The following is a 62,986-nucleotide window of genomic DNA, read 5'->3' on the forward strand; positions in this document are numbered from 1 at the left end:
AAACAAGTAAAATTCATCCCCTTGGGTAGTATATAAGATAGATGAAAATTAGTTTCTTATCGAGTTTATTTCATAGTGTGTATAATTTCTTTGAAACAAAACTTAATTACAACAGTTGGAATCCTTCATCTGCCATCAGGATTTCTTCAAAGGGATATTGATCTTAATATTTGTACACTGTGAGCATATACCAATTCCATAGCGATGTGATGTTCTTACTAGAAAACATATGTTGAAATTAAAACAATCGAATGTATTATATAACAGTCTTAATTTCAATACGAGCATTGCCAAGGTTGATATTTAGCTCATTGTAATATAGCCTATTGCTGTAATATACAGTAACTTAACCTAAAGATATAGGTGGAAGTTATTCATGAATATTTTATGTATCGAGTTTTCCAGGACTAACAAGGTGTAAAACGAAGCCCTATAAACGTAACTGTGTATGTAAATATATAAAGTATATATAGTATATACCAGAATATGCCAGGCCAATGAAATTCAAGCCTAACCTCATCTGTGGGTTAGGTTAGGTTACATATGCTTGGACTTAAGATTTATTTCCTTTTTTTTATGGTTACAATTCTTCTCAGGCCAGAGGTAGATTTGGTAGTAAAAGTGGCTGGCATGTTAGAAGCTTCAACCCATGTAATTCTGTTGGTGTTGTTTTTGTTGTTGTTGTTATTATTGTTATCATTATTATTATTGTTATTATTATTATTATTATTGTTATTATTTTCATTTTTATTATTAAAAAATAAAAACTATGAGTTGATGCCACAAGCCACGCTTACAAGATCCAAAATTTGATCTCATAAGGAGCAGTAGCATTGTTGAAGTCCTTTGAAACTTTTGTATGTAAAAGAAAATATTGCCTCCTTTTTTATGAAAATAAGCGAGAGGAAGTGTCTAGAACTGATGATTATTAAAAGACAGGCAATCATCAAGTTAATTTGATAATGTATTAATTGAATATCAAAAGAAATAAGCCTCTTCGATTATGAAAAATTCCTGGATTTTTTTCCAGCAATCTATAAGTTTCTGAGAAGGTTGGCAGGTAAGTGAGGGAACGAACATTTCCTTTACAAACTACTGTTGTACACGATGTCTGTATAATGCTACAGATGTACTTGTGGTCATGGTCACAAAGTGTTCTGAAGGTTTTCCTTTCTGTAAAATTCATGATGTGCTAAGTGAACTGGCATTGATTCGTATTGAGTATGACATTCTTAAAGAGGTTAATGTCGATAGATTGATCACAGATTTTTCAAGGGTACACCCTCGTAAAGGGCCTGGTATATAGATAGCTTACAAGTAGGTTAATATTCCTTCTTTTATAGTTTTCTTTCAGTATTTGGTATATGTTTTCCTGAGTTAATTCGATCAGTTATCGAAGGGAATTTTTAATATACTTTAGCAATAAGTGTGTGTGTTTGTCAATGTAATTTTCTATGCAATACAGGAAGACAGACAAGAACAAAATACAAAGGTCCATTGAAAGAGCACGTAATCGTATTACGGGCTGCCAACGCAAGAGCCCGTGTCTTACGTGAGGTAGAACAATCTAAAAGAAATGGGGAATAATAGTAATAAAACCATAAACAAAACTAATACATTATTTTACTTTTTGGGGAATGAAATTATATAGGCTAACTGAATCACCAATTTTAAATGACTCCTCTATTACAAAATCTGAAATAGCTTGATGCATTTAAAAGTAGATAGATAATGTGTAGTTCAAGAGTAAGTTGGTCAAAACAATAATATACCTCTCTTGAAATAAATGGCCCCATAAGTTGTCTGTAGGATTCACAAAATTTAAAAATTGCAAAATGTAACCTACAAAATAAGTAGATCTATTGTGTTGCTTCGCTGCTTATTCAAATTTCTATTGGATATTTTGTTATACATTCTAATAAACAAAAGTAATGAATCATATTGACGAAGTATTGCTGTAGACTGTTCAGACTGTTTCATATAGATATCAAATATTAGTATCAAGCAATCAACACAAATGCGAGGGTAATCTTTAGATTATAATGATCGTCTTACTCCATATGTGATCACATGGTTCGTATCATAGGTGGTTCCAGTATTAAAGAATATAACATGTAGGTGAATCTCAGAATTAGTATCTTTCAAGAGCATAAGCTTGATTTTAACCCCCTGGGAAAAAAATGAGTCTTTGGAGAGCAGCTCAAGAACTGCATGTCGGGGAATTCGTACCCTTTGATTGGTTACAACAAATGGCATAAGCCCCTGATCTAGGATTACATTAAATTCACCTTTTCAGTTACAAATAAAATAAAAAGTGAAAATTATTAGAAGTTTATCACAGAATATATATGTCTAGGAAGGATAAATAACCCGACTATATTGTGCAAAGTTCCAAGGATTATTGAGATTTTTTTGGCTGTAAGGAAGTCTCTCCTGAACCAAGCTAAATGGGTAGCTGGAAGCTTTAAATGAGGATAGGCTTATGCACTTTTTAGTTTGCGACGTCATTTTTTCTTCGAATTACTACGAATATTTAACAATGTTTTGATTTGGAATATGGGTAAGTCAAAGGATCATATACAGTAAGTGGAAAACGAGAGTAAAGTTTTGTAGGTAGTGCTCTGTGTCAAATTTTCGTCAAGTAATCGAGACATCGTTGGTACACCATCAGTGCTTGTAACAAATTATGAAATAAAATCACAATAGACCTCCCTTTTTTAGTCCAACATAATAACAACATCTATTTACATGTACAGTATATTGTTTGTTATTACTATTAATCTAAATAACACGCTTCTTGTCGATTATAAAATTCATCCTACTCATTGTGACGTCACAAAAATATTTTCCTATTTAAACAATTATGTGACTAGGACATATAATAAAAATTCATAAGTGAATCTCTATAATTACTTTTCTTATTATGTTTATATATTTTCCATAAATAGATGCAATAATGAACTTAACATAAATCCAAAAGCACTTTCTCGTGACAGGAAAATCCTGTCCTTTGATTGGGTGGAACATACTCGGCCTTGTGATTGGTAGTTGCTTTTAACTTTACATACATCTCACGTCGTAGTAAAAACCGTCGATTATCCCTCTGGAAAGTTTATATTTACCTAACGTCCTTTAAAAAAAAGACTCATTATTTCCTTCAAAACTAAATTAATTGTAGATCTAAGTATATTTACTGTCAAATTTAAATTAGACGTAATTGTTGTCGTCAAATATCACCACCATTGCCAGCTGAGGATTACAGGCTAATAAGGCAAGAGCCCGTGTCTTGTATACGGCAAGGCATCCTAAAAGGAACGAACGAACCAGCTGAGGATAAATTACGTAATAAAAAGCATAAGGTAAGAGGGTTAGACAGTGCTGTCTGTTCACAGTAACAATTCAAATCCCATTTTTTTTCCTATCGGAACGCTCTAATAGAAGATTTTGTTCCATATCTTCGATTTTTTTAAATAATTTTGTTTCAAAAGTGTATAGGCCTAATTTAACTAATTTGTTATCATCATTCACGAGGTTTAGGCACTTAAAACTCCAAGCTTGCATGAGGTCTATCGAAGCATTAAAGAATTCAAATGCAAAATTCTCGTGATGACCTAAAGCTCTATACATTTCCTAGCTAATTAATTACGCATTTTCCTATCAAAATATAGAAATTCATAGTCAGCATCCTGATTTTTTAACAAAGCAAGTCTTGCTAATTCATTCCCATCCATTTTATTCAGTCTTCTTTTTTCTGACAGAATAAAAAAAACATTATACCGTGTTTATTGTTAATAGTGGAGTAAACCCGTATAAGAAAAACTTATTAGCTAGAGCATTTAAACGCAATTTTAGACAGTTTACTTGAACAGCAGCTCATAACTCATAGGAACCCTCTTTCGTTGCCTGATATTCCTGCCCTCCTATTGGCTACACCATCCTAAGCTCTGATTGGTCGTTGGCTTTGTCTACTAAACTTTAGGCATCTCGCATCGTAGCTAAAACTCAGTCACTTATTTCGCTAAAAATATATTTATTCAGCATATGCCTTTTAATATAACGCATTGTCTATTTATTTATTAAAACAAAATAGTTTGTTGTTCAATTAATTCAAAAATTTAATCTAGAACTTATAATTCAACTCTGTTTTATAATGGTGTAATGTTCATATTCTATTGTACTCATTCATAAAAAGCTTTCTGACGTCACATACAACAACCAATCATAGCAGAGGACAAATTAACCAATCAGCGGAGAGATGGTTCGCGCCAAGGAAAAGCATAAGGCGAGAAGGTTCCTCTAGTTTATGCGCTGCTGTTCAGAAAAAAAATCCAAATTCCGGATTTTTTCATCAAACTCTCTCCTCTCTACTGGGAATTTTCTTTTACATCCAACCACCTTATATTACATGTTGTTTTCGTTATATTCTATTATCCTTATAAATAAATGATCTTTGATAATATGTATAATTTCATTTTCATTGTCTTTATAGAATTGAAAATAAATCTTCAATAACAGACTTCGTCCCTCATTTGAAACATTACTATATCGTGTTTATTATCAAAAAATAGTTAGTGGAATAAACCCGGAATCCCCTTTCCATAAGGGTAAATGAATAAACAACCCTCATTAGCTAGAGCGTTTGGTCGCGATTTCAAGAATTTTTCGACAGGGTATTTGAACAGCAGCTCATAAATCTCGGGAAACCTCTGTCATGACGTCATATTCCTGCCCTCATATTGGCTGCATCATCCTAAGCTCTCATTGGCCATTCACTTTGTTTACTAACGCTTCGATACATATTCTGACGTCACATACAACCACCAATCATAGCAGAGGACGAATTAGCCAATCAGCGGACAGATAGTTCCCGCCAAGGAGAGGCGTAAGGCGAGAGGGTTCCTTTGATTTATGGGCTGCTGTTCAAAAGAAAAATTCAAATTCTGGATTTTTTCATCAAAAACTTTTTCATTCTTTTTATTTCCTTTATCAATCATAGCAGAGGACGAATTAAGCAATCAGTGGAGAGATAGTTCCCACCAAGGAAAAGCATAAGGCGAGAAGGTTCCTCTAGTTTATGGGCTGCTGTTCAAAAGAAAAATCCAAAATTCGGATTTTTTCAATAACAGACTTTGTCCTTCATTTAAAACATTATTACATCGTGTTTTATCAACAAATAGTTAGTGGGATAAACCCGGAATCCACTTATAGCCAGCCATAAGGGTAAATAAATAAACAACCCTCATTAGCTAGAGCGTTTGGTGCATTTCCATGACATTTTCGGAAAGGTATTTGAACAGCAGCTCATAAATCTCGGGAAACCTCTGTCATGACGTCATACTCCTGCCCTCCTATTGGCTGCATCATCCTAAGCTCTCATTGGCCATTCACTTTGTTTACTAAGCTTGAGACATATTCTGACGTCACATACAACCACCAATCATAGCAGAGAACGAATTAGCCAATCAGCGGACAGATAGTTCCCGCCAAGGAAAGGCATAAGGCAAGAGGGTTCCTCTGATTTATGTGCTGCTGTTCAAAAGAAAAATCCAAAACCTGGATTTTTTCCATGCAAAATTCTCTCTACTTGGAATTTTTCCTATTTCCTGCCATCCTTTCTCTCATAATGCTTTCGTTATATTTTATTTACCTTATAAATAAATATTTTTTATAATATGTAATTAAAATAGTTTATGAGGTTTAGGCAAACCTAACTAACTAGTTTCCCCATTAATTTCATTTGTATTTTCTTTTTGACAGAATTGTAAAGAAAATAACAGATTTTGCCCCTCCTTTAGTTAGTGGAATAAACCCGGAATAATAAACAACCCTCATTAACTACAGCGTTTGGTCGCGATTTCAAGAAATTTTCGACAGTGTATTTGAACCGCAGCCCATAACTCCCAGGGTCTCTCTTACGTGGCCTGATAATAATGCCTTCCTATTGGCTACATCATTCTAAGCTCTGATTGGTCGTTGTCTTTGTGTACTAGGCTTTCGTCATCTTGCATTGTAGCCAAAGCACAGTTAATTATTTCTCTGAAAACCTTATATTTATTCAACATGCACTCTTTAATATAACCCATCGTCTATTTATTCAGTAAAATAAAACTAATTGAAGTTCAAATTAATAAAAAAATTAATTTAAACTGTATAGTTCAAATGAAATTTATATAGATATTGTCCCCATCACCTGTTGTATTCATTCATGAATAGCCTAACTGTGACGTCACATACAACAACCAATCAGAGCAGAGGACGAATTAGCCAATCAGCGGACAGACAGTTCCCGCCAAGGCGAAGCATAAGGCGAGAGGGTTCCTCTAGTTTATGCGGTGCTGTTCAAGAAAAAATCCGAAAACGCGAGTGTATTTTGTTCCAACGCTCTAGCTATTGGAGCTCTCTCACTTTATTTTGTTTACCTCTTTCTTATAAGATGGTGAAGTTCTGTTAATTTCTTATAGGTTTTAAATATTATTCATGCTAGATGAACTTTGATTAATTTGGACGCTAATTTATTAATGGTGGAGCCCCATTTATTCTTAATGTCCAATATATATATATATATATATATATATATATATATATATATATATATATATATATATATATATATATATAGAGAGAGAGAGAGAGAGAGAGAGAGAGAGAGAGAGAGAGAGAGAGAGAGAGAGAGAGAGAGAGAGAGAGAGAGAGAGAGAGAGAGAGCTAGTTAGATTTAGCAGTGAAAAAAAAATAGCCGGCTATAGGCCTAGGCTACAACACTTACTTACACATATATTCTTTTTATATTTACCTTAATATTTTTATCATTATCCTTGTTGTTTTGATTTGATATATTTTTGGAAACTTGAATAAGAATTTTGAGTTATATTTATTAATTTCACGGCAAAAAACTACCACTAGAAAATACATAAGGAATAGTTAATGTAAATCATTGCTGTTTAATCCATTTAATTACGGGCCATCAGAAGTTGTCTCTTGTAGTTTGAAGAATTCTTCATTCATTCTGTTTCCAACTTTTTTGGATCAACGGCTGAAGGTGTCTGAAAATACCCGTTCCCTTACCGATTTCATTTCTGAAGTGTAATCACTAACTGCAATAAAATATAATCAACTACAGTGAAATGGGTTTCCCTGTACAAAACTATCTAAGTAAAAAAGGAAAAAAAAACTGTGTTAAGCTTATAGGTAGGCATACAGCTCACAAACTTCACTTAATTTCTCTACGGCAAAGTGAGGGTAAATTGAATAATTGTATAGATGTATTTGACGCTCTTTTTCGTAAACTGTTGGGGAGAATATTCACCAAGTATAATAAAATCTCTACAATATATCACGATAGGCTCATTCACCCGACTTTCTTTTTTTAACATTATGACCATTTCTGAAAAATTCATCTTCCTAGATTGATCGGATACAGTACTTCAGTTTGTAGCGGTGTATGTAGTTGATTGGGACAGGTGTAAACTTTTTCATTAAGGTACTTGTCAAATAGATTTTCTGATTTTCTTTAGAAGGAAAATGTTTTTTATTTTGCCCTGAAATATGAAGATATTTTTACAATTTACAAAATATGATTTAATGTTACCTTTCTTGGAGTGAAGTTGGTTGCGAAGGAAATACAGGGTTGAGATTTAGTCTCAAGGTAAGCTAATGATAAGGGGGTCTAAGGGGTGCAGCATAGCCTCCACCCTTGGTAGGTAATGATATGACTCCTAGGTCAGGTTAGGTGTGGAACTTTAGGTTAGGTGATGTTCTTGCTTGTTTCCCTTTTAAAATCTGTTTTTTCAGTCATAACTTTTGAAATTTTACATCCAGTGTGTCCAATAAAACTACAAAGGCTCTGATTTCTATATACATATGCTGTGTATTCATTCAGCAAATGATCAGTTTCCTCTAGTTTCAACTCAATTAGGTCACTGGGCTTGTACTGAAAAGACTATATCTCTCTCAGTCAATTACATTTTTTTTAATCTGTGTACATGTGTTTTTTGTGTGCAACATAGGAAAACTGCAACAGGCAAGGATCTTTAGCAAAAACAAGTAATTATTAGGTGCCTGAAGAGTCCCCAATTGTTTGTATTTACTAAAATGGTGTTTTTTAACTTTAAAATTAAAAAAAATACGATGTTAAATTCGACAAGTACTGCACTATATTCATCTTATAAATCTAAATATAAACTAAACTCTCTATCTTCATTAGAGTTTAATTCCAGGAATTTACCTGCCCTTACATTTATAACGATGAAATATAGATCGTCCGTGGCCAATTGTTTTGAGATGGTGTGATTTATAAAGTTGGATCACAAGAAATCAGGTTTGCGCCCTTGGAGTCATTCACCATTTGGGAGAAAACCTTGCATTTGCACCTTGAAGTAAAAGTTGAGAGGTTGGCAAGTAGGATGAATTAAAGTAAGCGAGAACAGATGATAAGGTGCTATTAGAATGAAATTGACTTGTCATTTACAACTAAATTTAGTCATCTTACAATGTTCATCTGAACCATTATCTGAGGTTTCAACTTTCAGAAATGTGAAGAATTTAAAAAAAATATATATATACATGCATAAATACTTTATCTACACTGTTATACATATTGTATATACAGTATAAATATAATTTGATGCAATAAAATTACTTAGAATTTTTCGTCTGGAACTAACTGGTAAGCTTCAAACCTTATGCATGAAAAACTACATGTTTTCAATATTATAATAATAAGTGATTGGGAGAAGGGGCTCCACAGGTAGATTTCCCTGGGGGTACCACATGTCTAAATCCATCGCTGATAGCTGATAACATTTAGATTAACCTCATGTGTTGACAATATTTTGCAATTTTGCTAAAGTATATTGTCCTGTATTAGGAACACTTGGGTATGCTGATTATAGATAGAAATCTTACCAACCTGGTGTGATAACTACTGTATGTCTAACTTTGTCTATTAAAGAAAAGGACACCATCATCTCAGAGATTATCTTACATGTTGTTTTGAAAAACTAAGCATTTGCAATTGCTTTTTGAATATCAACATATTCATTTTATCTCTAACTTAGAATGAGGCCCAACTTATTTCCATTCACAAATCTTTATTCAGACTTTAAAACTTTTATTTATCAATCATAGTTTTTTTGTGACCACCAATGATGTATGTCCATGTCTATATGATTTTTTGTTTTTATCCAGGTGACTGCTGATATTGAGCTTCTGTGCTGTTCTCGTGTGTCAGAGTTATGACTACAGAACGAAGCTTCAAAGAGTGAAGATACAAGATATTAAGAAAGTAACCATGTAAAAATGTGGTATTTCGTCTAGCTAGACAAGCAACACCACTTTTATTAAACAATGTTTCTCAAGATGAGGTTTGATGATCTGCTATAAGAAAGTGCCTCACTTCTTTAAAAAGTTACGGCTGAGTTAAGAAAGTGGCGTCACTACCTAAGAAAAGGTCATAGTGTGAAAATACAGTTTATATGACTGATGGAGCAAATGAAAAAAAAAAATAATTTAACAGGAAATAATTTTCTTTGGATTTCCTACCAAAACCTTATCCTTTTATATCATGAGTCTCACTGAGAAAAATTCTTAACATATTCTATGAAGATTTAAGTTTTCACCATTCAACTATGCATGAAGAGCATTGCTTTTCACTTTTCCATATCTGAGTAATGTTCACGTGCTATCACTAATTTTCTGTTATTCTCAATTTCAGAATAGCAATCACTGGATCAAACATTATGCCTAACTCATTTTTTCGTGATCTGGCTATTTTGTTTCTTCAATTTGCTTTCGCAAAAGGATACAAAACTCATCACTTCTTCCTAAAAAATATCTCTACAAATTTTGTTTCATATTGAGACATATCTAGACATTCAAACCTCCCAAGAAATACAATACAGTAAATAAGTTCTCAATGTTATTTGCAACACCAATGGACAGACTTCATAAATTCAAACTATCACCTTTAAAGAAACTTTCCTCAACAATAACTCTGACACCTTCCATGGATTGAATTGTTTTTATTATTCAGTTTAATAAACTATGACAGCTAAATTACTGAAAGCCTAAAATATAGAGAATGACACAATCATACTTTCCTTCAAAGATGGATTGATTTATGAAATTTGGCACTGAAGGTCCGTCACTGGGGTTGGGAAGGCCATTCAGTGTTAGGGTGCAACTGATTGAAAATACAGTTTTACTATGAATATGAAATTAAAAAAATTTGGACAGCATGATGAAATCAATAAAACAGGAAAAAAGTATTGAAGAATGCTAACAAACAGGTGCAGTTAGTGTCAAAAGAGAATTTGGTAATGCCTACAGTGCATCACATGAGGTGTACCAATGGCACTACCCTGCTACAGAATCTTTGAGTAAGGACACAGAAGAGTATAAAAACGTTTAGATACAAATTCAGAACCTGGAATAATATAAGGAACTACATGGTATCAAAATTGAGAGCAAATAGATTGTGGTTGAGCAGAATGAAGGGTACTTGTCAATAAAAATGGCGACTAAGAAAGAAAATGGAAAAGTAGTATAGCCTAAGAACAATGTGAAGGTTTAACTTTACTGAGAAGCACCTGGTAATGAGGGAAAGGACTGTGTTATGACTCTCTTATACATTATATGTGGCAGGAACTCACCATGCAGTTGAAATAATAGCATTCCTCTAAAAATAAGAAAGAAATTAAATAAAGATATAAAATTTCAAAGAATTATGTTTTTGGTTGTACAAGTAATAAAAATGTTATTTTTATTAATAAAATAAATTTTTGAATATACTTACCCGATAATCATGTAGCTGTCAACTCCGTTGCCCGACAGAATTCTATGGAGGGATACGCCAGCTATCACAATACTAGAAGGGGGTGTATTTACCAGCGCCACCTGTGGCCAGGTACTCAAGTACTTCTTGTTGACACCTCCTCAATTATTCCTCGGTCCACTGGTTCTCTATGGGGAGGAAGGGAGGGTCGATTAAATCATGATTATCGGGTAAGTATATTCAAAAATTTATTTTATTAATAAAAATAACATTTTTCAATATTAAACTTACCCGATAATCATGTAGCTGATTCACACCCAGGGGGGTGGGTGAAAAACCAGTGTACAAGACTAAAGGATAGCTAAGTATCCCGTATTTCATATAATCAGTTATCCACAATAACAATGAAATAATAAGTACCTGGTAAGGAAGTCGACTTGAACCGTTACTCTGCCTTTAATAAGATCGTCTTCCTTACTGAGCGCAGCGTTCCTCTTGGGAGGCTGAATCAACTCAAAGGTGCTAAAGTATACAGGGCTGCAACCCATACTAAAGGACCTCATCACAACCTTTAACCTTGGCGCTTCTCAAGAAAGAATTGACCACCCGCCAAATCAACAAGGATGTGGAAGGCTTCTTGGCCGACCGTACAACCCATAAAAAGTATTCAAGAGAAAGGTTAAAAAGTTATGGGATTATGGGAATGTAGTGGCTGAGCCCTCGCCTACTACTGCATTCGTTGCTACGAATGGACCCAGGGTGTAGCAGTACTCGTAAAGAGACTGGACATCTTTGAGATAGAAAGATGCGAACACTGACTTGCTTCTCCAATAGGTTGCATCCATAACACTCTGCAGAGAACGGTTCTGTTTGAAGGCCACTGAAGTAGCCACAGTTCTCACTTTATGTGTCCTTACCTTCAGCAAAGCAAGGTCTTCTTCCTTCAGATGAGAATTTGCTTCTCTAATCAGAAGCCTGATGTAGTAAGAAACTGAGTTCTTAGACATTGGTAGAGAAGGCTTCTTGATAGCACACCATAAGGCTTCTGATTGTCCTCGTAATGGTTTTGACCTTCTTAGATAGTACTTAAGAGCTCTAACTGGGCAAAGTACTCTCTCCAGTTCGTTCCCCACCATGTTGGACAGGCTTGGGATCTCGAACGACTTAGGCCAAGGACGGGAAGGAAGCTCGTTTTTAGCCAAAAAACCGAGCTGCAAGGAACATGTAGCCATTTCAGATGTGAAACCTATGTTCCTGCTGAAGGCGTGGATCTCACTTACTCTTTTACCTGTTGCTAAGCACACGAGGAAAAGAGTTTTTAATGCGAGGTCCTTAAAAGAGGCTGATTGGAGCGGTTCAAATCCTGATGACATTAGGAACCTTAGGACCACGTCTAGATTCCAGCCTGGAGTGGACAACCGACGTTCCTTTGAGGTCTCAAAAGACCTAAGGAGGTCCTGTAGATCTTTGTTGGAGGAAAGATCCAAGCCTCTGTGGCGGAAAACCGCTGCCAACATACTTCTGTAACCCTTGATCGTAGGAGCTGATAGGGATCTTACGTTCCTTAGATGTAACAGGAAGTCAGCAATCTGGGTTACAGTGGTACTGGTTGAGGAAACTGCATTGGCCTTGCACCAGCTTCGGAAGACTTCCCATTAAGACTGATAGACTCTGAGAGTGGATGTCGTCCTTGCTCTGGCAATCGCTCTGGCTGCCTCCTTCGAAAAGCCTCTAGCTCTTGAGAGTCTTTCGATAGTCTGAAGGCAGTCAGACGAAGAGCGTGGAGGTTTGGGTGTACCTTCTTTACGTGAGGTTGACGCAGAAGGTCCACTCTAGGAGGAAGAGTCCTGGGAACGTCGACCAGCCATTGCAGTACCTCGGTGAACCATTCTCTCGCGGGCCAGAGGGGAGCAACCAACGTCAGCCGTGTCCCTTTGTGAGAGGCGAACTTCTGAAGTACCCTGTTGACAATCTTGAACGGCGGGAATGCATACAGGTTGAGATGGGACCAATCCAGCAGAAAGGCATCCACGCGAACTGCTGCTGGGTCTGGAATCGGAGAACAATACAAGAGGAGCCTCTTGGTCATCGAGGTAGCGAATAGATCTATGGTAGGCTGACCCCACAGGGCCCAAAGTCTGCTGCAAACATTCTTGTGAAGGGTCCACTCTGTGGGGAAGACCTGACCCTTCCGGCTGAGGCGATCTGCCATGACATTCATATCGCCCTGAATGAGCCTCGTTACCAGCGTGAGCTTTCGATCTTTTGACCAAATGAGGAGGTCCCTTGCGATCTCGAACAACTTCCTCGAATGAGTCCCTCCCTGCTTGGAGATGTAAGCCAAGGCTGTGGTGTAGTCGGAGTTCACCTCCACCACCTTGTTAAGCTGGAGGGACTTGAAGTTTATCAAGGCCAGATGAACTGCCAACAACTCCTTGCAATAGATGTGAAGTGTCCTTTGCTCCTGATTCCATGTTCCCGAGCATTCCTGTCCGTCCAGAGTCGCACCCCAGCCCGTGTCCGATGCGTCCGAGAAGAGACGGTGGTCGGGGGTCTGAACAGCCAATGGTAGACCTTCCTTGAGAAGAATGCAGTTCTTCCACCACGTTAGAGTAGACCTCATCTCTTCGGAAACAGGAACTGAGCCCGTCTCTAGCGTCATGTCCTTTATCCAGTGAGCAGCTAGATGATACTGAAGGGGGCGGAGGAGGAGTCTCCCTAACTCGATGAACAGGGCCAGCGATGAAAGTGTCCCTGTTAGACTCATCCACTGCCTGACTAAGCATCGGTTCCTTCTCAGCATGCTCTGGATGCATTCTAGGGCTTGGAAGATCCTTGGGGCCGACGGACAAGTCCGAAAAGCTCGACTCTGAAGATCCATACCCAAGGAGACAATGGTCTGGGATGGAACGAGCTGAGACTCCTCAAAATTGACCAGGAGGCCCAGTTCCTTGGTCAGATCCATAGTCCATTTGAAAATCTCCAGACAGCGACGACTTGTGGGAGCTCTTAAAAGCCAGTCGTCTGACGGAGCCGGACACAAGATCATGATACTGCTGCACAGTCTGTAAACTGTCAATCATGGGCAAGCGAGGAAGTACAGTGACAACCCGAATCTGTCTAGACTGTCTGGGTCGTACAGACAACTCCTTAACGGGTTGCTGAGGTTGCCGCACTGCGTCACAACAAGTCCCTTCTGTTGGTTGTTGAACGTCTTCCCCGTGACACATTGACTCCGTAAACAAAAAATCCTCTAACAAGGACTAAGCTTGGACTGCATGTCATGCAACACAGCTCAAGGTCTATGGGAGCAGGTGTGGTAACAGACGGGATTAGCGGCTGAAGTGGAACCATTACCTTCCCTGTAAGCATGTAATGCTTAAATAAAAGTCCATAAGAGGTTATGCAGCTAAAGGCTCCCTCCAAATGACAGTCCTCAAGGGAATATCAGAAGGAGGGAGAAAAGAACTTTCTCATCTACAGGGACCTTATCCTAGAAAAGCTAAGTTCTCTGAGTGAGGGTTCACTGGTGCAAAAGCAGCAGACTAGAAGGCAACGTTATGAAACTGCTTGACAGTCTAGTGAGTTGGCAACAACCCAAGATGTGTTGAGAAGCATGCGGTAAGGTATGCAGAGCATGATGTATGCAGAGTATGCTGTATGCAGAGCATGCTGTATGTAGAGCATGTTGTATGCAGAGCATGCTGAATGCAGAGCATGCTGTATGCAGAGCATGTTGTATGCAGAGCATGCTGAATGCAGAGCATGCTGAATGCTGAGCATGTAGTAAGCAGAGCCTGCTGTAAGCAGAGCCTGCTGTAAGGAAAGCAGAGCGTGTGCATGGCGTTTAACATTTCTCAGAAATTCCATGACCAGTGCTAGAGTGCTTTATGCATGCTTGCATGGGGTTTAAACCATGGTATGAAAATGGAGGTAAGGTATGCTGAACAGCAGAGTCAGAACGAGCTGGAACAACAATAGTTGTGGTTTCCTCTTCAAGACTCCGATGAGGGAACACCTGAGGCTCAGTCTGCAAAGGCTGAATAAAAGACAAGCAGAAGGAAGGCGCATGGGTGGAGGAGGCTGACTCCTAGCATGAGTGGTTGAACCCAAGGGTTGCGCTTGCTGAGCGGTTGGCGGAAGCGGAGTAGCAAGTTCCAGTTCCTGTGGTGTGAGCGGAGCGCGATGAGGAAAAGGCTGCGCAGAACAAGGTAAATGTCTCGCAAGCTGAGGCTCCTGAGGCGCAAGGCTAAGGTGTTGTGGTGCTTGCCTTGTGGAGGGTTGAGCTCGCTGCAGCAAGAGCTGAGGAGACTGACTCATGGACGGGAGAGGTTGTTGTACCTCAACCGAGTGTTGCATCACTGGTGGAGCAGCAAGTGGAGGCGGAGGAAGAGAGGTATAATCCTCCTGATCCCAATGTAAAGGTTGCCTTAAGGAAGGCGGAGGCTGAACACCACAGGGAACAGCAAACTCAGCACGTGGCTCAACATCGTACGCCTGGCAGGTGGAACTGCTGGCAGGTGGTACTGCGATCAGGCGGAGGGAGTGTAGGCGGAGGTGGAGGAGCAACACTCTCAGCCCGACACTCACGCATCAAGTCCGAAAGCTGTGCTTGCATGGACTGTAGTAGAGTCCACAACATCGTACGCCTGGCAGATGGTACTGTGATCAGGCGGAGCGAGTGTAGGTGGAGGGAGTGTAGGCGGAGGCGGAGGAGCAACACTCTCAGCCCGACACTCACGCATCAAGTCCGAAAGCTGTGCTTGCATGGACTGTAGTAGAGTTCACAACATCGTACGCCTGGCAGGTGGTACTGTGATCAGGCGGAGCGATCATAGGCGGGGGGGAGTGTAGGCGGAGGCGGAGGCGCAACACTCTCAGCCCGACACTCACGCATCAAGACCGAAAGTTGTGACTGTATGGACTGCAGTAGAGTTAACTTGGGGTCGGCAGACACTAAGTTCTGCTGAGGTAAAGCCTTAACAGCAGAGATCTGTTGTGGCAGAACCTTACTCCTCTTAGGCGGAGTGTAATCAACTGATGACTGAGGAGAGTCAGAGCTAACCCAATGACTGCATTCGGGTTGTGAACTTTAACTTCGTACGTCTGGCATAGGTCTGGACTTAACGTTTAAGAGGTCTTGAGACCTGAGACCAGCGTTACTCTGCCTTTATTTTCTCCCCTAATCTCTTCTGCAGACGAGCAAAATAAGGGCTCAATCGTCTGCGGGTGGGAGTGACGGTCTCGGTAAGACACGCCCACAACCACCGAGAATACTTCTGTGCGCCGATCAAGGCCTGCTGAACCCTTATGCCCTTCGACATTGCTTCTCCCCTGGGCTTGGGAGCTTGCAAGAGGTCCCGGACTGGGAGGACGACTGGCGCGCACAAAAGTACCCTCACGCACTAATCACTTATCACTTTGATTTCTGTTTGCACTTATTTCACTGAACTCGAAACTTTAAGTGGTTTGTACCTGAAATACGCAATTCTATCCTTTCTCAAAGTTAGTAATTGCGAAAACAGAATTACAATGTAACAGAAAAATCTAATGAAAGATAATTCAGTGGTTGGAAAGAGACTAAACACTAGATCACTCTAGAAACGTTTAGTTTCTTCCCCTAAAGAGACTAGGGAGAAGAGCAAAAACGATAACGACGTTACTCGTACGCCTGGCAGGCTTGAATGAAACGTTTATCCTCTTTCTCCCTCCGTCTCTATCTCTCTCTCTCTCTCTCTCTCTTGACTTAGAACCTGAGAGAAGAGCCCAATCATATATATCGTTAAAACATATTATTGTTAAAGGAAAAAACTGAAAAGTTCCTTTATTAGGATCAAAACCATTAAGTTAAGAAAGAATGAACAAAACGCTAGACACGGTTACTCTTACTGCAACGTGAAACCGTGAACATTCTTTCTCTATCGTAACGATAGAGTGCAAGTTGAACGTTCTGAACGTCAACAACTGCAGAGACAAAACAAAACGTTAGTTCAACTTTGAAAACAGTACGAGACTGTCAAAGAAAATCTTCAAACTCTGTGGCGGAAATAGCATAATATGTTAACAGGTAAAACCGAAATGACGGGCTCAAAGTTTATTAACTTCGGTAAAAGACCGCCTACTATTAGGAAGGTCGAATATAAACAAATATAAAAATTAATTTTAATGAGTTTATAATAAAAGGAAGTTAATCGAAGAGGCCTATAAGAGGCGGAGAGATATAAAATAAATCTATAACTTTTGTTAAGCAAAATTAAGAAAGAGAGTCTATACTCTCTTAGAAACCAACACTTCCGTCTAAGGGAAGGGTCGGCCATTGAAAGGTGAACGAGAGTTCATACTCTCTCGTCACCATAATTAATCAAATTAATTCCAAAAGCTAACTAAGCTAATATAGAAGTTTCCAGTAAAGCGACAGCCGAAATCAAAGAGAAATACTTCACCAAAGTCGTGAAAATACTCCAAGAACATAAGCGTATCCCAGAACGTCTTGCCGGAAGCACGACAGAGGAATAATTGAGGAGGTGTCAACAAGAAGTACTTGAGTACCTGGCCACAGGTGGCGCTGGTAAATACACCCCCTTCTAGTATTGTGATAGCTGGCGTATCCCTCCATAGAATTCTGTCGGGCAACGGAGTTGACAGCTACATGATTATCGGGTAAGTTTAATATTGAAAATTGGACAGTACAGGTAGTAGAAAGTAAAAAAAAATCAATGGAAACAATTTTGTAGGAAGGAAAAACCCAAGGAAAAAAATCTAATAAATGATTATAGTGTAATATACAAATATGTAAAGGTGACTGAGCTCTTATGGTTTGTAATATCTTATACGAGGTTTGCTGAAATTAACAGTAAAGACAGAACAATTAAGAACAGATTTTGCAAAAGACATGAAACTTTGGCAGAAGGATAAACTTGATTTTATACTGTACTGCCAAATGTTAATATAATGACTTACAGAGACAATTTGCATTTATAGAATTTGGACTGGGAGGCCAAGTCAATGCTGAGGTGTGATTTGTGGAAAACCCAGCAGTTACAATATAAAGTAAATGTTAAAAGTGGCTGGACAACAAGATAATAAAGGATGTAGAAATGGAAGTGAAACTGGATGCAGCTAGGGTATGCTGCAATGAAACTAACGTAATGCTTAAAGGGACGGTGTGAGGGGTACTGGCCTAGGCACTACTGTACACATCTACAGAGACTTAGGTGAAGTGAATGTCAGGAGTACTGTAAAGGGAACATGAACACCTGCATGAAAATATAATAAAGTACAGTTTACATGAAATTTAGATGATATATTACAAGGTAGACCCCAGCTTGAAAAGAAAATATAAAAAAAGACAAAATTTCAAGGCAACCGCTTTGAATAAAAACCTCATGGAAAAATTTCTCTCCACAGATACAGGAAAACTAGCAAATTACAGTCTCTACTTGAAACTTCTTCATATTAATGTCAACTTCAACTGTTTTTACCCTTCCCCAAATACATTATGAGAAGGTTTTTTCCCCGTGGTTAAAAATGCTTGCATACATAAAAAGCTTAAACATTCAATAAGTATTTTCTGCGGTCATCTTCAGTTCCGGCCACAAAATGATAGAATTTGCGCATTTGTTTTCTTTTACTTAACAGGGCAAGTCTTCCTTGCTGTACTCTAATTTCCACTCTCAAGCCTAACAATCGTTTTATTTATCATAACAATTAAACAAATCAATCATCACTTCACAAAACACATCCTGTCTTATTCATTCTGTTATTTACCAATAGAAAATAAAACTGTAAGCTCAATACCAAAGGGAAATAAGAGACTTTAACATCATACATTAAGACCATAGCACCTATAAATTTCACTATTAGTCTAACCATGGCATCAAGACAGAATTCATAACTCATAAGACTGACTATAATTACAAATCAAAATCATATTTTCAACACTTGACAAATTGCCTCATAAAATGGATCGGGGCAGACATATTACTCATTACATGTCAAAAAAATGACTAGATTGCAATTCCAATTCAAAATGACTTCAGTTCCCTCTGCTTTGCAAGCATCATTATTAATAATAACTAATGTAGTTTACTTACACAACTAAGTCAAAACATTTAACTGCCATAAGACTGACCCGAAGGTAAAAATTAAGCTTGATGAATTTGGCCTTTAAGACCTGAAGGTAAAAATTAAGCTTTATGAATTTAGCTAATAAGACCTGAAGGTGAAAAATTAGGCTTTATGAATTTGGTTAATAAGGCCCATTGCTGGGGTTTGGAGACCCTTCATGGCCCGTGTGCAATGGGGAAAAACCACAAAAATCACACAATGAAGTAAGTTAAAGATGTTAAACACCTAAATACAATGAAACTGGAACATACATATAGAAATCTAAAAAGTTAGCACAGCTAGGGGCTGAGGAGATGCAACAAAGACTATTAAGTAATCCGTACTATGACAGTGACAGACTGGCCTAAAAAGTAACAGGTTCTCTATTCAATAAAATCTAACTTTCATCATAGTCAATGAATTTTCACACTGCAGCTTCTAAATTCAAAGAACAACGGATGTAAGCAATACCATCTTCTACGTTATCTAATACTTAAGTATCTGAGATTAATAACCAAAAAACTGTGCCATTAGTTGAAATTTAGCCTCGTTAACATGCCGAAATTTATTATACCTGATAGAACTATTTTAAGATTCCCCAAGATCCTTTTTTCACATGTATCTTTGACAATTTATTAATCATAACATCAACCAGTAGTCTTGCAAATAACTATGTGACTACATTAAGCATTACCATTTATGATTTAAATTAATAAAAATTTGGGTCATATGGCAAGGAACTGGGGCCCAGAGATGCCATTTAACACCAAAATGCAACCAGGGGGAAAACCTGGCCAAAAAGTGGGAGAAGCTAGGGTGAGGGCCAGCTAAAAAATCCTTTTAGTAATACCTTCAGTGTACAGTGTGAGGAGTGCTGATGACATTAACCTTTAACAGATATTATTTATAATGCTGACTTAACCTGCACTGTTCAATGTGCCTTGGCTCCTAGCACATATTCCACCTACCTTCACATCAACTTCCACCTTTTCTGAGCCCGTGCTTCCAAACAGTTCAGTCCAGGCACCTTTCTTCTCAATCATGTACAGTATCTTACACATACTATAAAGTATATACAATATATATCATACTTTACAGAACCATGGAAAAAATAGTTTACCATTATTTCTCTTCCAATTCTGCATTATAACATGCAGCAATTCACTTAGGCTTTCTCTATCTTCCATTCTCTTAAGATGGCCCTTTCTTAAAGTTTTTCTTACTGAATATAAATGGAGTCTGAATACATAAACTCTTTGCTGGACCTTTACATCTGTCACAAGCATGGGTAACATGTCACCCCTAGAGAATCTGAAAATTATTTTCAAGGTTAAAACAGACACAAACAATGTTTTATATATTATAATTTGTAAAAATACATGCTCTGTAAAAATACTCTACTCCAAGGACGGAAAATGGACGGATTAGTTACAATTAATCACAATACACAATTAAATTTCCTAGTGCCAATACTGTCTATTCAAGAAATAATACTTGATGGTATTCAAAATAATTCATCAAACCATAAAATGTTTATCAAGAGCATGAACATTATTTTCACAATACATGGAATGTATAATGTAGTTCCTAAAGAGATTCAGTGTTTTATATGGTAGTGTATTTACATTGTCAGAACAATTTTTTTTTTTGTGATAGGAAGTGTCTAATCCTTCATACTCTTCTATCTTTCCTATTACTGTGTATAATGATATCTTAACTTGTGCTTTAATGTTGCTTATTATCATCATTAAGTAATGGAAGACCAAGTAAATATTTGTTACCCGATACAGAATATTTACATGACACTTCACAAAGGAAGTAAACACAAACTAGGCAAGTCAGTATTAAAATGCATTTCTAGAGTAATGTTTAAGAATTATAGGTTAAACCTAAGTGTACAAAATTTTAGGGGCATATCAGTAAAATACTTCATACTTTATGTCGTACACAAAAGGCTCATTACAGGTAATCAAATTTCTACTGATATAAGTGAGGATGAAAATCTTTTTAATGTGGGGTGAGAACTGAAGTAATGAAGAGCTGTATTTGGGCATCAACAAAAGGTGAGAATAAAAGAAGTGAATGACAAAAGAAAGCCAGAAATACTGAGATAGATCAAAAGGATAATGAATTCAATGGATTACAGTATTTCTTAAATTAAGACAAGGTGTATTTTTGTCCTTTGCCCTTGTAAATTGCAGTAAAACATTCGTTAAAAAAAATCTGTAAAATTTCATACTAATATATAAAATACCAGCATATATGTATAATTCAGTAAAAACCAATACAGTAATTCACAAATTGATACTGAATTACCCAAACTCTCCACCATTTTGTCAAAAAGAAAATATGTATCCACATAAAAAGTTCCCATGCTCAAATATAAGATGTACTATAACTTAAGAACGAGCTACCTAAAATGTAATCTCAATCTATAAATACTGCATGTGTTCCAATATTAAAGGGCATCATACTTTAGCAGTTGTGGCACAATAATCAGAGCCCTAATTCCTAATTGACCTTAAAAATTCATACAATATGAATATTCGCAAGCAACCTCTTTGCTCTAACATTTTGCAACTGTAATTCAGTACTCAGTACACCATATCATACTCACTTATGATAGAATATTTAATACAGGACAGAAATAAAACCTTGAATCAGATGAGCTTATTAAATTATTTTTCCCCCCAAAAAAATTTTAACTTTATAATTTCTGTATTTACTGATGCAATAACTTTGGTCTCATCATTAAAGTTTGCTGTTCAAAGATCTGGTAACGACAAAGACGGGCGTATTGGAATGTTTAGCGAAGACCAGCCACTTTTGTGACATGATGAGAATTGACTGAACTAAGCTTCTACAGAGAACCATTCAAACACTTCAAAACTAGATTTACTAGAATTATACATGCACCAAGCTAAAAAAAATTATAAAACTTTTTTTTCTTTAGGATTACCTGGGCAGGAACATTTTATGTAAATTTGCAACCCATACTACTCGTCATTACCAATAATTATGGATAAGTAAAACTGGAAAGGGGGGCACTAAATTATATTGGTCAACCATAAATAAACTGGAATATTCATAGAGTACTACCATTTAAAAAGAGGGTATTGAATATTTTATCATGACAACAAAAGCAATAATTCATGATTGTGCTAAAGCTTAAATACTGTTCGCTAATATTTGTACACATGCAGTAACTAATGAGATGCTGTACTGAAGAAAATACACAACAGGTATTTACACAATCACAAAACATTTGGATTTATAAAGTATAAAATCTCTACTTTTAAATGGAATGGACAAGCTATCCCTTATCTCTAAGCAATATATTTGACCTAACCTAAACACATCAAAACCATCTACCTGATCAAAATAATGATTTACATTATACAACTGTACATTCTAACTCAACACTACAGTAAAGTAATAAAACTACCACTGTATACTGTATAAAGTACAGTACTGTATATAGATTCTTTGGATAAGGGCACTGTAATGTTCTTGAAATTTTAATTCACTATCTCAAAAAAATAAAAGGATTTTCTTTTTCAAAAAATCAAATACTGTACTCATCATTACAATAATACCTCAGACTTATGATCAAAAGCAAATATAATTTGGACGGCTTTCAGTAATTTAATCTCAATTCACATACTATATTAACCTAAAAAAAGATTTCATATGTCTAGGTGAATATGCCATAAATTGATTTTATGGCATCCATGTTTCTACTCCTAAGGATAGGCCCTACATGTTACAATCAGAATAAAAAAAATCTTTTGATGCAAAGACATTAATATAGTCTAATTGAAATTCACAAAACTTTCTTGTAAAAAAATTGGATATTACCCTCTTAGCTGAAAGTGCTGTACTTTTAATTGACTACATTACAAATTACCACTGTTAGTAAAGTAACTAAGTACTGGTGCCACAACAGATTACTTTAAATCATGTCGTACTTTACCTTCGCAAAGCATATAACATGCTAAGGCCACATAACATTGCCACATAGCTTACTACAACACCAGAAGCTCCATTGCAACCATCAGAAGTACAATAACATTCTTCCCAATATACACCATTTGGATCTACTCCCCAGTTGCACACATTTGTTACACCAGTCTCTGTGACTGAAGCACAACGACGGATAACTGTTCGCCATCTCTGGTCCCCTGTAGAGGAAATGGAAACAAGTTAATTACAAAGAACATATGGTACTGACTACACCATTTGTAATAACCAAATTATTGAAAGAGTAATGCCATACTCCAAATTATATTCAGTGGTCTCTGCTTTCTTGTATGATCGGTAACAATATATTCCTTGTGTAGGTGCCCTAGATTTATTGTACATTATTGGTTTTAAAAGATAAGATCATAAGAAAGAAAATAGTCAGACAAGAACAGGGATCTAGTCAGCAAAAGTATAATAACTCAAACTCTGCCCTGAGTGCATAGGTTATAAGACTACAGATCACAGGAAACAAAAACACAGACAGGAAGATGAAACTGGAAGATCATAGACTCTGATGGACACTACAATGCTAGAAATAAAGTGCTATGAGACATTTGTTATTAGAGATAGGACAAACCACTAAAGTACTAGCCTGAAATACCAATGTATGCCATAAAGGAAGCACTTTGGATACCAGCCTAGGCCTGAAAAAACATATCTCAGGTGTCCTCTGGAATGTGCAATGGCACAGAGAAGTGGCGTAGCCAGCCCTGAATATGTTAAAGCCTAGCAATAACATAAGTAATATGACTCCTTCCCCAGAGAAGTAGAAGAGCAAAGATGTGAACATAAAGATGTACAGGACCTAGCTACGAGATGCAAAGGTGCGAAGCTCTATAATCAAGATCTAAGTCTTTGGTATAAAGAGCTATGCACTTAAAGCAAGACAACAGGCTTTGTGCAAAGACAGACCGTCGGTGAATCATAAAAGACAAGAAACATCTGTAATATTCTACTTGAGCAAAGATAGACTGTCTGAAGATCTAAAAAGACAAGAAACATCTACAGCATAATGATTTGTTTCAGCAGATAGACCATCGGTGGATCTCAAAAGGAAAGAAACAACTATAATGTTCTGTTGTCTTATAGCACTACAAAGAAGTGCATACTAAAAAAGGTATTTTACTGACTACTGCCTCATCTTTCTATTCATGTAGAAATGGGAAAGGAGAATAGAGGGACTTAGAAACAAAGAGGTAAGAAAGTAAGGGATGCCCAGGCTTCTTCCAGGATCAACTAAAAGTAACACCTTCAAGAGGGAAAGATAAAAACTGCATTAGCAAAGTCAAGGACTTACAGTTAGAGAATATATCTAGTCAGAATAGGATCAAAGTGAATTACAGGGGAACAAGAAGAGAAATCAATGCTGACCCTGAACTAGGAGCAAGTACACTCCTAAGAGCACAGTAAATAAGTGATATTGAGACGATAGTAAAAGACCAAATCCTCTACTTTACTCATATACTGTATATATAAAAGCAATAAAAATTTCATACTTTTGAAGAACCTTTGTAAAATCTTCCTTATAAGAATAAGCTCCAAGAATAATCTTGAAATACTTTCGTAATGAACATATTTTTTGTGTAATTCAGGAAAAAACAAATCAGACATGTTTCTAAAAACTAAACTTGTTATTAAGAATCACATTTACAATTTTGGATGAACTGCATGTATTTAAAGAAGCATTGTCAATGAAAAGATCTGGCAGGGAAGAATCTCATGCCCATGACCTACATACAGTAAACTCTGTTGATATAATAATACACTTATTGCACTTCAAACAAACAAGAGGATAGGGTTGCATACAAAACCTTAATTTCCATAACAATTAATGTAACAACAAAATACATACATCTACTGTGTATGAGATTACACATATATGAAAAAGCTTCTAACATTTATATGCATATAAGCCTTGCTCTCACTTGATAATGCTCTGATTGTTTAGTGTAAAATAAAAATGGGTAATAGAAATCCCAAAGAATAAAAGTCTCATCTGACCTTTCCTTCAAAAATCTTCTTTATAATATAAATGAATAGAAAAATAATGTACTACCTTCATAAGATAGTAATTACTGTATATAAAAGGACTAAAATAAAAATAAAATTTCCTCTGTAACTTGGGGAAGTGGCAACTATACCCACTAAAATGGGCTGAGCTTACAACACAAGATTGTCACTGATATTCAGCTATGGGTCCAGACTCGGCAATAGAAGTATTCATATTCATAGCCTTTATTAGAACCGATAAACCCAATTAACTTCAAATAAGTTGTAATTAAGTAACAAATAACATATTCTAAAATCAATTTGTATTTTTCCTAGCAATGAAAACCTGAGTCCTTTAATATAAGAATATATCTTCAGTGGTACACAAACAGCCATTGAATGGTTAACTTCATTGTCAGCAGTGTCAATCTAAAAGCATCAAAAGAAATGTTTAGTAAGATACCAACCAATCCTTCCCTCTTGCCAGGAGGATGGAGGAGTAGCTTTCTAGCAGACGTAGCCTGTAGGAAAGGTGCTCCATCGTATAACTCACTAGCAGTAGACGTTCGACCACCATGGAACAGTTGCTAATGCATACCCTCGAGAGGAAAAAGATAGGAGTTGGGAGTGCCTCACAACTGCTGAGCACCCACTTCAGGACCCAAGGAAAAGGGTTCCAATTCTGTGGGTAATATCCATGAGGTACAGTGGCAAAGCTGATCCAACACCTTCAGAACCACCTTCAACTCCAAGTATGCTGACAGGTAAACTGGAATGCTACTGACAGGGATAGGCTTGTGAGTTCTTAGTTGAGATTGCAGAGGTACACACTAACCAAAGTGGCAAATGCAAGCAAACAGGCTCACTAAGTCTAAGGAACAGTGTTTGGACACTTCTTGTTCCTGCTGGGGCTAATGAGAAGGCTGCGACACTCTTAAGAGGTGTCGAGCCCTCCCTAAGTAACTTTGTAGTGCCCTAATGAGACACAAAGCAATTTCATGTCAATCTGCACAGAGAGATAGGATCAAGAAGGTCCCAAACAGGTGTTTGAGACCAACTGGTACTGGGTGTTCGTTACACAGTATATGAAACAACAAAGGCAACAGAGACCCCCTTCCCAAAAGTTTGATATCATAAAGAGCTTGAAACTCTCCTATTCTCTTGCCAAGGCAGAAAAAAAAGAGTCTTGAGGGAAAGATCCCTATGATGCCCTCACATTGTTAGCAGTAGGTGTGTGCTCCAGTGCCTGAGGACGAGGAAAATCACACCCATGGAAGTAAGTTCTAAGATAGACAAGAATACTCGAAACTCCCTTCGAACATAGACTGACTCCAAGAGGAGGAGGGATCTACACGTTATCAAGGAACCTCTTCTCCAATTCTCTAAATGAAGCAGAGAGAGACAGTCCTGAAGGAAAACCCTGTGATGCTTTCCTCAGGTTAGCAGGTGGCACGTATGGCCCTACTCTGAGGATAAGGACCATTTCACCCCCGGTAATTAAAATTGCTTGTTCCCCCTGAGGAGGAAGGATCAATACTCTAATGAAGCACTTCGTAGGCAGCAGCAGATAAGGAAGTCCATGATCTGCTGAAAAATACTCTAGCTGGAAAGACATGTTCTAAACGAGAGCTAACAGAACACGACAGCACTCGACTTGGGGCCCTCCCAAAAGAATTCCATAGAATGGACAAGGAGAGTGGATGATCAAGTTCCTCTTTACCTGGAAAGTGCAAATACTCAATCCCTGGAGAAACCATTACCTGCAAACAGTATGTCAGAAGTATCTACCACAATGGGCTCATGGTCTGGCTGACCAAAACCTGGAGAAGCAATAGCCTAGTGAGCTCTGTCACTCCCTCGCGGAGATGTAGTGTGGCTTCAATTACAGTGTACACCCTATCCTTACCTGGCCTATAGAATTAGTGTTAGGTCACAGCCAAGACTACTCACCTGAAGACCATCATATTGTGCTCACAACCATTTGACCAACCTCAACAGTACAGGTCAAAGGATGAGAGCTAATACTTCTTTAGAAGAGGGAGACCAGTTTCCTAGGGACCAAGACTTTTCTTGTATGTCACGACAGGAACAATGAAGGTAGGAGCAATGCTCACCCTCACCTAGCCTACGGATCCACCTGAAAATACGAAGCCTAAGAAATGGTCTGCATCACTCCTTTAAGAAGGACAAGAGTGTACCCTAGAATTCCAAAGGAACTTTGGGAGATGCTTCCTGTGTAACTATTACTGCTGCTTCTTCCTTCTGATGAACATCTGAAAGAGAAGATAGTAGGGGAAATGAGGTGCCAGAGGAGGAAAAGAGAGCAAACTCACTCTTCCCTTGCTAACAGTTCTTTCTGGCTATAATAAGAGGTTCAGCAGTTCCTACTGATCAGGAACAGGGGTGCTACTTCTGAGTTTGCTGACACGAGTAACAGGAAAAATTTCTAGTCGAACAGCATACCTGTGCTTGGGTATGAGATCGAACTCCCCTCAGATCATAATAGGAGTGAAGGGTAATCTCAATCTCATCCTGGAAAGACTTCTAAGAGGTCATTCTAAGAGGCACTTAGGTGGACACGTGTGAACACGTAAGGATTGAACGAGTCCCTTTCGAAATAACATAAAGTTTTCCTCTCTGGAGGCTGTGTATGGGGCAAAAGACCCAACTGAACATGGCATGACAATTACCAGTTCAGCAAAGACGAATAAGGACTTGTGTCCATGTGACATCCCATGAAGAGAGGATGGGAGAGGACTGGAGAAGGTTGTAAAAAAGTTCCAGCGCAAATATAAGATTTTTTTACCTGCATCGCATATCCAGAGATGGCACCTGGAAGGAAGGTATGACATGGATTTGGATAGAGAGGGAAGGCATGTGCTTGGCAAGGTACATATCCCCCTACTGACAGAAGAGAACATAGGTTCCCCCCATCTTCTTCCGCCTAACACCCCTCCTGGACTAAGCTAGGAAGATGGGCAAGAATAGTTGGAGCAGGGTCCAACCCCCTCAGGAGGAAAAATCTGGTAGTGGTCATTGCTGAGATTTGGAGAAGGCCACAACCTTCCTCAAATCCAAGCCAACTGGCATGACTGCAGTCTCCCTCAAAAGACCAGAACCCCTGAGGAATACAGCATGGTGGATAAAGGAGTACTAATATACAGCACCCCCTTCCACCAATACCTCAACATCACCCTCCTGAGAGGTAGAGGACGAGACCAGCACCTATTCAATCCGTAGAGCAAATACAGTATGTCTATGCCCAAAAGATGCTATCATTCCTAATCATCCATTGGTCAATGGTACCTCAAGGCTATAGAATATGTGCTCGTCAACACATTATAGGTTTGTTTCAGCTCCCTATAATACAAACTCTCATATCCAAATTGGATAAATGTATAATTGGGAGGTAGATCCTGAATCAGGAAGTGATTGAGCTTGTTCCATTTCTGGGAACCAGTCACTGGTGCCATAAAGCAAGACCGGTACAGTGTAACCTCACTCTGGTGAATGAATGTGATTAGCCTGGCTTGGGTTTTGGAAGCCCAGCACGGACAAGTTACTGGACCGAATACTTCGGTAGAGAGTAAGCTATGGTTTTGAGCTTATGAGCATTGGGCCACAGCCCCTAAGCCATTGACCCATGGCCACCAGAAAATCACAAGAGGACAACATTCTTGAGGTGTCATCTTCTCAATTCAGGATACCAAACTATCCCTAAAAGAGAAGTTAGTGGCACTCCATATCCAGGTAAAAGAAGTGAGGAAGGGTCCCCAAACTCCTCCGACACCCGGTCAACGGAAAGGGGCTTTGCATCCCCAGCCAGCCTAGCTACTGAGGCTGTCAAGCCAGCCACCAGGGCTGCAGCACAGGATTGTGGATATCCAGCCAACCTGGCTACCAGGATAGACAGGCCAGTCACCCAGGCCTCAGCACGGGGCTGACAAATATGGCCATTTATATACTGCCAACCCAGCTACTGGAATAGGCAAGATAGCCACACTGGCCGCACCACAGAGCAGTATATAAGGTCGTGCATCCCGGGGACAAGCTGGTAGCCATCCATCTCCCCGAAAGAGAGGTGGTAACAAAGTTTTATGAGACTTCTTATAATTGGCCTCCTGGACTACTTTTTTTTATAAGAATTGTCAGAATCAGAATGGGAAGAGGAGAAGGAGTATAGCATCATATGATAGCATAGACTTAACCAATTGGCTATGAGTTGGTGTTCTATCCAGAAGAACCGATCACCTCATACCAGTGCAAATAGGGGAACGTACTGCACCGATCTCATCTTGCTGACCAACCCCAACAGCACCAGCCAGTGAGAAAATTCCGTAACGACTTGAAGGTGAACAGCAATAGTAACTACCCCATGCTCATGTCCGCTAACCAACCTCACAAGTGCTGGGCGGCGTGTGAGCTCTGTAGCTTTGGATTCTTAATGGCACAAGGTGTAGCGTAAATAATAGCCATATTGTGAACAATACTCCTTTGGCTTACCATACAGTGCTGAAGATCGGTCCTAACGTTCAGCTACAAATGATGAAAAAGCGATTCACACCAGGCTCATGCTCATAGTCACCAACAGACCCCAAAGATACAGTCCTATGTGTGAGCTCCATATTGACACAAAGTAGTAAAGTGTATGATAAACCTATTGTCCTAACATACGGAGCTGGAGGTAGGTCAGGGTAGGATTATAACACAATGCTCACAATCGCTAACTGACCCTGAAGGCAGCAGCCGGCGGGCGAGTTCTGTACAACACATAAAGAGCATTAGCGTAAGGAACAATCCTTCATACTGTCAGAGGAACAAGAAAGGTGGGCGTATTATTATTATTATTATTATTATAATTACCATTATTATTATTATTATTATTATTATCATTATTAGCATGAAAAAGGAACAGACTTAATGTGTTTCCCAAAAGCAAAGTTGCAATAAAGAATCACACCATAAATTTAAAATGAGTTGGATATATTTAAAGAAACATTATCAATGTATTGATCTGGATGTTGAGGAGCTTTTCCTAAGGTAAGCCTGAGTTTTCATCCTTCTTCTTCACCCAACCGTATGGGGGGGGGAGCTGATGAAGGTTCAATAGCTTGAGTAATGAGAAGAGAGAAGTCTACCAGATTTCTTTGACAATTAAGAAGATCCCAAAGGAAAAGAATGTCACTTTGGCTTCTTCATCTTCCTCGTCACCCACCAGTAACTACAGACATCCAAACATGACTCATAATTAGTAAAATCCTATATGCTTGTACCAGCATCTGTTTATACTTACATATTTAAATATTTTACATATAAAATCTCTAAAATTGCATAAAAAACAAAGTTCATCATAAATATAAGCTTGCTCACTTCTATAAAGCACCTATTCATTCTTTTCAATAAAATGACAAATTCGGAGATAATTTGTATTTTTCCTAACTATACAAACCTTAGCTATTTAATATGGGTTATTACTTTCGCGTAGCCGAAATGACGAGCCATTAGAATTTTAACGAGGGTTTACTACCCCCATCGCTAGTTAGCGGGGGGTAGGGAGGGGTAGCTTGCTACCCTCACCCTCACACACCTGTGTGATGAGCTCACTTTGCTTAGAGGTAGGACTTCACGGGGGACAGGGCTGGCGGGCAAGTTTGATTAAATAGCTAAGGTTTGTATAGTTAGGAAAAATACAAATTATCTCCGAATTTGTCATTTGTTCCGTAACTGAAATACAAACCACGCTATTTAATATGGGTGACTCAACCCTTAAGAAGGGTGGAAAAGTCCCAGCCATACTGGCTTTTGGCTTTGCCCGGGGACTCATTATCTGAGTGTGTCAGTACTCAACAATAAAGAGTCCCTGCACCTCGCTCGCACCTTGCTACACAAGGGCTGCGGCCTACATAAGCTGTGTGTGAAGGATTTTGTGTGACTCGTCCTAGGAAGTTGACCTGAAGCTCTTTAGATGGAAAACTTTAGGCTAGGACTTACCTAATACCACCTCGTCAGGGTATGGGGACGTGACAGTATTAACTTAATACTAGGAACACAAGGAAGCATGGTTAACCTGCAGTGGTTTGAGGTCAGCTATGCAGAGAACCCAGGATGCTGCTTTCTCCAAGGAAGGAGAGGAAGAAGAAAAGAATAAGGGCCAGACAAATCTTTTCATTCATGCAGACTAAGATCGGGTAACAATGCCCTCAACCCTCTGCTACCTGTCCATTAAGGAGCCTGAGGTTAGACCAGCTGTTGTGCAGCCAACACAGGGCCGGTAGAGAACGTATCGAGCCTCCTGTGTGTCACGTCTTGCAGGTAGTGGGCTGTGAAGGTCGTCTGACGCTTCCACGCCCCTGCTTGTAGAACCTGCATCACTGAGAAGTTCTCCTTGAAGGTCAGGGACGTAGCTACAACCCTGACATCATGCGCTCTAAGGCGACATGACGGAGGGGGGTCAGGATTCAGGGACAGATGGATCACCCTGCGAATCCATGCGGAGATGGTATTCTTGGTGACCCTCCTCTTTGTTCTCCCAGTGCTCACAAACAAAGCTTGCACTTGGGGACGAATGCAGCCGTTCTTTGAGATATAACCTCAGACTCCTTACTGGACACAGTAGGAGATGGTCTGGGTCATCTGTTACAGAACGAAGACTCGAAATCCAGAAAGAGTCGAATCGGGGATCCGGCACTCCCGGATTCTGTGTCTTAGCCACAAACTCGGAGACGAATCTGAACGTTACCTCCCTTCATCCCCTTGCATGGGCGATGTTATACGAGAGACCATGAAGTTCACTGACTCGCTTGGCCGAGACCAAAGCTAGTAGGAATACCGCCTTCCAAGTTAGGTGGCGATTTGAAGCCTGGCGAAATGGATCGTAGGGAGGCCTCCTAAGAGGCCTGAGAATTCGAACCATGTTCCTGGAGGAGGTCTCACTTCCGACTGAGGGCAGGTAAGATCGTATCTTCGTATGAGTAGGGAAAGTACCAGCGAGGAAGAAAAGTACGCTCTTTTGGGCCTGAAGGCTAGACTTAAGGCTGAGAGATAGCCTTTCATTGCCGAGACTGAAAGGCGTATTCTTCCCGCAAATGAATGAAGAACTCCGCTCTTGCTGGAATAGTGGTATCGAGTGGAGAGATACCCCTTCACGATTCCAACCACAGAAAACTCGCCACTTTGCCTGGTAGGCCCCTGCGGATGACCTGCGCAGGTGTCCAGACATCCCGTTCGCAACTTATTGCGACAATCCTCTCTTAGTGAGGAGATGCTGGATAGTCTCCAGGCGTGAAGTCGAAGCGAAGCCACGGCTTTGTGAAAGATGCTGGCATGTGGTTGTTTGAGTAGCTTGTGCCGCAGAGGGAGTTCTCCCGGAAGTTGCGTTAGGAGTTGCGGAAGGTCTGGAAACCATTCCGTGTGATGCCATAGCGTAGCTATAAAGGGTCATCAAGCGATTGGCCGATATTCTGGTCTTGTTGAGCACGCTCCTCATCAGACAGAACGGGGGAAAAGCGCACACGTCAGTGCTGTCCCACCGTTGTTGGAAGGCATCTTGCCAGAGTGCTTTGGGATTTGGGGCTGGGGGCAATACAGCGGGTGCTTGAAATTCAGCGCTGTAGCGAACCGATCCACAGTCGGGTAACCCCACAAAGACAGGACTTTGTTGGCCACTGGATGATCCAAGGACCACTCGGTACTCATTATCTGAGATGCTCTGCTCCAACAGTCGAGGAGCACATTCCCTTTGTCTGGAATGAAGCCAACCGATAGAGGCATCGAGTGGACTTCGGTCTATCTCAGTATCTCTACTGAGACATGGGATAGCTGCTTTGAAAAGGCACCTCCTTGCTTGTTGATGTAAACCACTACTGTGGTGTTGTCGCTCATCACACCATAGAGTGATCCGCTAGGTCTTTGTTGGCCCTGTTGAAGGGCCATGAAGAACAGCCTTCATCTCTAGCAGATTTATATGGAGGCACTTTTCCGATTCTGACCACAGGCCAAAGGTCCTGTGGTACAAAACGTGGTCCCTCCCTCAGAGACTTCCTACGCCTCTCAGCTGCCTGCTTCATGTCCTTAGGCTCAAACAGGTTCGTTCCCATAACGAAGAATGTCTGAGCCTGAGGATTTGGTGCTAAAGGACTCCCGGTATTTCTTTGGAGTCCTTGACTCCCTCCCAGGAGGGATGCAGGACTCCAGCAACGACGGAGGCAGGCTCTTCTCTATCTTTATTCGAGAAAACATATCGCGCGAGGTGGGGTTTCCCTCAATGGTGTGATTGGGGAACGTCTCACCTCCCGTGGCTCTCCTGAGGGCAGGAAAACTTCGTCCGAAGGTGAAGGAGAAAAGTCTGAGGGGGGAGAGTACCTGTCTCGAAGACTTACGAGAGGACAGCTACGTCCTCGGAGAAATTACCTCGTCCGAACTACTCTTTTCCTCCTCGGGGAAGTGGTTGCAGCCAAGGATTTGAGGCTCCATTCAGAGAGAACGGCTTGAAAGCCTGTGCTATCGCTCTGATTAGAGTCCCAAACCAGGCTTCCGGCCGACGGTTGCGCTGTCAGACACTCCCTTTGGAGGGGAAGTCCCCTGTAAAAAGATAAGGACAGCATGTCCCTGGACTTTTCTGGAACCTTCCCCCCTCTGGCGACCTTACAGCACGTTGTCCGGCAGCCTTGCGCGAGGGAGGGTATTGGCGCTTGCGCTAGGGAGAGCGCCGGCGCTCGCGCAATGGGAAATACCTGGGGGTCGCGCGCGAAAGACTGTTGAAATGCTCGCGCGTGCGCGCACGTGGGCGAGACGTCATAGGGTGCGCAGGAATCATATTGACAAGCAGGATCAGAATGAAAAGCCCGTATGGACCAGAATGTTGGGATGCGCGCGCGTGAGCGCGTAGAAGACCATCCACGGGTTTGCGCGAGGAAGAGATCGTCGGCGCATGCGCGCGTAAAAAGATCGTAGGCGCTTGCGCGCGCAAGAAGATCGTAGGCACTCGCGCGCGTAAGAAGATCGTCGGCGCTTGAGCGCGTAAGAAGATCGTCGGCGCTTGAACGCATAAGAAGATCGTCGGCGCTTGCGCGCATTAGAAGATCGATCGCGGACGATCGTCGGCCCATACGCGCGTATGAAGATCGTCAGCGCTAGCGCTCGAAAGAAGATCGTCAGTGCTTGCGCTCGAAAGAAAATCGTCAGCGCTTGCGCTCGAAAGAAGATCGTCAGTGCTTGCGCGCCAATAAAATTGACGATCGTCGGCGCTTACGCGCGTATGAAGATCGTCAGCGCTAACGCTTGAAAGAAGACCGTCGGCCAAGAAGATCGTCGGCGCTTGCACACATAAGAAGATCATTGGCGCTAGCGCGCGCACGTGTAAACGCGTGCGCGCGCTTGTGCGCTAGGATGAGGGATCAGCTGACAGGACGATCAGGAACTGGGATGTGTCCTGAAGAGAGAGGGCATCCCCTGAAGAGGACCAGGCAGGTCTGCTTCAGAGTCCAGAGCCGACGATCCACACTGGAAGTACTGCTTGATATTCCGAGGAGTGGTCTCTATGAGAGACCTCTCCCGCAAACGGGAGAGGTGCCCTTCGTAGAAGAGACTTGGAGACACTGCAGGCTGAACCACTGGTGAGCGCCTGTGCGCTATCTCAGGAACTCCAACGATGAGCGCCAATGCGCAGGGAACGTTGGCAAGCAGTGCCTGGAACAGGGTGTCTCTGAATAGCAGTCTCAGGAACAGCAGGACCAGCAGGTGAGCGCTTGCGCGCAGGAGAACGTTGGTGCGCATGGGATACCTGGCGCTTAAGGGACTTACTCACAATGTGAGAAAACCCCCTTTGCCCCGAAGGGATCGGTGTCCGTTGGATAACGGGGGGCGTGGACACCCACAGCGCATCGGCAGCCAGGAACGGAGACGCCAGGTCAGCAGGTCTAGGAGAACGAGACCCCGAAGGATCAGAGGACTAAGGGCACGAGAGACCAAAGGCCTAAGGTAGCCTGAGTTGCGAGACCCCAAAGGGTCACCGCAAACGAGAAACCGAAGTTTCCCTGTCACTAAACACCGAAGTGTAGGAGTGACTAAAGTTACAAGAGCCCAAGGTTCTGCGTAACTAATGTTACGAGACCCGAAGGGTCAGCGTAACGGGAAACCGAAGTTTCCTTGTCAGTAACCACCGAAGTGTTAGTGACTAAAGTTACGAGAGCCCACGGGTTCTGCGTAACTAATGTTACGAGACCCCGAAGGGTCAGCGTAACGAGAAACCGAAGTCTCCCTGTCACTAAACACCGAAGTGTTAGTGACTGAACAGCAAGCTGGTCTAATCAGGAACAATCCTCCGAAGAAGAGTCTCTATGAGTGGCCTCTCTCGCGAACGAGAGAGGTGAACACTTCGTAGAAGAGACTTGAAGACACTGGTGATGTTGCCCCAAGCGCCGTAGGGTCAGCAAGCTGACCTATAAGGAGCAATCCTCCGAAGGGGAGCCCTTATGAGTGGCCTCCCTCGCGAACGAGAGATTAAAGACTGAACCTGCAGCTGCTCAGCCCTTTGAGCATAGCTACAGAGGAAACCGCTTAGCCCCAAGAGCATAGTCACAGGAAGTTCCATGGACCGACCTTGCAACCGCTCAGCCCCTTGAGCATGGCTACAAGAGCGGTAGCTCAGCACCAAGCGCAACCGCCTAAGGACCAGGAAAATTAAGGTATGAGAAGTTCTCCCAGCAGGGGGAAGATCTCACACCTAGGAAGGGAACCTCCCTCGAAAGGGAAGTTACCTACCCCTGGAGGCGAACCTCCTAATCGTTCTAAGATGAACTGAAGAGCTGACAGTTGTCACGGGAGAACTTCTAAGAGAAGGGATAACGCCCATGACGATGTCCTAGAGATACGGCAGCGACAGCAGACTCCCCAGGCATAAACAGGACAGCTCTGCTTCGTTGGCACACTTCAGTCAAACGAAGAAAAACTGCATAGTTAACTGGGAAAATAAAGTTAAATAATTATTTAACAGAAATTCCCCCGGGAGGAACTCCGCACAGTAACCCCGAGGGAATAGCAAAACATAAGAATTAAAAATAAAGTATGCGCCCTCCTCCCCCACTGACATTCACGGGAGAAGGGGGAGGGCAGAGAACTTAACAAAAAAACAGAATTATAACAATCATAATTATGTAACTGATTTTTTAATGTTCACAAATAGTAAGAGCCACTGAACCCCGAAGGGAAGTGTTCCCCAGAAGCTGAAAAGTTAAAAATACAATTAGATTTCATAAAAGTAATTGAGGCAAATAAAAACGGAAAGCAACTCATCCCACAACGGGAAAGAAGTTTCCTTAGTAGTACGTAGTAGTAGTAAAGGGTGAACGACCTCGAGTAGAGAGAGAGAACGTAGTCAAACTAAACTCCCACATTCCCTTCGCTGAGAATCCAAGTTCCCCGTAGGAAAGGAGGAACAGCGAAGATAAAAGATGAATGAATAAAGTCCAGCGATGACGATTCCCCACGGCAGACGAATTAACGGAAAGCCGAAGGAAACGACCGAAGGACCAAGGGGGAGAGGCCGCGCCCCATGAAGAAACCGCGGTGGCCTAGCACTACCGGTGTCGTTGTCGTACACTACCACACAGCACAAACACTGAAAAGAAAACTTACTACATTTCTATACACAAAAATATATACATATACATAAAGAATGTTTACTGTACTGTATATATATATATATATTACCCGTATAAGAAAAAATAAGTAAAAAGACAAAAAGCATTAATGGCTGTCAAAAAGCGAGGGTGAGAGCGGACACGTCCGCTCACCGCCCGAGCCAAAGTAAAAGGGAGCTCATCGTACAGGTGTGTGAGGGGGGGGGGAAAGAGGGTTAGCAAGCTACCCCTCCCTACCCCCCCCCCAACTAGCGATGGGGGTAGTAAACCCTCGTTAAATTTCTAATGGCTCGTCATTTCGGCTACGCGAAAGTAATAACCCATATTAAATAGCGTGGTTTGTATTTCAATTACGGAACAAACTTGCTTTTCACATATTATCACTAATAGTTACGATAATGTAACTTTACAAGAACTGTAACTAAATCAGTTGAGAATATCCTCATCCTTCACATGACTACAAGTATTTATCATAAATAAAAGTAGATAGTGACCTAAAACAGTAAATGTTTTAAAAGAAATATAAATGGTCATTCTTCACTGGCTAAGCTGATTTAAGTCATGAACTAAAAAACTAATATCCGACACAGAAAAGATTACCATAATCACATTGAAATTGGTCACTCTTCTTAATCTTCTGTATATCCATTAATTTACTTTTGAGACAGACGAATAACATTTACATTATAAAAGACTCTAAATTTTGTACAAACTGAACTTGTATTTGCATTTGAAAAAATAAGAAAAAGGCTTTCACTCAATACATGAATGACAATGGCCACTTACAGATGAACATTCGAGGAGACTGTTTTGTAACTTTGACACAAAATGTGCCTGGTGTGACAGACTCATCCTGAAAGCAATCTACAGGGATATGCGTCCTTTCATCAAATCTTTTGTAAGCTCCACACAAATCTTCGCCTTCAGGATCCTCATCGCTGGAACACTGATAACACTTGATGGCATAATCTGAAAGAAAAGTTCCATGTTAAAGTGCATTGGTAAATGATAGGTAAAGAACATTAAACTAAAAACATTAGTAAAATCCTCAAAAACTAGAACCATTTGTCCAATAAGAAATATGACAAATTCGGATGTAATCTGTATTTTTCCAAACCTGAGCTCTTTACTATGTATAAATGTTGGTGCAAGCTGGCAAACAGCTATAAAACTTTTAACAAGGTGTCAACATCAATACCAGTTGTTACCAGTGGTAATGGGGGAGGGGGAGTACTGCCCTCCGCCAGCTTACTCATACCTTCTTCACTTTGATTGCAGATTGGACTTTCTCCGGAGGGTAAGTGTTGGCAGGTAGAGTATATGTTAACAGCTCAGAGTTGTACAGTTAGGTAAAATACAAATTACTTCCAAATTTTTTATTTAATCCTACATGAATATAAACCATTCACTCATTTCTTAGGTGGGTGGAAATACCCTCTAACAGGCTGAAACTTTTGACCTGAGATCCCTGCATCCGAGCATGATGATGCGAGGGATGATCATCCTCACCCATCATAAACCGATGGCCTGACAATACCAGTGGGTTAACGGACGTATGAAAGTGATCATAAGCATAGGAACATAACTGTGATTGTCATGGTCTATGTATAATTCACAGGTTTGTGAATCTAAAGTACTTGCATCACAGAAGTTTTTTTGAATCTGTACATACTGACAAGCAAGTGCTTGATTCGTGGGTGAGATTCTTGAATTCTACTACGTAGCGCCTCAGTCCTCTTGCCGTACACAAAAGCAGACAACCAGGATTTTCGGTTCATAATTTGAGTCTAGCAACAAACTTGGGAATGAAGCTACCAACACTTGCCCCCATACCCAAAAATGAGTGACATCGTAAGTGAGACCATGTGGGTCACTAAGCCCTTAATGGCGCTTATAGTGAGAAGAATCATTTCCTGAATTATATCACAGTTCAAATCACAAACAACTCCTATCCGGGAACAGACAATTTTCCACATAGGAGATCTCATTTCTTACTGAGGACAAGCCTGTTCAAACTGCATGAGAATGGACAGCTCTAACGAGGAGGAAATAGCAATCCCTTTGAGTCTAAAGACTTACCTTGAGGCTGAAGGATAGCTTTACTACTGAGATTGAGCAGAGTTTTTCCTCAGAGAAAAAAGGTAAGAATTCCATGATAGGGGTAGTGTGAAACTGAGTAGAAAGACATCCCCCTTTCATGATGCTGACCACACAAGATCGCCTACTTTGCCTGGTAGACTGAGGTCAGGGACCTCCCCAGGTAACCAGACATGTTTTGTTATTAGTGTACTGTAGTTGCATAAACCCTCTCTCACTGAGAATATGCTGGGTGCTCACCATGCAAGAAGTCGTAGGGATCCCACAGTTTGATTGTAAATCTAAGCATGAGGTTGGTGTAGAAAGTTGTGGGAAGAAAGAAAACTCCCTTGGAACCTCTATCAGCAGCAAAACAAGGTCAGGATACCATTCTGTATATAGCTATAACAGGATATCCACATCATGGATAGATATGATGCAAATCTTATCCTGATCACGAATTCCTCATTGGGCAGAATGGTGGAAACCATTAGATGTCCCAGCTGTCCCACTGATGTTGGAAGGTGGCCAAAAGTGCTACCTATGTGTCCGGTATTGGCAAAGTGTACATTTTTCGTCAAGAACAGGTTTACGTCGACTATTGACATAAGTCAGGGGTCTGTAATTGTGAGTTCTAGCCGGAAGTTTATAAAACTCCTGGAGGAACTTTTAACTAATGAGGTGTTGATCTACCTTGTCCTCTAGGGTGCGTTGATCGTAAACTAGCTTGTGAAGTTCTGGCAGGAACATGTTGTGCATCAGCATTGTTATGTTGCGGAGGAATACTCTCAGGCGTTAAGATGGCAGCACGTTTCGTGACATCATGATGCTTGGGGATGACAACCAGTTTGGACATGTTGGCCTGCCCGGGTGCGGAGAAGTTGCCTCATGCGCTGGGATAGCTGCACGATAAGTAATGTTATCACACTTAAACACAGTGGCACGTACAGACTTGTTATTCTGAACTTTCTGTCAGGCTGATTTGTTAATAGCTAAAACGCTGGGGATTAAAGAAGTTTTGATATATTCGACTTCAGTGTTATCAGGCTTGGAGGGAGATACAGGTTTAGAGAAGCTTGGTGTTTCCAAGTCTTAGGGTGTGGACACTGCCGAAGCGGTCCGACCACCCTCCCAATAAAGAGAAGATATGTCATGTGATGCATCCTGGGAACTCTTTAGAGGAGATCTCTGTCGAGGACCCCTGGGCATATGAGGCAGGCCTTGCTTATTAATTCAAACTGGAGACTGATAATAAAGGTCATTCAATAAGGATGCTTTGGTAAGGGGGGAAATGGCCGGCTCTACTCTAAGGTTACGATGGGAGCTCAGCGATGCTTTCACAGCTCTATACTTCCAAGAGCGGAAAGATCTTATCTGTATAATCTGACATTCAGTATAAGGATCTCTACTCAACACACTTGTAGGGGCTGAGGGAGATCTAAGCATAACACGGTAATCAGAGACCGATGGTACTGCTATAGCATCCGGCTCAGGGAGCACAGCAGCCATAGCCAGATGATCCGCTATAAGAACTGGTTCAAGCTCATACAATATTGTACATTATCAATAGTGTACTGGGTGATAAAACACTGACAAAATTACAATGGCCGTCATCATCCATGACTGGAGTATTAGTGGGTTCCTGACACAAAGGAACTGCTTGGGGAATAATGTTCGCTGCAGATGCTATCTTTCGTTTCTTGCCACTACTGGCAGAAGACAAAGAAGGAGAGCGATCTCTCTTAGATTGTTTCCTGCAGCGACAATGATATCTCTTCCACTGGGAAGGCAGCCACTGCCGACAGTACTCACATGATGTTCCACTGAACATCTTTTACCCCAGCAAGAGAGACTAAGTGAGTGCGGATCAACTTCTACCCGACTCATGGATGTACCACAGGGGTATCCCTCACGGCCGGTGCATGAACGCATAGAATTCGACTTGCACACTTGTAACTCACAAATAATGATAGATACACAAGTGACGGTGAATATTAAGGACACAAGAGATACAAGCACTAAGCACTGTAAGGGTAAGACAAGGGCGGGTGTGGATGTCTGATCGCAGAGAAGTTGAGGTACATCCCCTTGACTTCATGACCAGGAGTGTTGTGGAGGAAGCCTCATGAGCAGGCGTTCTACACCGCATGCGCAGTGGTTGACTAGCAACTAAGTATGATGCAATCAAACCAATTTTCTTTGATTGTTTGGTCACAGATAAAACAAGACTAGGAATAACCCATATGAATGACCAAGAAGTTTGTATCCGCGAAGGAATAAACCTCTTGCGTTCTGATCTGAAGCCCTGGGTTCTCTTGAGGTAGCATCTTAGTTCCCTCACAGGACAGAGAAGCATGCCATCCCAATTGCTAGTTGCAACTTTAAGGGAAGGGATGGGGAAAGATTCAAACATCAGATTGTGGGTTGCTTGGTTTTGTGCCTTAGCCTTGTACAAACTTAGGCACAAAGGATATCAAAAACTCCTATGGAATGACTAATACATACAATATTCCATATAGTTTGCATACCCTTTTCCCATAGGCAAGTGCCAGCAAAAACAGTCTGAAGTGTAAGACACCTGTCCAATGCCCTTCTCAAAGCTTTGTACGGCAAGCAATGGAAGACAGGCGAGAACACAGGAAGGTCCCTTGGTGGACAAGATTGCTCGAATCTCCTCATCAGCATGGACAGTTTCCATGAGAACGAAAGGTCCAGGCCTTTCAGTCTCAAGACTTGGCCCTGTACCGCAGAGACTAAGAGGAGCTTCTCTTGGCAAAGATAGACAAAGAAATCAGCTATTAGTTGCAGAGAAGCAACACCAATTGCAGATGGTCAATTTTCCCTGATAAACAGCTGCAGAGGATCTACAGAGGTATACATACATCTCCTATGCAGTCCCTCATGAACAGCCTTTCACTCGGAGAAGATGCTGGATAGTCTCCACCCATGAAGTGACAGGGAGGCCCCTGAGCTGTGGAACCTCTGCATGTGTGGTTGACAGGGAAGATTGGGCCACTGGAGTAGTTGCACCTGTACCTCAACTAGAAGCATCAATAACTCCATAAACTATTTGGCTTGTGGCTACTTGAATGACACCAAGGTTAGCCCGACGTTTGAAGTTGTCAGCATCTTGTCGAGTAATCATCGAATCAGGCAGAAAGGAGGAAATGCGAAAGCATCCAGATCGTCCCATGAATGTTGAAACGCATCTTCCAGAGTGGAACACGTATCTGGGAGTGGAGGACAAAACATTGGAAGTTTCTTGTTTAGGCACATTGTGAACAAGTCTATCGTTGGGAACTACAACAGGCAAGAAACCTTCGTTACGCAGGGAAGTAGGGACTACTCTGTACCTACCACTTGCCCCTGGTGGTTGAGTGTGTCCACCAGTACAGTACATTCTTCTTGTCTGGAATGTACCAAGCTGACAACTCTACTTTGTTGTCCAAAGCCCAAGTGAATGCCTACTTTTCCAAGTCGCAAATACGTTTGGACACCGTCCCTCGCTGCTTGTTGACATAAACCACGACAATAGTGTTGTCGCTTACCAACAATGAGTGCCTTATCAAACTGTCAGAAAGATGGCAATGCTCGAAGCACAGATTGTATCTCCAACAGGTCAATAGGCAGGCTCTTCTCGTTCTTGGACCAGAGCCCTGAAGTGGTATTGTTACTCACATGTGCATCCCCATACTGTACCTCCTTTGATGCATCCGTGAATAGCAGTATTACTGGTGGTAGTGTCTAGTGGGACTCCCTTGGTGAGGTTCGGTGTCAATGACCTCAGATGTCAGGATGCCTGAAAACTTTAAATCAATCAATCAATCAATCATCGACGAATCACCACTCAAGATCATCCACTACATCTTCTTCCACCGGTACCTGAAAGTGAGGAGGATTACTGGCAGCTGACTGGTGTCACTTCAAACACCAATTAAGTGATCTCTGGTGGAGACACCCATGAGGCAAGAGCTTCTCCTGCGATGAAAGTTGTTGATGCGATCGTCTGATGGAAAGAGTCTCGCTGCTGCTGTACCTATCAACATACCCAGATACTCCATTCATCTCTTGGGCAGATGACTTAACTTCTGCAGCTTGATCACAATCCCCAGATTGAGACAAAAGGCAAAAAAGTGTATTTAGGTGCTGAAGCAACCATCTCCTTGAGGATGACAGGATGAACCAGTTGTCGAGATATCGCAGAATGCGAATCCTGTTCGAATGGGCCTATGCTTAAGACTAGTGTGAATACCCATGTGAACACTTGGGGAGTGTTCAACAGTGCAAAGCATAATACCTTGAACTAATACCCGACTCACTGGAGGATGAATACCAGGTACTGAACTTTCTGCCAGAAAAACGGATTGGTATTTGAAAATACGCAACCTTCAGATCAGCTGAGAGCATGAAGTTGTCCTTCCTCATGGCAGCACAGAACGTACTTGCAGTCTCCATCCTGAATGGAGGGCTTTTGACAATTCCAGAAGATACGACTGGTACGTCATCGGAGAGCGAGTGAAGAAAGGAGGAGGGTTGATGAATAATCTGTACCATATCACTGTCATGTTTCCCAACTGCTTCACAGGTATTCCCCTACTCGTACATATAGAGTTGGAGCTCCCCAACCTCGAATGGCTCTGCCTCCCTTCCTGGCATGACTCAGTTGGAAGCAAAAGGGGGGAGCTTTCTCCCAGCCCGTTCCCAAGGCAGAGGATCCTGGAGCCGCAGATCTTGATCTGGGGTTTACCATTGTCTTCTTCGGGTCTGCTTTACTGGGTTGAGAGGAAAATGTTCTTTGGGCAGTTAATCTTGAAGGGACATAGCCTTTAAAGTTCAATGCCCTATGGATGGGCGACTCGTGACTCTCCTTCCTCCACTTTTCAACAGTTTTCTCAATCTTTTCTGCTGGGAAAGGAATCCAGCTATCCAAGATCGGTGCATTGCTGATTGCCCACGATCGATGCGTTCCTGATTGAGAGTACCAGTTCCTGTCCCTCCTGGTTGGAGAAATGTGAAGCTACAGCATCTCTCTAATTTGTCCACTGGTTGGCTGACTGATGAGCCAAGAAAGTCATTGCCTATGACCCTGAGAACACAAGGTCAGGAATTTTGTCACCATCTCAGAATCTGACAAAGCCTTGGATGAAGTGGAGAACTCTAAGGCTCCTGACCCGTGGTCAATTCAGCTAGCGGGTATGAAATCAATGTCAATTCCATGGCCATGGATTTGGCGGCAGAGAAGGTTGTGCCCTCATATTTCAGTCTGTTCGCTGTCAAACCTGTGGTCAGGGCCATCATCGCAGGATCTATCACAGCACAAGCTTGGTGGGCCTACTTGATAGAATTTAATTTTTAGGTCTGGCGACCTGAGAATTTACTTAAACAAGTGCATTTCTTGAACAGTACCGACCATGTTGAGCTCAAGGCCTGGCCTCTAGGTTTAAAGGGCAGCGAGGTGACGATAAATCTCCGTCATCCCACCCTTGATTGGCTCCGTGGATGACTCTCCATGTTTCCCCACCTCGATGAGAACTTCCTCTCCTCATCTTACCTACCTGAGGGAGTATCTTGCCTGGGGGAGCCATCCCGTGTCTCGAGGTGTTCTGTGAGACTGACCGATCTTTTCCTTGAGACAAATCTCTTGAACGAGAAAGGTCTTGGATTGAAGGGCATGCCTTAGTATTGGGCTTTGACTTAAGACTTTTGGCTCTCAGAGGAGACAGGCAACGTGGCTGCGATGGAATCTTGATCTTGGGTAGACGAGGACTTATGCATTCTATCTGATGATCTCTCCATCTCGTAGAGAAGAGAAGCCCAAGATGGTAACCCTGTAGGATTATTTTTCACAAGATTCATCTTCTGAAAAGAGGTAGAATGTGTCAGCCACAAGCGGTCGTTGGGCATCCCCATTTGCAGCAATAACCCCTGAGGGTTCTGTCTTATAAGCCTTATTGTACTGTTGCTGGTTTCTAGTTCCATGGAGATCGTATGGGTGAGCACACATGCGCAACCCAAGTAGCTCATGTCAGCCCCTTTCTATGGGATTGTTAGCAACCACCTGCAGTTGCGCAGACCTCGTCAGAGAGGAGGATCTTGCTCAAGCACCTCGCTAAAGCTTAGTGTCAGGTGAGCTGTGTCTCATGAAACTGATTAGTTTTGCATAAAAGGGTTTGCTCACCCCAACATGCAAAGAACACCAACACTAACCAGGTTCCCAGAAGAGATTTGCAAGTATTGTCTTACAAACTCTGTGTATGGTGGGGCAAACGTTGGCATTGACTTGCTACTGTAAAGATGGGTAAAGGTAAGGTGGTAAGCACCTCTGGGTGATGTCTCTGCGATTGCGCGTAGCTCGTAATTGAGGCAACAACTAAGCTGAAGCTCTGCACGTTGGCGAGTAAGATCCCGCAAACTCACTATGAGCAGTACGGCGAGAAACCTGGATTGCACGCAGACCTTCGTCAAGCAAAGGAGTTCGCCCACTCACTGGATGGGTGCGCAACATTGCGCATGAATTCTCTGTGAGACTAGGGTCTTTGCTAACAAGCACTGACGCACCAAGAAGCAAGGTACTCATGTCCGTCATACCTCCTACCAGAGGAGGTATTCGCTCGCAAGGAGACAAATAAGGCTGTGCTGAACTTGTAGAACAGCAGATTCTTCCTCGTACGAAATAAAAACCTAGAGGCGCAAGTCCCGAAGGACTTGGCCTCACAAATCTCCATGAGCTTGTGTTGGGCACGATGTAGGCAATAACACTGAAGTATTAAAGCCTAGCCTACAAGACTCATAGATGGGAGAGGCAGTGACAGCAAGTGGTCAGCAGGCATCACCATCTACAGCAATGACCCCAAAGGGAAATTACTCACGAGACTCATTGTGACCTGGGGGCATGATGGGAGAGGCAGTGACCGCAAACATCACCATCTGTGGCAATGAGTCCAAAGGAAGTTGCTCATGAGTGGCTACGCTCCGAAGAGCTAGAGTGAGGCATCAACGAATCGATTACATACTAGTGGAAGCCCATGGGGGGAGGACCACTCTGACGAAGGGCGCTTTTCCCACGATTGACATGACTGCCCGACATCTAGAGGCAGACCTCCGAGCAGTGCGCTCTGCTTTCCGTCAACGTGTTGTAGACAGTTTGGGTTGAAGGTCGGCAACGTGCTTTGCCTGTGAAACATAACCAAGCTAGTTTCTGGGTTCACCCCGAAGGGATCCCCCGACTAGTAACCAACCCCAATGTAACCAGTCTCCAACTGCTCTTATTCCTATGCCGGAGCTGCAGGAGCCTTTGGAGAGCAGCTGCACTTAAGGGCATGAGAACTCTATCAGTGCATGACCTCCACAGTCTCGGAGGAAAGACCATGGTCAACCCGTGGGGAGGCAGATGTGCGCTCTTGCTATGCCTTTAACTATAGCACACTTGAAAGTCATTCCTTGAACAGGGAGACCCAAACGCTAGAAGCGACAGTGTCCAGAACTAAGGGGAGTCTGGGGTTAATTAATTATTGTTCTACTCGTCCGTCCTCTGAAGGAGGCCGAACGATCAGAAACTTCTGGTCCAAAGCCAGTTTATTAATGGTTAACAGGAGAGGGAGACAGAACATCTATTTACTCCCAAGCCAAAATAAAAAGTGATGTAATGTTACCAGTTTGGGGATGAGCGAGGTGGTCGGTCTACCACCCACAACCCCACGCAAACTGGTGGCGGCTAGTTACACCTCAATAAAAGTCTAATGGGTAGTTTAAGCAGTCGCTGAAATATATCCTAGGTAAAGAGAGAAAGGGTTTGTATATAAAGTAGTGCCGGAACAAATATGAAATTACAATAAATTACCAAAATATACTGACGCCATTTTAGAGATATCCTCTTGTAGCGCTTCTGAAGACATCCTCTTGTAACGCAGTCATAAGAGAACTTGAAAGGAAGGGGAAGGAAATGGCTTTTGTGAAATAATAACCAGGATCTTATGCATAAATACTTGACGCTCTCAATCGGTACAAATAGCCAGCTAATGGTTACATCATGCATAAAATAGAAATCTTCCCACAAACTAAAAGAGCGTGAGCAACTCCTACAAAACCCACCGGCACTCTCCAAAAGCAAACAACATCAGCAATGTTCACAAGTTATTAAGGTCCAGCACCCAACACTTATATAGAGAAACACGCCAAAACAGCCAGCACTCATCAATTCCTTATTCAGAACTGAATTCATGTTTAGCTAGAAATTAAAGTACCACACTGTATGTTTACCTTCTGATTGTAAAGTGTAAAGTAGGACTGACCAGATCAGCAGACCACAAGCTAAACTAAATGAATTAGGGTCACTGGGAGAGTGACACAATTGAACACACACAGTATTAAAATATTTTGAAATATCCTGAACAAAATTTATTATCAAATACAGTATACAATACTGCGATATGGTTGAAATTGTGCAAGATACCTGTAGTACATGCAACTGCCGTTATACAAATTACTCAAGCCATACTCAATTAATTTCATTACAACTACCAGTAAAGCCCAAACACAGACCCAGTCAGCTACAGTATAAAAGATAAGATTAAAATTACCGCTTTCTTTATAAAATCGAAACCTTTCAGAACAACGGTATTATCATAGTATAGTACAACATTAGTTAGGGTTTTGGAAATAACATCAAACATCTCTTAAAACCCACTAATCTGAACTGCATGACCTATAGTAGACAACTACTAATAATCCATAAGCTTATTTTTGCTAAAAATTCCTGTATTACTCTTACAGTTCTATATTATACTAAGAATTGTTTTGATCTGCACCCCTACCATGATAAGCTCCTGAGTACCATTCATAAAATTCCTGACAAGTAGTGCTCCAGTCCCAATTTAATTTCCAATTTTCAGCATTAATAGCACTGGTAGACATTTGCAATCTCCAATCCGTGGTGTTTTCACTGCCATATAACTTTTCTTGGCAAGTGCTACCTCCAAGACTGATGCCAACAATTTGAAACAGTTCTAGTTTGGATCTCATTTGGTAAAGATGTCTTTACTGTATTCAAAATAAGTGGTTATTTCCCTTTCAAAAGGAATAAGAGAAGTTACCTATGTATTCACAGGTGTTTTGAACAGTTTTGATAACTTTAGTCGTTAAAAAAACATATTTCAAGTTTAAAGGATTGGTTAAACTAGAAAATACATCTAAAGAAAAGTTTCAGAAGGGAAGCCGGTCGGCAAGTAAATGCAGCAACTAAGGGAAAGGAGGTCTAAGGGGAGTCAAAGCCTGCCAGTACATATCAGTACATAAGGATACTGGACCTAGGTTAGGTTTTAACTTTGTGATTAATTCCTTTTTTAAATAAGTTTTTTAATCATAACTTCTAGAATTTTAAAAGGTTTCCGAGCCTTTGTATTTCGTTGGGACAGACTACATACCCATGATTAAACAGACACAGAATAATAACTAACCTAAAGTAGTTAAATTATTAGGTAAAATCATATCAACAGATGGGGAAACATTTCAAACAGAAAATATGTTTTCCTGTAGTAAATAACGTGATACACCCGAATTTGACCTTCATTTCAACCATACCCCGGGTTCCCACTGGGGTCCGCCATTATCAACGGATATAGGTATAATTATTTCACTAAATATTTAATGGCGGTGTAAATAAATGTCCTTTTCGAAGAAAACGGGCCTTTTTCTGTAGGAAAAACCTGTTTGGGGGTGTATGTATGATAGCGGCTACCTATATGTATTATTATGTCTAACTTAGAATACGGTAGTGTAAGGGGGTCGTTAGCCCTCGCTAAGTAAGTAGGTAAGAACACAAATTTGTAGGTTAGGTTAGGGGGGAAAGTTGAGGTTACTTGGTCTATTTTCAATCAACGTGTGAGGAACTAGCCGCTGATATACAAAGGCTCCCCTGTTTGGTAGTAGGAAAGTTTTCCTTGTCCAAAACTATACTAAAACCAATTACCCTAAGGTTCCCCACCTAACCTAGGGCTTATCCTTACCTACTTAAATACCAAGTGGACTAAAACCCCCTTAGACTGCCATACCTTGCTTATCCTGTCCCAACAAACTACATTTATCCCTTATCTGAGCTAGTTTATTATCCAACCCTAAGGTAAAATCAAAATATGGGCCTGGTACAAGAAGCTACTCCTACCTTCCTCCCATTGCCGTAACTTATACCAGTCGGAAAATTTGTACTAGCCTAATAATAGAACAACATAGTTTTACATACTTGTTGGCAATATAAACAGAATTACGGAAACAAGAAGAAAACTTTCTGTGGGCCTCATCTTCAGGTAATTTCCGGGCGTTAATTGACTTCAGGTACGTTGTTATTTTGCTTTCATTCAACTGTTTACAAATTTCCAAGGTGTGTTCTGTGTCCGATCGTTTCAGAATAATTCATATGAGTATAAATTTAATATTCATACTGTAACTGTTATTTAAGTATACATATAATATTATTTATGTATTCTATTACTCAAATATTTATAATATATTCATTCTTTACATTACTTTACATTATATGATAAATATGATGGATGGATAAGTAGTTTAAGTCAAAGCCAAATGGAAACAAACGCTGTTCGTTGAGTAATATGGAGGGGTCTGTGTGATTGTGTCCGATCGTTTCATAATATTTCTTATGATTATAAATTTAAGATTCGTCCTTTAACTGTAATTTAAGTTTATATATATCAGTATTTATAAATATTAATTCTCTTTTATCTATAATATCTTTCTTTTCTATAATAGATAATAAATATGATGGATGGAAAAGCAGTTTAAGTCAAAGCCCAACGAAAACAAACGCTGTTCGGTGAGTAATATGGTGGTAATACTCTGATAATTTGTATATTTTTTCTTAAAGCATATTGAAAAATAAGCAAAATACTAAGATATTAATCTCATGAGTATTCATTTAGGGGTTATAGCTTTTTTATCGATGCCTTTATTTCAGATAGACTTTTCGATGACGTCAAACATTCAAATATAATATTTCCTTTGTGTTTTTACTAACTTCTTAGTAGGTAGTGTACCTCAAAATTACTTGTTTTGTCGATACATTTCTTATTTTAATAGTTGTACTCAGGTAAGTATTAGTTATTGATTTATACTTCTTATAATCTCCATATACAAGAATTCTGTTCAAACAGAGTAGGAAAGCTACAACCCCAGTTGGAAAAGCAGGATGCTGTAAGCCCAGGGGCTCCACCAGGGAAAATAGCCCAGTGAGGAAAAGAAAAAAGAAATAATTAAGTATTTTAAGAATAGTAACATTAAAATAAACATCTCCTATATACACTATAAAAACTTTAACAAAACGAAAGGAAGAGAAATAAGGTAGAATAGTGTGCCCGAGTGTCAGACCCCACCTAGACACAGTTATTAGCCTTTTACTTGTTTACTTTACTTATTTTGGGTTGAAATCCAACCCTCCACTGAAGTCGAGTGAACCACTTCTCGGGCGGGTCCATATTAATCATCTAACGAAACATTTTCATTATAACTTATACAATTCTTTGATTGTAGCATCTTCCAAATCATATGATCTTGTGAAAAGTAATGTCTTTAGTTTCTTCTTAAATTCAATTGCTTCCTTTAGGTCCTTCATTTCAGTTGGCAGTTTATTATAATGTCTAGGCGCACAGTAGCTAAAAGCCCTTTTACCAAATTTACTATTTGTTCTTGGTTCAGATAGTCTATGTTTGTCACTCATGTGTCTTGTGTTAACATGTGTTTCTAGTTCTAGTTTGTTCAGGCATTCTTTTAGATATTTTGGTTCAGTATCTTAAACGTTAGTAAGAGTAGCTTGTATTCACTTTACCTTTTTCCAGCTCCCTCTTTATTATATTTTCCTGTCAAACTTCTTTAATCTTTACTTCATAGTGCAACTGCATTGTTTCCTCAATATCTCCATAGGTCAAACTAAAGCAAAATAACAACACCTCACTTGGAACATGCCATTGGCTCTTGCTTGAGGGTACACTCGGGCACGCTTATCTGTCTTATTTCTCTTCCTCTTGTTATTTTAAGTTTTTGTAGTTTGTATATGAAAGATCTATTTTAGTGTTATTACTGTTCTTAAAACAATGTATATTGTGCATTACTTCTCTTGTAGTTTATTTATATCCTTATTTCCTTTCTTCACTGGGCTATTTTTCTCTGTCGGAGCCCTTGTGCTTATAGCATCCTGCTTTTCCAACTAGGCTTGTAGTTTAGCTAATTATAATAATAATAATAATAATAATAATAATAATAATAATAATAATAATAATAATATGTCCTTATCACATCTTCCCACACGTGAGAGATTACAATCAGATACGAAATGTAGGCTACAACACAACATGTTCGCAGCATGCACTGTCGTTATCAGGATAAGAATTTACTGAATGGCACGATAAGAAGAGAAAGGTATCTATTTGGCTTTGTAGTTAACCTGCTCTTACCAAACAGGAAAGATTTCAGTGAAATTGTGACAGGAATGCGGATTTAACTGTGAGGAATAATTCAAGTTCTGTCTTGGTATGCAGTGGAATGTTTTTATTGCTTTACAGTTAATTTTGCTGCGTCGTTACTGTTGATAAGATTGGAGGTTGCTGGGTGAGGATATTTCTTTTATAAATCTTACAACCGAAGAGGACGGTCGCTTAGCTAAAATTACAGAGAGGAGGTTCTACGTATTGAGTAATTTTGTCACCGGTGAAGACTATTTTTCGGGAGTTACAGGATAATTGAAGAAATGTAAGTACAGACAGCCATTATTGGTGTGTTTTAAACATTATTTTATATAATATGATATATATATATATATATATATATATATATATATATATATATATATATATATATATATATATATAGCCTATATATATATATATATATATATATATATATATATATATATATATATATATATATATATATATTGACATCAAAATCATAATGTAATTTACAATTAAGAGACCAGTAGCTCAAGTACGATGAAAGGAAACCACTACAAAATAATACAATTTCTCCTATTGAAGAATTGGAGGCTATATGAGATAAGGCAGATGAAAAACTATTATGAATGATAAATTTCAAGTGAAATGAGCAATCTCAAAGGAAATATATAAAGCAGTGACGTGAATTATTTATCAATGTCACTTGATGGAGAAGGGGTCGGTCTCCTTCCACGCCACAAAAATAGGCTGAACTTATACCTTAGAAAAGAAGTAGCAAGAAAATGTAGTGAAAAGCCAGAGAATTGGTGCTGGCTTAGTTGTGGATTAGATTATTTTCCTTTGATTTGATATTCCCAGGAATGGTGACAGTGAAAAAGAAGATGAAATAAGAGAGCAATGTTCCAATCAGCAACCAATTAAGGTAGATATTGTTAGAACGAAGCTTCACTCAACACACATGACTGAAGTGACCTGGTCACCAGAAATTAATAGGAGTGAAATACGGAGTTATATCCTTTTAAATAAGAAAAAATAGCAACAATATACAACAAGTTATGTAAATATAATCGTGTAGCTGAATTGGGGTAATCTAGACGATCATACATAAGTACAGTGGTAACGTGTTTGCCAAGCATTCGCTTGGCAGCAGATCGATCCCCGCCCGGGACCGTGAGGGTAAGCTGTTTACTGGGGATGCCACTGCTGTGGTAGGGCACCACACTGGGTGGTGGGTTGGGCTTGCCCGGCTGATGTTCTGGTGAGCATCTATTCTGATGGAACTGAAACCAGACACCTTTAACATCAACCTTTAATTCCTAGGATTGTGCTAAAAATATGAGAGCCTGGGGTGCATATCGAAGCCTGATACAAGATTAATTTCATAAATTACTGATATGCAAAATAATGAGTTAAATAAAGTTGATAATTAAAAACTAACTTAAATTACAAGATATATCTTTAGATACGATCCCAAGATAAGATTTTGTGGACGGAAGGTCAGAAACTCAAGGGTGATAACGGCTGAGAAAATCCAAAAGATGGAGGGAAATGATAAATAGATTGGATAACACCAAATGCATGTATAGGCAATAAATAGAAGTAATTGGATAACGTCAAATGCATGTGTAGGCAACAAGAATAATTGAAAAGAACTTGAAAAATAGAAAGGAAAATATATGAATAATCACTAAGAATAAACAAGAATAGTCTGAAAAAAATGAAGGGAAAATATATTCTGGGAAGGAGAGACATAAAGGATGTTATTATTATTATTATTATTATTATTATTATTATTATTATTACTTGCTAAGCTACAACCCTAGTTGGAAAAGCAGGATGCTATAAGCCCAAGGGCCCCAACCGGGAAAATAGCCCAATGAGGAAAGGAAACAAGGAAAAATAAGATATCTTAAGAACAGTAACAACATTAAAATAAATATTTCCTATATAAACTATAAAAATTTCAAGAAAACAAGAGGAAGAGAAACAAGATAGAATAGTGTGCCTGAGTATACCCTCAAGCAAGAGAATTCTAATCCAAGACAGTGGAAGACCATGATACTGAGGCTATGGCACTACCCAAGACTAGAGAACAATGGTTTGATTTTGGAGTGTCCTTCTCCTAGAGGAGCTGCTTACCATAGCTATAGGGTAGGTGTAGTGTGACTTCATAAGAAATTAAGGATTTATATCTAAAGAAAATAAAACCTATTTCAGCCAGCAGAACCCTTACACCAGACTGCTGTACCAACCGCGTGTCACACAATTGTACATAATTCCTTTTGTATACTGTATTTTATGCTTGTATCTGCGCTCTTCCCTCGCACTAAAACGAACATGAAAATTCATGTCTGCTTTTCTCCTCTGTAACATTGTCATTTCCTCGAACATGTATTTTCCTGTTGCCTTGAGGTTTTGTATATAAAGGAGAGTGTTCTTTAATATACTACTCAGTTGATTGCTTCCTGCCTTTGAGTCACAACCTTCTCCCTGCTTCGTCACACTGCTCTTTTCTCCTGGAAATATCTGGAGCGATGGCAATCAAATTCATCGCCAAAGAAATGGCTCAGCGTGATTCAGAAGGGGAAATTAATTTCCCAGAAGGCAAACTGGTGTTTATACGAAGGGTATAGTCTCAGGATGTAAATACAATGAAAAATCTATTTTTAGAATATCTATGTAGAAATTATACATTCTTTTAAGCACTAGAAAAATATATGGTGAAGATTATCCAGTTAAAGACATGGGCTACACTTCTAGCTACTTAGAATTTAGTCTCAGGATTTAAATACAATGAAAAATCTATTTTTAGAATATCTATTTAGAAATTATATATTCTTTTAAGCACTGGGAAAATATATGGTGAAGATTATCCAGTTAAAGACATAGGATACACTTCTACTTACATAAAAAAAAAAAACGGAAAAATGAAAATCTGGCTCCAAGCCAAAAGCATCGTAAAGGAGACAAAGCCAAACAGAAAATGGCGATTTCATTTTACGTCGTAGGAAATTTTGCTGAATTATTTGTTCACAAATTCCCCAACAACTAAATCCATCTTATAATATTGAATACCTTCATGATAATCAACAATTACAGGTTATCCAGTATCATGATAATTCAACTCTGAATTAGCGTATATAAATTATGCAGGTAATATCAAAACAAAATAAACCAGTCCATTTCACTTTGAAGTTCCTTGCATAACCATAGGAAATTCTAGAGATTATTCTTGATTACACAGAGATTAAGTTAAGTCCCAATGAGTGTACTTAAGTATGTGCAAATTTCCGCTGTAGATAAATAAGTGTTCATTAAAGCTTTCCATATATACATACATACATACATACATACATACATACATTTGTGTGTGCACGCACGTGTATCTGTCTTTACATGTAAGTATATTCTCCATATACCGTTTTCCCCTTGAACAGAGAGGCACCAGGAGAGTTCGGCCTTCTGGTATTTTAGCTAGTTCGTAGAAATGTGATTGTTAGCCTTAGGGCTTAGACCCTTTTTCTTGTCCCTAACAAATGCTGGTATCCATTTACGACTCGATGAACTCTTGGAGGATAATGCGTAAATGGACACACGATATTTGTGTCCTGAACGCGCACACACATACACACACATACACGCACAAATCCCAAGTCCCTTTCTCCTTTGGATGTGGTGTTGCCTGTGGCCTTTTCGTTTCTTATCAAGCTTTCGGGAATGAAGTTGCAAGGTATGCACCCTTTTCTTGGCCCCAGAAAATGCTAAATGGGCTAGTAGACGGTGTACCGAGAGCAATCCGCGGACCTAGGTAGCGTGAGACGAGTGCTGCACTCCTTTGGATGTGGTGTTGCCTGTGGCCTTTTCGTTTCTTATCAAGCTTTCGGGAATGAAGTTGCAAGGTATGCACCCTTTTCTTGGCCCCAGTAAATGCTAAATGGGCTAGTAGACGGTGTACCGAGAGCAATCCGCGGACCTAGGTAGCGTGAGACGAGTGCTGCACTAATTAGTTATGTTGTTTGAATATGATCTATAATATTTGGATTTACTATTTGTGTAAATAAGAGATAAAAATTGCTTATCTCTTATCAATGGACAGTATGTTTTCCTTTCACTGGCAATGTGTAGATATAAGGTAAATACTTTTTAATTTCAAAACTAGTGAATAAAATCAATGGAACTATTGTGAGGAATAAATGTCATTTGTTGGTGGTGCCATCTCTTGGGAAGAAAGGCAAACAAGATTTAACTTTACATTTATTTTTCAGGTGAATACAATTAGTATTCCCATCAATTTCCTTGCTTCTTTTAAACTGATATTTCTTTACCTTAATTTCTAAGGAAAAGAACCTCAAAAGTTCAAACTTGCAGCAAATGTTTTTATGTTAAACAGGCTACCATAAGTCTTTTTATAGTTTATATATGAAATATGTTTTAATGTTGTTAGTGTTTTTAAAATATTTCATTTTAATTGTTCGTTACTCCTTATATCGTTTATTTATTTCCTTATTTCATTTCCCCACTGGGCTATTTTTCCCTTTTAGAACCCTTGGGCTTATAGCATCTTGCTTTTCCAGCTAGGGTTATGGCTTAGCTAGTAATAATAATAATAATAATAATAATAATAATAATAATAATAATAATAATAACTCAGAGGATTTCCTCGTTATCTAAATAGATTTTGTTTTTCAACAGGACTAGCAACAACATGGACCACGATGGCGTAGGAATACATGGCGTGAAAACAGATTCGGGTAATATCAGCATTTGTTCATTCCAGTTAGGTTAAAATACAGGTCGAATATAAGTCAACATCATCTCATCCTACGCCTATTGATGCAAAGGGTCTCTGTTAGATTTCGCCAGTCGTCTCTATCCTGAGCCCTTAATTCAATACTTCCCAATTCATCATCTCCTACTTAGCGCTTCATAGCACTCAGTCATGTAGGTCTGGGTCTTCCAACTCTTCTAGTACCTTGTGGAGCCCAGCTGAACGTTTTGTGAACTAATCTCTCTTGGGGCGAGCGAAGAACATGCCCAAACCATCTCCATCTACCCCTCATCATGATCTCATCCACATATAGCACTCGAGTAATCTCTCTTATGGTTTCCATTTCTAATCCTGTCCTGCCATTTACCTCCCAATATTCTTCTGAGGGCTTTGTTCTCAAATCTACAAAATCTATTGGAGATTGTTTCACTGCGAATAATGAGTAAGATGAAGATAACAATACGAAAAAGGGAAAAGAATCTTATAGAATCCGAAAAACAAAAGCAATAAAATCAACGGGCGCCATGAAGGTGAGTCACCCTTTGGTCTGGAGAATTAATTTGGGGTTTGGTGTCTGGCGTTCGTTATGACAGGAAAAAAAGAGCGTTCGTTATGACAGGAAAAAACAGAGGAATAATATACTTATTCTGTCATTTGTTCTTTTTCATTTGTGCGTGTTCTATGAATAAGAGGAAGCAAGATGAACCTAAAAAAAAAAAAAAAAAAAAAAAAAAAAAAAACTGTTAGGAATGTGAGACAACTTAATTGTTTTCTCTTGTAATCAAATTGTGAATGATTTTGGGCGGTATTTTATACATACAGTATACATATATATGCATATATCTAATAATGTATGTATGTTGTATGTACACACATACTTATATATGTATGTATATATATATTTATGTATATGTATATATGTATGTATTTACACAATACACATAAGCATACACACACATACACACACGCATATATATATATATATATATATATATATATATATATATATATATATATATATATACATAAATACATATCTATATATGTATATATATATAAATATATATATATATATATATATATATATATATATATATATTTATATATATAAATACATATATAGATATGTATTTATGTATACATATATAGATATGTATTTATGTATATATATATATATATATATATATATATATATATATACATATATATATATATATATATATAATAATATATATATATATATATATATATATATATATATATATATATATATATATATATATATATATATATATATATATATACAGGCAATGGGGGAAAAGCTATAGGAAAGATTTGTGAGGTAGATTGAGTATGTAGCAGGAGTGGTATAGAATAGGCATAAAAAACGAAATATTACCAACGATAGTGGAATAAAAGAAGAGATGAATCGTGACATAGAATAGGAGAGATATTGGATGTACTATAATATTCTCATAAATGAAACCCGACAACGAATATAAAGAAAATATAAGAAAAAGTCAAACTGCTGATAAACCAAGGTCTTCTTGGCTATTCTTTTAAGCCTACCCAACATAACGTTAAAATGAGGAAGAGTAAATAGACAAAAAGTGTATTTGAATACCCTCAACTGAGAAAATTCTAACTCAACACAGTGGAAGGCGAAGGTACAGAGACTAAGGGACTATATAAGATTAGAGAATATTGGTGTGTCTGTTGTGACCATTTGAGAGGCTAGCCATGGCTGAAGTCTCTTCTACGTGAGCAAAGATATCTTCCATTCTCACTTAGGTGAGAATGGAAGATATAGTATGTTTAATGCAAAGTGATTGTAGAGTTAACGATTCACTGTAGAGGATAAAATCTGATTTCTGATAAGGATAATAACTAAGATAAAAAAAGGTACAATTTATCCATTGAAAAGTGGTAAGAAATTTACAGAAGTGACGATATGATAGAAGGGATGTTATTTTTTTAGAGTATTTTGAGGAGGATTCGTTATTCTAACTTAATATAAAACAATAAGAGGTTGATTAAATATGTCATATTCTGAAGGTGAAAGAGAGAAGAGGGAAGGAAGACCTATAAAGAAACTGGCTGTGACACAAGTATTAGAAAGAACCTCGGTGTCCATAACGAGAGTGCAAGAAGAGGGAACTGAATGGCATAACGTATGAATAACCGACTGTAATTCAGCTGAATTCAGCTGAATAACCGGTCTCATAACACATAAAAATGGTACACATACTCACCAGTAGTTCCAGGTATTCATTGGTACACAGCAATGATACAATTGAAGTTTCCGTACTTCAAAGAGTTAAGCAATATGTATGGTTTCTTACTTGCACTACCCAGTCACAACTATTCACCAGCCGTGTTTATAGTTAACTGACGGTTTTGTAACACAAGTTTAGAAATGTATAGGCTTTAGAAATGTGAAAGAAACTTTTTTTTATATACCTACCCCATAACTTTATTAAAAGAATACACATGAAAAGTATTGAAAATATACGTTAATTATAAGCCCGATTTACTTCCAAAAACAGAGAAAAAAGTTGACACAATCAACATATCTTTTTACAATCCGATTTTCTCTTTTCCAGCCACCGTGACTGAACAACCCACCATGGAATCTCTAGAAGCAGAGAAAAAGAAGCTAAAAGCTCGCCTGGAAGAAGCGCGTGAAGCGCTTACGTGTCGGGTATGTCTCGACAAGCCGGTAGCGGCGGTCTTCATGCCCTGCGCCCATCTGAATTCTTGCCAAGCTTGCTCCATGTCTCTGACTTTGTGCCCAGTGTGCCGCTCACCCATTCACTATGCAGCGCCAGCTTTCATTGACTGATGTGATCGAGACTGTTTTCTTCAGGGCATTGATTGATTGGTTCCGAGTTTTCTGGCATCCTGATATCGAAGGTCATTGATGCCGATGTCGTTTGCTATAAATATAGAATAAAATGGAATTCAATTCAATTCCAGAACAGTGAAGATGTCTTTGTAGAAGTTGAATAGCTTCCAGAGGACCGTATTGAAATAATGTTTATTATATAGTGTAATTAAAGGTTTAGAAAAAAAATAATATCTGTATTATGATTTGAAGAACCGATAAAAAGATGCAAAACAGCCAAAAATTTATCAAAATTTTAGATTTTTAGACATACTGATTTTAAAGAAAAGATGCAAGATAATTTGTCAATTTTTTTTTTCAGATTTTTAGACTTGCTGATTTTAGAAGATATGCAAGACAGCCAAAAATTTGTCAAAATTTTAAATTTTTAGATATACTGATTTTAAAGAAAAGATGCAAGATAATTTGTCAATTTTTTTTTTATTTTTCAGATTTTTAGACTTGCTGATTTTAGAAGATATGCAAGACAGCCAAAAATTTGTCAAGTTTTTCATATTCTTATACGTACAGATTTTAAAAAAGATGTAAAACAGTAAAAAAAGTCATATCTTTTTTTTTTTTTAGATCTTCAGACTTACTAATTATGCAATTTTAAACTTACCCATCTTACCTAAAAACTGAAAAAATACATTATTATTATTATTATTAGCCAAGCTACAACCCTAGTTGGAAAAGCAAGATGCTATAAGCCCAAGGGCTCCAATAGGGAAAAATAGCCCAGTGAGGAAAGAAAATAAGGAAATAAATAAATGATGAGAATAAATTAACAATAAATCATTCTAAAAACAGTAACAACGTCAAAACAGATATGTTCTATATAAACTATCAACTACGTCAAAAACAGATATGTCATATATAAACTAAAAAAAGACTTATGTCAGCCTGGTCAACATAAAAACATTTGTTTCAACTTTGAACTTTTTGAAGTTCTACTGATTCAACTACCCGATTAGGAAGATCATTCCAGAACTTGTTAACAGCTGGAATAAAACTTCTAGCATACTGTGTAGTATTGAGCCTCACGATGGAGAAGGCCTGGCTATGAGAATTAACTGCCTGCCTAGTATTAAGAACAGGATAGAATTGTCCAGGGAGATCTGAATGTAAAGGATGGTCAGAGTTATGAAAAAATCTTATGAAACATGCATAATGAACTAATTGAATGACGGTGCCAAATATTAATATCTAGATTATTATTATTATCATTATTATTATTATTACTTGCTAAGCTACAACCCTAGTTGGAAAAGCAAGATGCTATAAGCCCAGGGGCCCCAACAGGGAAAATAGCCCAGTGAGGAAAGGAAACAAGAAAAAATATATATTAAAAACAGTGACATTTAAATAAACATTTCCTATATAAACTATGAAAACTTTAACAAAACAAGAGGAAGAGAAACAAGATAGAATAGTGAGCCGGAGTGTACACTCAAGCAAGAGAACTCTAACCCAAGACAGTGGAAGACCATGGTACAGAGGCCATGGCACTACCAAAGAAATTTAATAGACTCAAAAACATAAATTTACGCCACTGAAATCAATGATTAGAAATGAAAAACAATTGCCTGACTTCACAGTTTATTTCACATGCATACATTCCAGCACAAAAATAGTTCTAAGATTTCAAAGTATTTAGAATAATCCATGCTGCCCTTTTTCCCAATTTAGGGATTAATATATTATATAATGTCATATTTACAGAGTTTTTATATATACTGCATCTGGCCCAAGACCTCAAGCTTTGTTCAAGACCTCAAACTTTGTTTAAAACCTCAAGCTTTGTTTAAGACCTCAAGCTTTGTTTAAGGCCTCAAACTTTGTTTAAAACCTCAAGCTTTGTTTAAGACCTTAAACTTTGTTTAAGACCTCAAACTTTGTTTAAGACCAAACTTTGTTTAAAACCTCAAGCTTTGTTTAAGACCTCAAGCTTTGTTTCAGGCCTCAAACTTTTTTTAAAACCTCAGGCTTTGTATAAGACCTCAAACTTTGTTTAAGATCTCAAACTTTGTTTAAGTTTAAGACCAAACTTTGTTTGACACCCCAAGCTTTGTTTAAGACCTCGTGCTTTGTTTAAGACCTCAAACTTTGTTTAAGACCTCAAGCTTTGTTTAAGATCTCGTGCTTTGTTTAAGACCTCAAACTTTGTTTAAGACCTCAAACTTTGTTTAAGACCTCAAGCTTTATTTGGCATAAATGTTTGGCAAAGACTAAATTCTATCAATTTGCGATGAAAGCTTCACTTATTAAATAGATATTTGGAAACTAAAATTTTATTTACTAAAGAGATATCTTGGAATGAAAAGTGTATTTATTAAATAAATATTTGGAAATAACACCTATTTACACTTTGGTTACTGAAAATAAGATTTTTTTTTCACATTGCACATAATTGGAAATGTGACTTTTCACATTTTGCATATCTATAAATAAGAACATTTCACATATTTGGAAATAAGACCGTGTCACATTTCATATATTAAGAAATAACACGATTTCACATTTCACATATTTGGAAATAAGACCCTGTCACATTTCATATATTGAGAAATAAGTCGATTTCACATTTCACATATTTGGAAATAAGACCCTGCCACATTTCATATATTAAGATATGAAACGATTTCACATTTCACATATTTGGAAATATATCTTATATATTAGGAAATAAGACCATTTCATCTTTTAAATATATGGAAATATGTTTACATATTTGAAAACAAAACAAAAACAATATCTTTTTGTAACTACCTTGAAATTATTAACAAATTGAAAATAGAAATGGAAACCTTAATTTCCTTATTCAGTTAATAAGAGGTGCAAACTTTATTAGAAAACACTATTAGAATTAGTAGTAATTAACAGAGGAAATTAAATTAAGGCCTGATTAGTCAAGTTAATTAATAAAATAAGAAAAACTTCTTGATTATATGTAAGTTTGTTTTAGTTTTGTTTATTCGCATAAAAACAATGCAATTTTAAATACTCTTTTTTTATTATTGGATTTATTTCGACATTAGAACAATTTTGATTTTATCAATAAAGGGGAAATTATTTTGCCATTCATCTAATTCAAAATATTAATTATAAATTGCTCAGAAAATTGCCATTATTTCTGATCATACTCTTTTTCTTATCAAAATTGTCATACCAAAAAATCTTGATTATCAATACATTTTAAATTTGGTGAAAATTCTCCATTTCATTCTCTAACTACATAATACAAAATTTAGTTTACAAAAAAATCCTACTACAGTCATTTTTTTGCTAAAAAAAGAAAGATGTTTAAAGTTATTAGTAACTATATTTTTATTATATAATTTTTTTTAGGAATATTTCAAATCTCAATACTGTCTTTTGGTCGAATTTCAGCATTACATAACGTATTACAACACTATACAGTACAGGTGCATACGTAAGTATTTGTATTTCTTACGGTGGTATATTCATGAAAACATCGTAATCTACAGCTACAGGATGTGACGTCACATAGGGATTTTGAGTAAGTATCAGTGCGCGAGGACAATTCGATAAAAGAAGGTTCTGGATATTAACAGCCACTATAATCGAGATTATATTATCTAGATAAAAAAAAAAAAGGTCCACTTTCGTAAAAAAAAAAAAAAAAAAAAAAAAAAAGTTCGACTTGCGTAAGATACTCCGTAATTATTTCAAAGATTAAGAATTGATTTAGCACATCAGGATGTTAAATGTATCTAAGGAATTGTGATACATTTTATGAAATGTATTGAACCAAATTACATGCTCTTGAATTATATATATGATGCAGAATCATTAGATTTGTGAGCATATGGAGAAAAACATTTTTTTTTTTTGTCTTAACGTAAAGGTTGTATTTTCGTAATTCTAAGAATGTCAATATACTATTTCTTACACTTGAAACTAAATTATTTGAGGACTCGAAATGTATCAATATTTATCCAACCTTCAATCCACGTTTTAAAAAATAGAACAAACGATTATTCTCTCGAAACGGGAAAATATAAATTATACTCAATTTTTTTTTTTAATGAGGTGCATTTGCACTGACTCGCAGCGGTGCCCTTTTAGCTCGGAAAAGTTTCCTGCTATCTGATTGGTTAGAATGATCTTGTCCAACCAATCAGTGATCAGGAAACTTTTCAGAGCAAATAGGACACCCCTATGAGTCGGTGCAAATCTGCCTCACTAAAAAGAATTGACTATAGTAATATCAATATATCAGTCTAAGATGAATATATCCTATTTCTCTAAAAC

General features: G+C 39.0%; 2 protein-coding genes and 1 long non-coding RNA gene across 4 annotated transcripts in view; 2 read left to right on the plus strand and 1 right to left on the minus strand.

The window, feature by feature from the left end:
• LOC137654737 (uncharacterized) overlaps positions 1 to 2,708 on the plus strand; it is a 10,443-nt gene extending 7,735 nt beyond the window's left edge. Inside the window, exon 2 of the long non-coding RNA XR_011046705.1 lies at positions 1 to 2,708. This exon is cut by the window's left edge and continues 961 nt beyond it. This is a non-coding gene — a long non-coding RNA (uncharacterized lncRNA).
• A 14,763-nt stretch (positions 2,709 to 17,471) lies between these two features.
• Positions 17,472 to 48,984, minus strand: LOC137654738 (UPAR/Ly6 domain-containing protein crok). The gene is made up of 4 exons (XM_068388648.1): positions 48,842 to 48,984; positions 37,315 to 37,497; positions 22,851 to 23,058; positions 17,472 to 20,188 (listed from the first exon to the last, which is right to left on the minus strand). The coding sequence occupies exons 1-4, from the start codon at positions 48,897 to 48,899 to the stop codon at positions 19,963 to 19,965; spliced, it is 675 nt and encodes a 224-aa protein (XP_068244749.1). The 5' UTR covers positions 48,900 to 48,984; the 3' UTR covers positions 17,472 to 19,962.
• Positions 48,985 to 51,080: 2,096 nt separating this feature from the next.
• Positions 51,081 to 60,538, plus strand: LOC137654739 (baculoviral IAP repeat-containing protein 7-like). Of its 2 annotated transcripts, none has more exons than XM_068388651.1 (3): positions 51,081 to 51,138; positions 55,752 to 55,810; positions 58,431 to 60,538. In XM_068388651.1, the coding sequence occupies exons 2-3, from the start codon at positions 55,765 to 55,767 to the stop codon at positions 58,667 to 58,669; spliced, it is 285 nt and encodes a 94-aa protein (XP_068244752.1). In that variant the 5' UTR covers positions 51,081 to 51,138; positions 55,752 to 55,764; the 3' UTR covers positions 58,670 to 60,538. The 2 variants fall into 2 exon arrangements, with proteins under 2 accessions (XP_068244752.1, XP_068244751.1); XM_068388650.1 differs by lacking the exon at positions 51,081 to 51,138 and adding an exon at positions 51,145 to 51,357.
• Positions 60,539 to 62,986: the final 2,448 nt, after the last annotated feature.

The sequence above is a fragment of the Palaemon carinicauda genome, chromosome 15 (assembly GCF_036898095.1).
Source record: "Palaemon carinicauda isolate YSFRI2023 chromosome 15, ASM3689809v2, whole genome shotgun sequence".
Taxonomy (NCBI): domain Eukaryota; kingdom Metazoa; phylum Arthropoda; class Malacostraca; order Decapoda; family Palaemonidae; genus Palaemon; species Palaemon carinicauda.

What these genes read in the sequence shown, in the direction of transcription:
- LOC137654738 (XM_068388648.1), bottom strand. Translation starts at nt 48,899, where the DNA reads ATGAGGCCCACAGAAAGTTTTCTTCTTGTTTCCGTAATTCTGTTTATA. An exon ending in TCTGTTTATATTGCCAACAA is followed by an intron (nt 37,498 to 48,841) that starts GTATGTAAAACT and finishes CTTTTCTTTCAG; the next exon opens with ATTATGCCATCAAGTGTTAT. An exon ending in ATGTTATATGCTTTGCGAAG is followed by an intron (nt 20,189 to 22,850) that starts GTAAAGTACGAC and finishes AATAATTTTCAG; the next exon opens with ATTCTCTAGGGGTGACATGT.
- LOC137654739 (XM_068388650.1), top strand. An exon ending in TGGCGTGAAAACAGATTCGG is followed by an intron (nt 55,811 to 58,430) that starts GTAATATCAGCA and finishes TCTCTTTTCCAG; the next exon opens with CCACCGTGACTGAACAACCC.